We start from the raw sequence: 71,545 nt of genomic DNA on the forward strand, positions 1-71,545 counted from the left end.
GCTTTCCAGGAGGACCAGCTCCAAAGAGCTTGGGGACCTTTTTACCAGCAGAATTACCCCAGTAGCATCATGGAGAAATAAAGAAGAACCAAAAGAAGCTGCTCTCGGTGCAAATTTTGATCAGGGCCCTGAGCCCTCTGGAGCCCGCAGGAACAAGGGCAGGACGTGTTTCTTCCACTCTCTTTGGCCTGTACCTCTTGTGTGTGGTCACCTGGACTTGCAGCAGTGTTTTTATGGAGGATTTCTCTGCAAATCTCTTGCGAGGCCTTCCTGGGGGACACAGTGACCCCAGGAGCACTCGATGTGCTTCTGCCTTGCCCCATCCCATGAGAGTCCCCTTGGTAATGTCCATTCTCTCCCCAAACCCAAGAGAAATGGGGTCCTGCATATTTGAGTACAAACTCGTGTCTTTTGCTCAGTAACAGGGAGGAAAAGAAAACATTATTGTCCTCAGTTAATTGCTTCTTTGTGACAGGCACACTTCAAAGGCACTTTAGTCTCAAGTGCATCTTAGCAGAGAAAAACCCATATTACCGATTTTAACCCCCACTATTTCCAGCCACAAAGATGAATGAATTCCACCTAATAGAATCCCCACATGGTGGAATGTGAAATTAATGTGGGGTTTGGTTGGGGTTGGGTTTTTTGGTTTGTTTTGTTTTTTAAAGTCCTGTTTTAATGAGGTGTTTAGTTTAGCACATTTGGCTCCTCCAAATTACCTCAAGGGGATTCATATGTTAACGAACTCCACAGCTGTTGTTTGTGAAACCAGCCTAGCACAAGCAGAGCATGTTGTGCAAAGATTTAAATGCTCTGTTGGAGAGGTCACTGCACTCCTTTGTCTGCTGTGAGTTATTAATAATGAGCCTACTACTTAATTTTAAACACTGAGTTAATTTTTTTTTTCAGCATCGAATACATTCCAGGTGGGTTTCGTTTGGGATTCAACGCCTGGGTTCCCTGGCAGAGGGAAGCTGCAATCAAAGGATGACCTGATTTTATGCAATTGATGAAACATTTTGGGGTGAGGACAACTGGTGATGAAGTTTCAGGCTTTGGAGGTGGCCTGATGAGCCTGCATCGAGCAGAGAGAACGTTTGCAATGGTAATTGTTTTATAAACATGCCTTGATATGCTTCAAAAGCTTTAATTCTGGATTTCTTAAATTAGGCTGGCTTTGCTCCTGGCAAGCAATAAACTGTTTTCATTTCAGATGTCACTTTACATTTAAGGAAATTAATAACTAGGAAAGAAAAAACAATCCTGTTTGCTAAGTAAGGGCAGACAATCGGTTTATTTCAAGTATCCAGTTAAAATCCACAGCTCTCCTCGTTGAACAAACCTTGGGTTTTAAGGGCCAGAGTGACAGAATTTATATGCTAGAAGAGTAATCCCAGTTCTTACCATCTCATCAGAAGCAGGATGTGCTCTGCTGTTCCTGGAGCCCACCTGGCCACATCCCAGAGTTGGAAAATCCCTTGGGCAGCAGATTGTCCAAAAGAATTGGGCTAGGGACTGCTGCTTCCCAACCTACTCCCACATAGCACATTCCATGGCATTCTGGCTCGTAGATCATTTCATCTTTTCAATATTTGTGTTTGATTTCCTCCATGTGCTTTATTACTGAAAATAATGAATGATTTAATAATGAATCATTAACATCAGAGCAGCCTCTGCTGGCTGGTGGAGACAGAGCTCTGATGCACAGCTCCACGGGGGATTTCATTTGGATGGACCAGGCTTTATTCCCTCCCTCAAAGGTATCAGCATTTAAGTGCAAGGAATGATATTTTGCCTGGAATTTAGGCAGAATATAAAATAGATGTCCAACGGGAGCATTGCCAGATTCGTGCACTCCATATTGGATGAGATCAGGGCTTCTGTCAAACAAATGCAAATGTGGTGTGACTTTCTTGCACACAAAGCAAGAATTTCATCTGAGCCTCCATGACACAGCTCTGAAAACATAATTAAGCTCAGACTCGGAATAAAACCTTTGCCTTCCTCAAGACAGAGATGTTACTAATTATTGTAAAGTGGGTTTGTTTTTTTTTTTTTTTTTTTTTTGGTAAATCGTGTTTTTGGAAAGATTTGGCATTGCTAGAAGAGCTCATCTAAAAAGAGAATAATCCGTGTCTAGCAAAAATACAACAATGCTTTCCCCAAATCCTTGTGTTGCTATTTTGCAGAGGCAAAACTGAGGCACAGTGTCCCTGAGAGCTCATTCTCCCAAGGTATTTAGCTTGAGAACAACCTGCAAGCTCCCATGGGTTCAGAGTTCATTTTTAAGATTATGGGATACTTTCCATCCAATACCACCTGAGAGGGACGGTTGGGATGTCATTTAATGTCACCTGCAGTGGCTGCTCAGCAAATGGTCTTCTGTCCTCGAGGCCGGGGGGTGAAATCAGCCCTTCATTTAACACAGGCCATTGGAAACCAGCCATGCACAGGCTCCTCACTTAAGCAGATGAGCTGGATGCAAATGGATGAACAGGATTGCTGATGTTGTGTTCACCCCCTCCCATTTGCAAGCCCCATTTCCAAATGTCCTTTGAATGGGGATAGGTGGAAAGGGGAGAGATTTTTGCATTATTTTCATTGCTAACTCTGAATAATGGAAATGCAGCAAATGCAGCAAATGCAGCATGTGGGCTATTTTTTGGACCATTCTTTGGACCATTCTTTGGACCTTTCTTCTGTGAACATTCAGTTCAAAAATATTTGTTGCACAGTGAATAAGAGGCTGTTCTTTTGCTCAGCATGGAATTAGAATGACTGCCAGTTGGGAATGAAGTCACCTTCCATTTCAGGATCTTTGAGCGAAAAAGGACAAGTTTCCCTGTGGATCTGGATTTGTCATGTGTGTTCCTGAGGAAATGTTAAGAAACCAAATATTTCAGGAAGGTGGCAGGCTTGGAAATGCATTTATACCAAACATTTTGGGAAGGTGGAAGGTTCAGAAATACTTTTCTACCCTCTTCTCCTTTGTTCAGTGCATCCCAGCCCAAAGAGCCCAAAGGCTCCAGAGCACAGCTCCTGTCCCCACTGTGACTTCGCTGTCTCCCAGGACATGCCAGGATTTCCAAAGGGAGCTAGAACTGGGAACAGGTCAGCAGAAACCACAGCACCCCAATATTTCACCTTGTTCATTTATGGATTCCCCAAAATATATATTAAAAGAGCTCAGAAATTCAGGAAGGTGTGGATGGATGGATGGATGGATGGATGGATGGATGGATGGATGGACGGACAGCAGGTACTTGAGGTTCACCAGTACTCCTAAAAGTAAAATCCCCTGACCAATATTTAAGCAACAAAATTAGCGTTCCTTTAAGGAGTAATTCCAATTTTCTAGATATTTCTCAGGTATTTCTAATAACAAAAAACCCCCAAAAATCTAATGACATCTGAAGATGTAGCAGGTCCTGTGGAAAGTAACTTGGTCAAGTCTTTTGGAAAGGGAGACCAACAGTGATAAAGATGCAGACTCACCTCACTCGGGGCCATTTCACAGAACAGCAACACACACTATTTATATAAACCCCATTTATAAAACCCTTGTTAGACCCCTTTAAATGCTCCCTGACACATCCCCACTGGTGCAGTGCCATTTCTGATAAAAGCCCAACTCTTTTCCTGTATCAAAATGCGCTCATTGTGCAGCAATTCAAAGACACGGCTCTTCCTCTTTATGAGCTCTGAAAATATCTCATTAAGAGTTTCACAAATTACCACCATCACTTCTGCTGATGCGCTCGTTCGTCCTCGGAGCCAAAAACCTGCGGCTGACAACTTTAATGGAACAAAGCAGGGCTTTCCCAGGCTGTGATTCAGCACTCAAACACCTCGGTGTCATCTTGAGCTTGGAAGTTTGTTGGAGCCAAGGTGTGAGGTGCCACTTGAGACAAGTGAGGGAAGTGTGGGGATATTTTTCCTCCCCTCTCTCGGATCTACGGTTTCAGCACTCTTCACCATCTGGTGGAACACTTCAGAGAAGAAAACAGTTCTGCAATATCTAATTTTGCCATGTTTTTGGAACATCATTATAATGATCTTTGTGTCATTTAAGTGTGATTACTCGTCCTCCAAGGCTTTTCCTGTTTACGCTTAAATAGTACTGGAGCATGGCCAGATACGCTTGAAATGAAATGGTACAAAATACTACATTTTTATCATAAAGGCTTAAAAGCAACATTTACAATTAGGAGACTCAGCCTGTGCTTTGCATTCCGGTAGGTTTTTTGTTTTGATCTCATTGTAGTAGTAGATAAATAAAATTAATTAAGCAAGCGTAATTGCCGGTTAAATTTTACAAAATCCCGAAGAAATGGAAGGCCTAATTCAAAGTGGCGGTAATGGTGTAAATAATTAAGTCAAATTGTTTTCATTTTCATGCCGCATATTGTTTCCTTCAGCATGTAATGGTACAAGGCAAAGTGTACGCAGTGCTTGAACTAGACAAATAATAGATAAATTTATTCATAAATACTTTGTGGATTGTAATTAGAAGTTCTCTGCTGCAGTGTCTATAGCACCAGTCTATTTTTTCCTTCAGTTTCTGTAAATATTTGTCTGGGTAAATTTGTGCTTTGAGGAATGTAGAGAGAAGGAGAATACATCACAAAAAGTGTTGCAAAATCATCTTTGCTGCTTGTTTTGATGGCATCCGGGGTCCCAGCAGCATGCAAGCTCTGTGTCCTTAGCATGGCCCAGGTGGTCTCTGCCTGCAGCAGGAGGCTGGGAGCTGGGTGTGAGATGAGTTTCTCTTCTCTCACTGCTTGGTGCCCCAAATAGAGCTTTTCCAGACAGGAGATACAAATTACCTGGCAGATCCTGCCAAAAAACCCACGGGATGTCAGGGCTCCGGTAGAGATTGCCTGGACACGGGGCTGGGTGCACCCAGTGGGAGGAACACTGTGGGAGGAGAATGGGATTGTTTCTCTCCAGGCCTGGGGAACTTCTCCATGAACTCGTTCCAGGCAGAGCTGTGATAATCCAGGCTGGGTGGAAGCTCAGGAGATCCTTCAGGGGTCACCTGAAGTATCCTTCAGCCACTCACCGTGGCTTTGAACACTGCTCAGCAACCCTGAAAGGAGAATTTGGGGACAGCCCCCCATCAGCAGCTCCTGGGTGAAAGCCATTTGTGTAACCAGCTCGCTCTCAGCATAGCACAAATTTATTAAAACAGCAGTTTGGAAAATTCAGGGACAGAGAAGGTGAAACCTATTGGATAAATCTGCACACTCTCAATGTATTCCCAATGAGAGCAGTCAAGGATTGCTTTAGGAATTGGGAATGAGTGAAGTCAAGGATTGCTTTAGGATTACCTGTACTCCCTAAGGTTTGAGGCACCTTATTCTGCCCCAGTGCACCCACCTGAGTACTGTGAGTGTTGTTAAGCCATGGAATGAGCAGCAGAAGAGATTCTGGCACTGCTTGGAGCTGGCATGTGCCATTCCTCGACCACCTGGGCACAGAGTGCAGCACCAGGCACTGCAAACAAATCCCTGCAAAGCTCTGCATGGGGGTCAAAAAGACTCCTCGGGTCTGTTGGTTTTTCCATGTTCTTCCAGCTGGAGGGAGAGCTGAAAAATACTGTGGAGCTTTTGTTCACCTCTCGCTGCACTGGAGCAGAGCTTCTGCATAGCACTACTGGCCTCTGCTGCCAGCATGGGAGAGGAGGAGAGCAGAGAGGCTTCCCACACCTCTGCCTCTCCAGAGGGCCTCCTGATCCCTGAGTGCAAGCTGCAGGGAAACCAATCTTTCATCTTTACCTTATTTTCATGCTTACAAATAAAGGTCAAGGCTCCTGTGCTGTAGCCGACGCCGAACGAGCTTTGAACAACCACCCTGAAATGTGATTGTAATTAGTTTCCTTTCAATCTTGATGTGAACAGTGATCTTAAAATGCCAGGACTGTAGCAGTGCATATGATTAACAAGCACACAGAAAGGCAGTCTGCGGAAAAATATGGATAGAAATGAACAAAATGCAAATGTTGCACTGCTTTAAATTTTATTATCCTCCCAGCTCTTCATAAAATACTGTAGACATAGTTTGATTATATTTTTAGTCTAGGGAATTAATTTTTAACTAGGGAACTCGTTTCTGTCTTATGATTACTCTTCTCTTCAATGGCCTGTAGGTCTGAACTAAAAAAAAAAAAAAAAAAATCAAAGTTTTTATTGTGCTAATGATGCCCAGAACTCAAATTAATCTCACTTAGGTGTGTGCCATGCCATGCAATATATGCCAGAGCTGCAGGCAACTCGTGCATCTTTTCATACCAGTGATTTCTCCAGGAGCCAGGTGCAAAGCCTGGCCAGGGCTAAGGCAGTGTCCTCACGGTGTCACCACCTGGGAGACTCCTTGGAGGAGCCCGAGTCTGTGCAAGCAGTGGGGGCGAAGGAAGAACAGAGGCAGTGGTATTTCCTGGTCACTCCTCTGATTTCACTTCATTGTCTCAAGTGGCAGCAGAGCCTATGGGAGGGTGGAGTTTTGAGCACGGTGCTCTGGTCACATCCACTCACAGCCCCCGGTCCAGCTCCCTTCTGCACCAAGGGATGGGTGGGAGCTGCTCCCAGGGAGGCAGAAATTCCCTCACCCAGCCAAAAAGGACTTCAGGGCTGCTCCACTGCTTGGAGCAGGAGGAATGGGAAGGAGAAAGAAACAGAAGAAATTACATGGGTAATATTTTGCTTGAGAAACTGCCGAGCTGTATTTTCTACCTGGGAAAAAAAGTGTTGTTTTTTTTTTTCTAACTGCCAAGTAAATTCACTTTGTCAAAAAACAGATCTTAAAAAAAAAATCAGAAGAATAAAGCTAGAAGGCTATGGTGGAGGCACAGAGGAGATAAAACAGAGAAGAGTCTTCAGAGGAGGAATGTGGCTTAACACCCTGCAGGTAACTGTGGCTCTCCTGCCCTTCAGGCTGACTTGTCCTGTAGCATCCTGACCCAGACATGCAGCAGTGTCTCAACCTTGACATTGTTCTGGGAGCCAAAACTGCACTCCAACACCTACCCAAACCTTATTTATTCTCTTCTCCAGACATTTTCAACTCAGATACCCCTGCTTTAGAGCAGCACAATACCCTGATCCAGAGTTTGTGGTAGCCAACACCTCAAGAGCACAGCTCTGCTCAGTTACCTCATCCCACTGCCTTGGGCTCTCACTCTCCACACTGAAATCCACTTCAAATGGAGTGCTGAAAATCCAATTGTTTGCTGTCAAAAAGTTTCCATTTTGTGATGAAAGATGTGACCTTTCCTTTTGGAGTGATTAGTAAACATGAGGTAAAATGCGGGAGCACGCCAGTGTTAACTTGATACTGCCACAGGCTCTGTGCATCAAATATTTCTGCTTTATTCTGAACGTCCTGTTAATGAGAAAAATATTCAAATCAAAGAAATGTGTTTCCTTCAATTCTCTTCACAGTGTAATTTGGAGCTTCAGAATAGCATGCTCAGTTATGTCTGTCTTATTCCTAAATTAGGGGGGGAAGCATCAGAAAATTATTAAATAAACCTCTTAAAACCATTAAGCAACATCCATATTAATTGTTTAATTGCTTTTTTATTATTTTCCATCAGGTAAGAAGTGAATAGCACGCTTGCTCAAAGGATTTCTTCTACAAAACACTTTGGAACACCAAATTCCAAAGTCAGGCAGACTCCAAAGGCAAAATGCCTTGGGAGATGGGCAGGAACCTTTCCTTAAAAACTGCTGGAGAGGCTCCTGTGACCAGATGCAAGGAGCAGCATTTTTTCACATGTTCTGGCACTTCATGGGATGTCTGGCAAAGGCTCACTTCCAGACTGAGCAGCAGGGATGTGCCCGTGCTGCAGAGCCAGCAGCAGGTGGGGGCTCCTCGATGCTCAGCAGCTCCCCAGGGTGGATGCAAGCCCTCTGGGCATTGGGTTTGTTTTACCCAGAGCTGGTGCTTCCCCTCGGGATGAGGATTTATTCATCCCAGCTCCCCTGGGCTGCTGGGCAAGCCATCCCACGCTGCCATCCCACTCTGCATTCCAGGGAATCTCGCCAAGCCAGGGCTTCCCCTCCCGGGGCTCTGCTGCATCCCTGCGGGGCCACCAGCCCACGGTGGGCTCATGGACACGACAGCAGGAGCTGGGATTGCTGAGGAACCATCCCAGCCATGCCCACATCCCAGGAGACTTCCCTGAGGAGGCTCCTGAGCTTCCTGGGAAGAGTGAACAGCGTCAGCACAAACCCAGCGACACCAGGGGTGTTTTGGGGGCATGCAAAGCAGGCCTGCTTCCCAAATTTCCCAAGAGCCACGAGGAATTAATTCCTCAGATATAAAACATGCTTCTAGTATCAGCTAAGATGGCACATACCAAAGGAAACAGATGGGCAGTGTTGTTCCTTTCTCCTTCTTTGCACAGGCTGAATTTTCCATATTGAGTCTGCGTAGGTTGCATTATCCATAGGTGGGATTTTAGGGAATCCAGAGGGTGCTGGGGCCTGCCCAGGCTCCCCAGGAAATGGGCACAGCCCTGAGCTGCCAGAGCTCCAGGAGGGTTTGGGCCATTGCCCAGGGTGGGATTGTTGGGGTGTCTGTGCAGGGCCAGGAGCTGCATTGGATGATCCCTGTGAGTCCCTTCCAACTCAGGATATTCCATAATTCTATAGCAGCTTTTTTTTTTCTCAGTATCCCTTGGGCAGAGTGCTGAGACCACCACACTGAGGCTGGGGACATTTCAACTGTGAAATGAGCCCGTGTACTCCCCAGGTGCACCTTCCATCATCAGCATTACTGCTGGCATTTACTGCCACCCCCATAAAATGCATCTGCACAAAGGCTGTGAACTGCTGATGGAGACTGAACCACGAATGCCTGAATGAGAAGAGTCTTGAAAATTGCCTCTGGAAGGCTGAGAGGACAAAGGACCATGGATTCTATGAAATGGGACACAATACAAACTTTTTTTCTGGCATCTATAGATAGATAGGTTTCTTTTCAGAATCCTGCAAATTATTGGTTGTCTTGTTCCTCATAAGGAGGAGAAGATTAAGGTCCACATGTAAATTTGTTCACATTTCAGCAGCCAGATTTTCCTGGACTACCTTCAGCAGCACCCCTGAAACCCTCTTGAACACCTGGGATGAGGATCTCTCCTCCTAATTTCTGCCAGGACAAATTGTGCCCAAACACACAGTCCTGCAGCTGTCCAAATCCTGGCCTATGGGTTGGAAGTTGCCATCCAGGTCAGGACTGATATTTATAAAAAATCCATCTATGGCAAGTTCTGCACCTCAGCTGCCTGGCTTTATATTTGATTTTTTGTCTCCATGAACATGCACTTATTTCCTAAACCTTTTTTTAAGAAGTATTACCATAAAACAGCTCCTTCAAGAGCAATAACAAAGTCCCATAGTTTCAAGTCCATCAAAAAGACTTTGTCACACTGCAAAATAGAAGTGTCTTCAGAGATAAACCTCTTGCTCCCTAAAATAGTCCCCATCTAAACATAAATACAGAGTCCAAACACCTTGTTATGTAGTTCAAAATTCTGCTCAAATAAAAACTGTTTACAGCAATTCCATCAGCTGTCAGTTGACAGCACTTCTGTACCAAGTATGTGATTAATCCCTCATGTGAAAGTCACGAGTTATGTCAAAATAAATGACAACCAACCCGTCTCACTACTCACAGCAGGGAGGAGATGCTGAGAACGAGGAGCTGGGCACAGCAAAGCCCTCAGCAGGACGAGGACCAGGTACAGAACAAGAAACTTTCAGATTCAGGCTGGATGCTGGTCCTCGGTGGATTCACATCCATCTGTCAGCCTCACTTGGGACCTCGCTCCCTGATTCGAGCTGATGGCAAGGATCTGAGTCAAATAAGTGAATATTTTTGCTAAATGTTGTCTGTCACATCCTGTTAGTCCCGCTGGGTTCCCCGCCATACGATGTGGTGGAACGTCGCGTGATGCAGCAGGGATGATTTCATGTGACATGACAGAGCAACACTGCTGCAGATTTTGGAATAAACACCTGCTTTTAGCAGTTATTTCATCTGCTGGGAGTGGTTTCCTAAAACAGATAACCTGGATCCTGCTACATTGAACTTTGCTCTTTGTATATCTCTAATATCTTCCATAATACTTTGATAATTTTCTTTTATTCCATAAGTCATGTTGCCTTATAGGGTTGGGTTTTCATGGTTTTTCTTTTCAACAGAATTTAAAATGAACTTACAAAAACTGGGAGAAAAGGAACTACTCTAAACCAAGAGGAGACACATGGAAAAAGTTCTTATTATGGAAGGAAGACACCGACTATATTAACAGCAAAGAACATATTTGCCCACAGGTAAAATAATAACAGAAACAAAGTTTAGAAGACTTATTCTTCCTTCAGAAACTTCAGCAGAATGTTATAAGTGAAATCTGGGTAAAAATCTTCTCTCCTTGGAGAAATACAGACACAGAAAAGGCAAACATTTAACTGTTGATTTTGTACTTGCAGATGTAGGTTTTATGAATGGGAACATTTGGAATTTAAAAAAAAAAAACAAGTTTTGGGTGACCCTTTCTAGAATTCTGCTTCATTATCCTTGACCTGACTGACAGAAATATTAGCAGTGGGGAATAAAACTGCTGGTTTAGTTATTTAAAAACTGAAGTAATTTATTCATCTTGAATAGATTCTCTCCTTCCAAAAATCCTTCCATCTGCATGTGAATGCATGAGAGCTAATTAAATTGGCAGCCATGGCTCTGTACTTCTCATTTGGAGGACCTTCATCTCAAGCTAGAAGAGCTTCATCCTCCAGGACCTTGTTAGAGAAGAGGGAAAGGGGATCAAACACAAGTGCAAAGTTCAAAACAGACATGGATTTCAGGAAAAAAAAAAAAAATAATAAACCAAAATAATTAAATTTGGATCACCCCAGTCTTCTCAAAGGGAATAAAACTGGTCCCACAAAGCTCCAGAGATGGTTTCTGCACACAGAAGCTGGCAGAGAGATTGGGAATGTTCTTTGTGTACCTGGCACTTGTGATGGAAAAGCCACAATGTCACTGGGTCCCTGCCAGGATTCCACCTGTCCTTCCTACCCCTTGCCCAGGACAAGATGCCACCTCTCTGTATGGCAGGCAAAAATTCTAAATTTAATTAGAATTACTTTTCAGAGAGGCATCACAAATCTTGGCATTTGATAAGACAAATGGAAATGGCCCCAAATTGCACCAGAAGAAAGGGACTGGATATGGGGAAAAATTTCTTCAGGAAAAGCCTTGTCCAGCCCCAGCACTGGTGGAATCACCATCCCTGGAAGGATCTAAAAGATGTGTAGAAGTGGCATTTCAGGATATGGTTCAGTGGTGGCCTTGGCAGTGCTGGAGGGACTGGTTGGACTTCTTGATGATTCTTCGCTAATATAAAAATTTCCCCGATTCCGTAATTCCACGATTCCATGAAACACGGGCTGGGCTTCTGGTCAGCAAGGAGGAGAGGGCCTTGAGCCCTGCAAGGGGGGAGAAAAAGGCTGATTATTGTGGCAAATGTGTCTTCCCACGGGGACTGTGCTGCTGTGTCACCCCGTGGTGGCCCTGGGGACCCGGGGGTCCCTCCCTGAGCGCGGGCAGCGCCGGCAGGCAGCACGAGCTCGCTGCTCCTCATCAGAACCAGGAGCTACACTGGGATTCATTTTCTCCAACTGCAGAGCACCTTGTGACCTTCAGTAAAAATTAAACACTCGGAGGGATTGGGCAAAGCAGATTTTAATTTCTAATAAATCCAGGCCGCCGGTGCCTCCCTTTGTAGAAAGGCCCCGAAGAGCTCCCGCGCTGTGCGAGCCCTGCGAGCTGGCAATGTATTTTAATGTATTTATTTGATGATGCATTCATTCTTTCATTCATTCATCTATTCAGTCATTCATTCAGACACTTGTTCATTCATCCCTGTCCTTTTGCAGGAAGAGAACATAAGCCAGCAGTGGCATACTTCTTCACTGTCCTGATTTACAGCCACGGCTCTGAGTTGGTATCAATAAATCTCTTTGGCCCTCCTCAATCCAGCATTATCCCTCATTAGTGACTGGGATTTAAAAAAAGGGATTAAAAATAATATCAGATTATAAATAGATGGGTAGATATGTGTATTGTTTGCAGTGCTTTGATTAAAGTGCTGGGCTGCTGATGGGGTTTTTTTTCTCTTTTATTTAAAATCTCTCATATTCACAGTTCTCTGGACCTTGCAATTATTTTCACAAACACTCCCTGATATTTTATTAGCTGGCCCAATATTTTTTTTTTTTTATCAGGGATGGATAACTGCCCTCCCAGAGGTTGTTGATGTCAAGGGAAGCTCTGCTGAGCTTGGCTCTCACCTCTACCTTTGCCTGTGGGAGATTTTTGGTGTTTTCTGGCCCAGGGAAATATTTATTTAAAACTATTTTAAAATAACCTTTGTGGGGCCATCCCAGCTCTGGCTGTCAGACTGTGTGGGTTGTGTCTAGAATTGCTTCCCCATCACTGCTCTTCTCAGCCCAAACATGCACATTTTATCTGCTTCTGAGTATGCTTTAAACATGGGAATATTTTCTCTGAGGAGGACTGAACTAAAGGGGAACTACTCTCTGAGTTGGGATTACTCACCCTCTAATAGCTGCTGGAACAATTTTTCTCCCATATCTCTGAAATACCCTTAATTAATCTTGCAGACAACTTGCAACATAATTGTGTCCCTAAACTGTTAACCTTGAAAAATATTTGACAGTGTATTACCATCTCAGAAACTTGTTATCACAGGGAATAGAGTAAATCCACAAATATCCTGGTTTCTCTTGAAAGTCACAGAATAATTCTTTGTTGACAGTCTTTATGTTTTTTTTTTTTTTTTTTTTTTTTTTTTTTTTTTTTTTTTGTTCCTGTCCCCTTAGTTTTATTTTTGACCTGGTGGCAGGAGATGCAGGAGAGAAAGGGGGCACGTTAGAAAAAACAAACGAACAGCAGTCTGGAAGAAAAGGTGGTTATATATTATGCATAACCTAGTGGTTTTTATACAAAGGAGCTGTCCCTTGCATTTCTTCCTCATTTGCATATCTTCAGGGCACCAGAGGACAGAGACACTGGATGGCACCAGCTGCCATCTGCAGTCGGGTCACAACTGGTCCCTGCTAAACCAAACAGACAAAAACACAACCCTGCAGCCCAGGGAGGGCAGAGCCCGAGCTGGCCCGTCCACACAGCTGCTGCTCCCCAGATATACAGCTCCTGCTGAAGCCTTCACTTTGGTTTTCATGTTTTCCAGACTCTGCACTGCCTCAGTGTGTGACTCTGAACTCCACACGAAGTGCCAGCAGCTCTGCTCACAGCTCAGAAACGTCACCACAGGACACGTGAAAGCACGACGTGAGCCGCTGCTATTGCAAAGGTGAAAAAGAGGAAGTTTATTTTCTGACTCCAGCGTTTATACTTTTCCAAAGGTGACAGTGGATTGGAGGGTGAATGCGCCACCTCTCCAATGGCATTGGACAAATAACCAGCACATCAAATTTCTCCGCCTCCATGGAGAATTGGTAAATAGGTTGTTTACAGAAAGTTGTGTGAGAAAGTTCTCTGCAAGAATGTAAACTCAGAAGGCTTGAGGAAATCTTAAGAATCAGGGCAACACAGGCACACAGAACAATCATTCTCCAGCCCCAGAACTGTGACAGCTTCAGGCCCAGAAAGTGCAAACAGGGAATGGAGGAGAGCAACCTGGGAGGATGGGACTGCACAACCTGGAGCTGGAATTGGACAATTAAACCCCATATGGAAATGGACCAAAACTTATAAAAGTGTGAAAACTCATGGCCAGGAGTCTATCTTGGGTGTAGCCTTGGTTGGGCTCTTGTGCTGCCCAAGGTGTATCCTGTAAAGGCTTTTCCATAAATCCCTGTTTTATTCTTTAACTCTGTTCCAGGAGGGAATGGCGATGTCCCCCAGGCTGGCGCCTGCTCAGTGGGGCTGGGACACCCAGAGGTGTGAGGCACCTGCCCTGTCCTGCCACCAGTGACCCTGGAAACCTGATTAACTTCAATTAAAGTCATTAACATCTCTTGGTCACAAGCTCTGCTCTGTTTAACAGCTTGGCATCCACTGTTGCTAACAGTGATGGGCTTCTCCCAGGCCTGTCTGCTGTTCTCACTACGCTGCCATTTGAAATCACCAGGCAAAAAAAAAAAAATAATCAGGAGCTTAAAAAAGCTAAAGCAGACAGGCTGTTTCAGATTATTTCAGTATGTGTGCTCGCTGCACCAGCCAAATGTTCCTGTTAAAGCCATAGTCTGATTTTTCCCCCTGAAAATCAGGTTATAAACAAAAGGATTAAACAGAGACCAACCCAGGCAGAGAATTTAGATCTGGGTTCAAATATGAGGTGGAAATGATGGAAATGCTTTGGTTTGAGGCCTTCTCTATTTTAATAATAGTCCTTTTCAAATATATGTATCCTTTATGTATTTTTATATCAGGGATTATCTGTGTATCTTGGGAGAAAACAGAAAAGGAGGTCATTATTTTACAATTCAGTTTGGAGGAATTGGAAGGTGGGGATCATAGGGACAGCAAGCACAGCTGCATTTCTTATAATTTTCCCATTAGAATATACTAATTTCCACACTGCTGCTCCCTCATTTTTGGTATGTTTGTAGGTATTATTCTCATTTTTGGATCTAGCAACCCAGACATTTGAAAAGAAGGTGAGTGGTTTTCACTAAAGGAACACTTTCTCACTTAATTCAAACACTCATTCAGTTTGTATTTGCTAATCTTCATATAAAATTAAAAATAATTTAAAAATGCAGCTAAATGATATTATATGAGGTTGATATTATGTGAGGTTTCAATGTGTATTCTGAAAAATTAAACTCAATATATATCATATATTTATACAACTGTACCTAAAATGGTTCCAAGAGAGGTTTTGGGCAAGGGAGGGAGGGATAGGACAAGGGGCAAGGGTTTCTTATTGATAGGGGGCAGGGCTAAGGGATATTGGGAAGGAATTCCTCCTTGGGAGGGTGTGGAGGCCCTGGAATAGAATTCCCAGAGCAGCTGTGGCTGCCCCTGGATCCCTGGAAGTGTCCAAGGCCAGGCTGGAGCCACCTGAGGTAGTGGAAGTTTTCCCTTTGCAGTGTTTGATTTCCTCCTCGTGGGGAAGATTTGTTTGGCTCACTCCTTTTTGCATATAAGAACACTTAAAAAGAGGTTTTTAATTCTCACTAAACAAAGGGACTAAAATGAAAAAAAAAAAAAACCCAAAACCTAGAAAGGCTTTCCAGATATTTTTACTCATTTCAATCAGCTTGTTCTAACGAGAGCAATTCCATCAGCAGCACCAATCCTATCAATTCATTTATTTACCCTAGGAACAGCTTTATCCCAGGGATCCATCACTCTGCAATTCCAGCTCCTTTGGGACTGTTTCAGGTTTTTTTTTGCAGAGTTCTGTTTGTCCTACACGTGCCACAGCTGCCTATTGAAGCACCAGCAAAAGCCAAAGCTTTGGGGAATTCCCAACAATGAAGTTGAAATCTCTTTCCTGGTTAGTATTCAGCCACACTGTAATGTTTAGCAGACATTTTCCCTTCTCCCAGTTTTCAATAGGCTGCATTTATCAGCATGGAGTAGCAATCAACATGTATTTGCTCATGTATTTATAAAAGTCAGCTGTGTGCTTTCACATTATTTCAATTTTTCCTTTAAAACCCCTTTGCTTTGTTTGCCTTCAGCAGGGTGGATTTGATGTGTGTATGGTTGGTGTGCAATAAATCCAGGAGTATTAGCACAGGTATTTCATTAATAGCTAAAGTGAATTATTTATGGAGCCCCTTGTTCCATCCCCAGATTTATTTAATATTGGCATTATAGTATTAGATAAGTTATCTTCAAAAGAAAAAAAAAAACTGGATTGTTATTTGTATCTCTGCACTTAAAATGACAATTTCCTACTGGGAGATAAATTCTAATACCACTGGATTCTTGAGAAAATCATATATTCTGCAAAGCTCTGAGGGTGATCTGAGATAATTAAGCTGTGAATGGACAGCATTTCTAAAACTCTGAGGAATGACTGCTCTGGATCAAAATGAGAAGAACAACCATGATTTACCCTGAGTGACCAAATCACTGATGTGATTGTTTTGTCCTTCCAGCAATATTTTTCCAAAGTAAAAAATGCAAAAATGTCCTATCCTTGAGGAAAGCCTTGAGGAATTTAATTCTGAGAAGTCAAAAATTTAATTTAATTCTGAGAAGTAAAAAAAAAAAATTGATTTTTTTAGTGCTGCTTTTCTCAACAAGTTGATTACAGCTACAAAGGGTCGTGAAAGACAATTAGAAGACACAAGGCATTTAAAATCTTATTATCTCCCAAAATGAAATAAAAAATCCAACTCCTACTCCCCCATTCCACTTATGCCACAATCCCCCAAAGTCCCACCAGCAATGTTCCCAAACACAACCAACTGCACCACAGAATTGGGAATTATGGACACAGATTGGAAGGGAATTTATTATTCCTGGAAGGGGAAGGGGGTCTTAAACATATTACACAGAAAATAAAGGTCCACTTGACATATTGGAGTAGTCATTCAACAAATGTGTACATTATGCATTCATTTATCTCCCCTCCTTATGTCATTGGCTTGTCTCATCAAATAGTTAAAATACTGTGCTTTCAGATATTTAGACCAAGCCACAGGTTTTTTTTTTTTTATAATATCCAGTTCAGAAGAGCACTTTGACACTTGCCTGGACCCCACTGTCTCCAACTTAATGGGCATTAACTGTCCTAGCTGAGTTTCTGGAATAAAAGCCATTGATCTGTGTCAGTCAGGATCTTGAAAACTGAAGACCTGAGGTTTCAAATCCCAATCTGCTCATATGCATTAAAATAAACTGGAAGTCTTCACTGGACTTGGGCTCAGGCTCTGACAACCCCAACTCCAGCTAAAATTCATTTGAGTAAACCTCAGAATAAAACTGAATATTTCCCTGGCAAGACAAAAAAGTTGAGATGATGATTGTGATATTATTATTTTCATTTATCGTTATTATTGTTGTTGTTATTATTGTTGCTATCATTGCTACATAATCCTTTCTCTCTGTTCAGTGGAATGTCCATCCTGCAGCAGCAGTTGGGGATTTCTATTTTACAAATCAAACCCCAAGTGCAGTGAAATAGAGCTGGTGAGAGCTCAGGAAAATGATTCAGAGTTGAATGGATTCATTCAGGATGCTTTCCCTGTCTGCTGGCACATATGGAACACGTGGGGATCAGCTGAGCTATAATTATAAGACAACATCAAGAATGGTCAAAAATTTCCTGGGGCAAACACCCCAAGGAGGGGAAGGATCCTTTTGGGGGCTGCAAGTAGGATACATGGGACTAGAGGGGAAATGGGATTGAAGATGAAGAATTTTTTTTTTTTTTTTTTTTCCCAGTAGCACAACCAGCTAAACTAAAATAATCCCCAGGGGAGGAACAGAAATGCAGCTGTTTGGTGTCTGATGTTGGAAACACAGAGTGGACAACAATTTTACATCTGCCCAGAGGTGTGGGGGCATCCTAAACCAACCTCACTGAATCCCTGACCTTTCCAACTGCCTGGGTTATTTGCAAGGAATATGGATCAGATCCCTAATTCCTGCACTGTGATTCCTCCATTTGTACATGGTAGATCACAGCAGGTGTGCAGAATTAATGAGACACCATCATTAAATTTAAATTAATTTCTCTTTTTCAGATATAGAAAATTCCCACACAGCAAGTGGGGTTAAAAAAACAAGATTATATTTGTTAATGTTCCTCAAGAAATGCTTCTCCGTAGAGGCCAGAGTCATAATTAAAACTACTTAATCCAATCCCTCGAGATCTTTCCATACATGTTTCATGTCCCAGAGCAATTAGAAATATAAAGTTATTTAAAGTAAATCTGTCAGGAGGAAAACTGGACTGGTTTTCCTGCTCAGATCCCAGCGGGACAGGATGAGTCTGACTCCAACTGTGTCAGCTCACGGCACGAAGGAGAACAGGGATGAGAGGGAGAGGTTTGTCCACAGAGGTGGGCGAGCTGGAGGAGGAATCTCCCACTCTGCTGAGCTGTCCAGAGCCTAAGGAACTGCAGAATTAAGCCTGGCCTTTATTAAATCCCCAGTCCTGGCTTTTAATAGGATCAGCTGTATCCTCAATTCCTGAAATCCGAGTTCAGCTCACTTCAGGTTGCTTTGTGTTGTGCTCAGCCACAAACCTTGCACTCCTTCCCCTGCCCCTGCTGACAACTGAGATCATATTTCTTAGTGGCTCTAGCATGCAACCCTCTCCAATTCCCTCGTTTGGGGCTGACTTCGTTAGTGACCTCCCAGAGCAGCGTTTTTCCGAGTCAATAATTGCATTTCCATTTTAACAGCAGGATTGTGAGCCCTGACATTGGGCTGTGTGGAAATGATGCTTCAAGAATCCTGGGGTATCTCACCACCTCCACCTGCATGTCCAGGGAGGAGCAAAATGCAGCTGCTCTTCATGAACCAGGCACCACCTCTGTAGAAGCCCAGGGAGATGAAATTTAACTTGGTCATGACCCACAAGATGGTTTTTATTAATACATTCTTCTCTCCTCTCTTCCCTCTCATCCTTCTGCCTCTCCAGACAGAGCAAAGTGTCCCCAGGACTGGATCAACCCAGAGGTGCAGGGAATGATTTGGCTTGGCCACACTTCTCCTGAGCTAAAGCAGAGCAGGAGCAGGCTCAAATTCAGATGAGATTAAGAAAAAACAGAGGCAGCAGAGACAAAAACTATGGAGCAACAAACAATATGAGTTTTGCCTCTCAGCAGAGGCACAGCCAAGAGCAGCCTCGGAGTTTTCCTGCCCGAATCAAAACTCCCACAATCTTCAAGCGAGGCCAAGGATAAAACGTCAGTCCCAGCAAATGACATTACTTCTGTTGTTATTAAATCTTAGGAAGTTTGAGGTGTCTGAAGGCCCAGTCCACATAGGTGTTTGTTTATAGGTATGAATAATACATGCTAGATAATGTAAATTATGTATAGACCACCAAGCCTTCCCAGACAAAGTGAATTACTGAGCTTGGTACCAGCTCATACCAGACCTGCTGATGTCAACATCGACAACGCCTTGTCCTCGCCCTGGAGGGTGTTCCATGAGAATGGAGCTCCTCAGCTGCTCCAGAAGGACTGAAGGACAACTTAAGGGGTAAAAAGAAACTTGAAAACACCTTGAAAAAGGCTGGAGATTTGCTGCAGTGCTGTATCCAAAGGAAAGTAAACACACATGGCTTCGTTACACAGCTCACTGCACCCAGCCAGGGAGATGCAATCCCTTTTCCCTGGCCACATTCTCCATCTCATCAGCGCTTTCTGTCCAGGAAAGCCAATAAAATAAGAACGTGTGTTGCCAAGGTGAAGCTTCAAGAGTTACAATTTTAAATTTCCTATTAGGGATAAGGTAAGATTTACGGGTGATATACTGATTTATAAATATGTTTAGACAGTGAGTATTTCTGGCTTTAGGCTGGAATCAGAAAGCTCAGTTTAAAGAAAGATTTTTAAAGGTTTTGTGGTACATAAAATAAATCCAACTTATACTTTCAAAGATCAGTCTGACTGTATAAAAGATGATGACGGCGACAGTGGGAAAAAATGTTTCTTATATCCACAATGTTCCATTATTTTCTCATTAACCGGAGTTTTAAAGGGAATCATATTAGTGCCTCCAGAGGACGAGCTATATAAACAAGAGCTACAAATTTATCTGTGCATTAAAACAAATGCTATGGTAACAGGTTTGATTGCTTTGGCTGCAGTTTAGAAACCTACAGGGTGTATTATCCCGAGATAATCTCACCCTTGGGTCCTTTTATAGATTAGATATCCTACCTCCAATCCTGGGAGACACAGCCTGGCTAATAATGCTCCCCCTGCCCTTGGTTTGTCACCACTGCACCCTGCCTCTTCCAGCTTCAGATAACACATTGCTCAGGCCATTTCATTTTGATCATCCAGAATCAATAGTTTACAGCTGGAGAAGGTGCAAAGATTTATATCCTTGGACAGAGCAGGGAGGATTTCCTGCAGCTGGTAGAGCAGGGGCAGTGCCAGCCTTGGAGTCCAGTGATGGATGATCAGGGCATTGGGCACCCCAGGGTGGGCTTGATGGCCTTCACAGAATCACAGAATTCCCAAAAGTCACAGAATTCACAGAATCACTGGGTTGGAAGAGACCTTCAGGATCATCAAGTCCAACCCAGCCCCAACAGTTCAACTCAACCCTGGCACCCAGAGCCACATCCAGGCTTTGTTAAACACACCCAGGGATGGTGACTCCCACCTCCACCACTTCTGGAATGGGCAGCCATTCCAGAACTTCATCATCCTTTCTGTAAAAACTTTTTCCTAATATCCAACCTCTATTTCCCTTGACAAGGGAGCTCTCAAGAGTTCATAGGCTCAGGATTCCCTGGATTGTCAGGGGCACACAAGGATCACCAAATCCAGCTCCTGGCTCTGCACAGCACCACCCCATGAACCCCAACATGTGACTGAGAGTGTTGTCCAAACACCTCCTGAAGGTTGGGCTGCAAACCACCCAAAACAAAATTCCTTTGGCCACATCTTGGCATTCCAAGCCTTGCTGGGGTCCCTCCCAGCCCACCAGGGCACGGGCACAACTCAGAGCTGCTTAGGCTGTGCTGCCTTCCCAACCATCTGTGAGAAACTCACGTGGGGCTGGACTTCTGTCAAGAACTTGTATTTTTAAATCCTTTGTTTGAAGTCCTATGGGTGTAGGTTTACTGATTCAGGATGATTTCAGCCTACATCCATAATTTTCAGGTCATCACAGAAATTCCTTTGAGAATTCCATCAAAATCTGAGCTGCAGGTGGTGAGGGATCCTCAGGCTTTGGCTGGCACATCTGTGGTGGACCAGAGTTTGGAGAAGTGCACAGGGATGAGGACACAGGGTCCTGCTCTTTGCACTGTGGGTGAGGTGGTGCCTGAAAGGCTCAGATCCCCATGACACAAAAATCTGGGAAGCTGAAGGCATTATCCACTCTCCAGGCCTGAGCTTTTGTCCTGGCTTGTAGGGAGGGGGTTTACCTTTTCCATTTCACAGGAGGCTTTTGCCTTCCTTTCAAACCAAGACAGATTTTCAGCAGCCCAACCTCTCTCAGAAGAACCTCACACTCACAAGAGCTGAAGGAAATCAAGCTCTCAGCACATCCCCTCCATGCTGAATCAGCCTACAGCTGCTTTTCCTGCTTTTTCCCACTCATCCACAGCTGCCCTCCCCCTGCTCACTGCAGCACCACGATTCCCTGTGAGTGATTTTCCTGGATGAGCTGCAGCATGCTGGCACTGGGGAGTGATTTACAGGTGATACCTTATTAAAAAAAAAACCAAAATACTGCTGCTTTTCAACCTCTACAGCAAATCCTGAGGGTTAGCAAAGACCCCCGCCAAGGTCTCAGGCTGCTCGGGTTGCTTTTATATTCTCTTCCCAGGATAAATTGCTTCTGAGCATGCCTTCCCCTGTCACTTCTGCTGAGACACTTCTGAGTGTCAGAAATTCCTACACCTCCAAGCCAGCTGTTGAGAGGATCCCTGTTATTACCACGACGTTGTCAGCGACAATAACAACAGTTAATAAGTGATGCTAGGGACAAAAATGTCTGGTTCCTGTGTACAGCTTGTCATCTGCAGTCAAACCTAGCTCTGCTAAAGGAGCCTTTGGAGGGAGTGCTGAAAAAAGGGATCTCTTCTGGGAGAGGGCTCTGTTAAAAAGGCATCCATGTTTAATTCCACTTAATCTTCTCCAACTTAAAGGCGCTCATGTAAAAATCAGTCTGAGCCTGTACATACGTGCATTAAGAATTTCTGAATTTAAAGGGGCTGTTCCAGCCTTCAGCAGGGTGACAATTGAGGCTTGGACACACTGCCTTGGGCAGTGCTACCAAAATCTCACTTGGGGACAGAATCAAGAGTTTGGACTCTCAATTCAGAGACAAAAACCACAAAAAAGCAGGTAATTTGTGTATTTGTGTACTTGTTGCCCTTGCTCTGAACAAGAAATCACATTTTTGCAGGACTTTGTCACAAATTCTTTGTGGCTAATTCGTTTTCTGTTTTGTATGGGCTAAACTCAGGGACTCACTGATATTTGCCTCAGCAAATTGTTTATGGAGTGGTTTTTTGCACCTCTCATGCAGAAAAAAAAATTAAAAGTGGGCCTGAAAAGGAGCTGCTTGTGACACCTGAGGGAGACACATCCTTGCACTCTGCCTTGCCCTTCTCCTGGGCTTTCCAGCTCTGCAAATGCCTCCTGCAGGAAATCTCCCTCCCTTACACACACTGTGTGCATTTTACCTCTCCCAGCGTATTAAACAGCCCATGTAAGAAAAGTGGATGAATTATTGAGCCTGTACAGGGGAGAACAGGGGGAGCAGAGAGGATATTCCATGGTGTGATGCAGCCAGCACACATTTCAGTGGGAATCCAGGTGGAGGGAGCCTGTGGTTCACAGCTCAGGGCACTCCTGGTGGATCTCAGGCACTTTTTCACTGTGGTTACCTCACTCAGGTTCTGAGCCTAAGCTGATAAAAAAGCTTCTACAAATTATTTAAGTGAGAAGCTCAGCTCTGTCTTCAAATGGAAATTGAAATTCCTTCCTTGTAAATCCAAGCCATGGGGAGATCCAGGCTTGCTGCTTCATTTTGATCTTTTGCAGCATTCATTGGCTGTTTAATTTTTTACATTAAATTATTCCTTTTGGCTGGGAGGGGAGTCCTTTGTCTTCCACATCAGTCTGGATTTTCCCACCTCAGATAATTTCATCAGGTGATTTCCTTCCTGCATGACTTGAGGGCTTTGTAGCTGAACATTGCCTCCAACTGACCACAGGTAGATGATCAAGCAAGGCAAAAAGTCAACGAAAGCCATAATTCTGTCCACCTGGGAAAAACCAGCAACTGCAAGATATGGATCTTCCTCATTTTGTATCTTTTTCTACCTTTTCAGAGTTCCTTTTTTTTTTGTATGTGGACGAAGGTCAAAGCCCATTTTGTCCAACAGCGCAGACTTTTGTGCTTTGTTTTGTGTCAACTTCATTTTATCAGTTCTTTTCCTTTGATTGAAGTGGAACATCAAACTGAAAATCACTCCTTCATCTCTTACACTGTGAGTCAGGGAGAGAAATCTTTACACTTTTTAGGAAATAATTGGGCAGTGCTGCAACAGGACCTCCTGAGAAAATCGTGGTAACAGCCTGTCATGGGCTTTGGGAATAGAAAGGAGAAAAATTGTTTCATGAAAGCCTTTAAACAGTTGTATCTGCAGCCTTCAGGTGAGCGGATTTCATGTGGGCAGTGAGGAATAAATCAAGCTCTTACATAATTTTTTTCAGTCTGCATTGTTCCTGTCCCGAGCTCCACAATTTTGCAGATCATTTTGAGCATTTCAAAACCTGAAGGTTATTTTTAGCCCCTAAGAAGTAGCTTCCACATAAATAGTTGTTGCTAATGTATTATAAACTCGGATTAGCTTAATTAGGGACTTCACAGGAAAGTAATGACTGTTTAAGCCCTGAAAACAAGCTAATTATTTTGTATCAATCGTTGCTAACACTGTCTTCAGTTCTTCTTAAGGTGACTGTTCAAAAAGATGTATAGCAGACATGCTAATTAATGGATTTCTCGCCATTATGTTATCAGTTTTTGTAATATATTACAATTCTACCTTTATTGTAATATATTAAATTCCTCCTTTATGTAACACTTCAAATATATATATATATATATATATATTTGAAGTGTTACATAAAGGAGGAATTTTATATATTACATATATATATATATATATATACATTGTGTACATATATATACATATATATATATATATATACATTTATACATTGTTGCTCAGGTTATTTGACAGCCCGATTCAGTGCTTTTTTAAGGTTACATCACCATCAAAGTTGCTGCCAGAACTGCACAAGATCCAACAGGGATTTCTCCCCCTCTGCTCTGCTGGAAAAACAAATATTTTCAGCATTTTTGCCACGAATTTTCATCAGTGCCTTCTATTTGTATTACTTCATCACAAGCCATTTGAAAGTGTTAAATAAATCCAAATTAATAAGCAGAATTTGAGAAGCTGAGCTCCCAAGGGGCAAGACCCCTTTAACAGCATCTGAAGCCCCTCTGGATCATTTCCTTCCCAGTTGTCCTTTTCCTGCCATTCCACCTGTTGGGACTCATGTTAAATACCAAGAGTTAGGGATATAAAGCCCATAAAATACCCACATTTTACAGAATACAATGAAATTCAATTTATGGCACCTTTCTGTAACTAGTGTTTGGACTAATATGGAATATCCAGCATTTAATTCTTATTGCTATTTCCCCTTTTTTTTGCAGATGACAGTTGTCTTTTCTTTAAAATCCTCTTTTTATTTTCAATTCTTCTGTTCTCACCTTTCATATTCAGTATTTTTTCACTGTGGCAGCCTCTGCACAACCCATTGCTTCAACTTCCCATGTGTTCCCACACATCATATCCATATGCCCAGATCCCAGTGGTGGGTTTGCAATTAATGCCTCAATTTATCCTGCCACACCACCTCTCACAAAGTGGCAACAAAAGGTTCCTGGTTAGAGCCCTGATTTCCATAAAAGAGCCCTGGAACTGAAGCAGATGAATTCTCAGCTCTGCTTTTCACTGGCACTGACTCTGGCTCATCCTAAATTTCCCATGGTGTTCGTCAAAGGAAATCCTGCCTTGGAAAAGGAGGAAAATGGACAAATGCAGAGATAAATATACAGGTGCATGGTTTCAGTAAATACAAATATCTGTTTCAGCCTGAGGAATGCAATCCCACAGATCCTGCTGCAGAGCAAGGGGCTGACAGGAAATGATCACACTGTGATCAAGCAACCAGCCAGAGAATGCTGCTAGGTATTAAAATCCAAATTATTGACCTTCATCAGGCAGTGGCTGCTGTTAGGGCTTGTCAAATCCAAATTTCTGAGCTGGTGCCTTTCACAGGATCCCTGGGGATGAAGGCCCTTCACTGAGGACTGAAAATTCCAGCTCTGCAGCATCCCTGCTCCGGCTTTTTTTCCCTCTGAAACTTCCCATGGTGTCATCTGATCTAACCATGGCTGGATAATGTTGGATCCAGAAGAAATCTGCCAGAGAAAATGAGAGTTCCTACATTTCCTGCTGGAAATGCCCATGAATTATGGCCCCAGCCAGCACTGAGCGGCTCCAGCTCTGTGGAAAGGCTCTGAAGGAAGAGGAATTCCATTTTTATTTTCATTTCATTTCAGGGCATCCTCAGGATTGTCCCAAGCACTTGAAGGAATAGTGGGCAGTCACAAAGAAATCTTTATTTTTGCCTTCTCAGAGCCACAGCCAGGAAGCAGTGACACCTCCTGTGGCACAGAGAGCACAGGGACAGCCCTTCTTTTGTACACTGAGGGCAATTCTTGAGGCAAATTCACCCCTGAGCTCAATTCTTGGGTTAAATTTACCCCGAGCAGCCCTTGGTGAAGCTCTCACATGCAGGACACACCAATTTTCCACTGACACTCCCATCAAGTGAGTGTGACTGCCATTTATTGTTGTCATAACTGGATGATTATTCATTTTATGCTCAGTATTTTGATCCTAAAGCAGATCCCAGCCTTCGTGTCTTATAAATACCATCCCCAGCTCCCTCCTAAAGCCAGCTCTGCACCCCGGGGAGCCCTGGCAGAGCACCTTGGCCATAGACCCTCCTCAGGTGTTTCCACTTGATGAAACAATTAATTTTTTTGAGATCTTTAATTGACATTGTGATCCCAAGAGCACAGTGGGAGTTAAATATTTCCTTTTTATAATTGCACATTTCACATGCCAGAAGCAATTTCTGGATTATATCCCCGGGACCATATTCTACACCAGAATTGAAACTTTGTGATGGAAATTAATTACATTTTCGGTATGTCTGAATTACTGATGAGCCAAAAAAAAAATCTATCTAAATGTAGTTTTTGGAGGAAAAAAAAACAAGAAGTGGTGCTGTGATCTCTTTTGTAAAATAGCTTCTCATGTCACCATTAAAGTTTGTTCTCTGCCTGAAAGTCCTGCATGGAAAAATCATGGCTACAGAATGTGGTCTTTGAAAGAAATGTTGCATGAGATTAAAAATATCACATCAGCTTTCAGAAGAGAAATCTGAGAAAAACTTGGAAAAATAAAAGCATTTCCAAGTCAAATATTTGAGATGAAGTGTTACCCATGGGAGCTTTCTTCATAAATACATAAAAGCAGCTTTTGGGGAATGCCCATAATTGCTGCATTACATATTCCTGCACTTGGCAAACTGATGCTTGAGTTTGAAAATAAATCAATTTGGGCTTTTGCAAGCGAGAGGGAGAGACAAAAAATATGTTTGTGTTGGGCTGCAGTGCTGGAATCTGAGGTATTGATGATTCTGAGATTGTAAAAGTCTCTGTCTGTCAGCCCCCTGCCAAAGCAGAAGCCATAATTGGTCTGTGCTGGTTTCCAGGTTGTTTATTCTGTTTATCTCTCACATGTTCTGCTGCCCTGCCCAGCTCTGTCCTGCAGGGCAGCGTGTGGGGCTCTGCCCTCAGTGGGATGTGACAAACATTCAATACCAGAAACTCCCTGGGCTGGATTTACAAGAACGTGCCAATATCTGTCACCTACGTTGGACAGTGTGTCCCCAGCCTGAACCAACAGAAAAATGCCAACACCACAGTGAGACATGGAGGGCATGAAGAAGGAGAAAAAGGACAAGGCACACCCAATTTCCTCCAGCTTGTCCCCTTTGGACCCCTCATCTAGAATCCTAAAATTTTACTTTTGCACCCATGCCACACTTAATTATTACTTCTATCAAATACTCAGAACTTGTAATTCATCCTGCAAGATTGAAAACTCTTTTCCATGGACAGAGATCACAGCCAGTGTCTCTGGGGGCTCTGTCCAGGGGGGTTCCTGACCCCTGCCAGGGTTCCAGACCTGCCAGGGCAGCCAGAGGGAAGCCCTGGATTCCCACACTGCAGTAATTTTTGGAGTACATCAGCAACTTTGGGGGCTTTAATAGGTTCACCGAGAAGGGCTTTTGTCCCCAAGCACAGCACACCCCAAAAGCAGGACAGTGGGGACAGAGGAAGGCAATTCCACGGGGTGTGGATGTGCTGCTGAGCTCTGCCTTGCCCAGGGGTATTTATAGATCTGTGGGGATGCTCAAGCTGAGCCAGGGTGGAACTGGGGCTGGGCACAGCCCACAGAGCTGATGGGAGGGGAAGGCGAGGAGAACAAAGGAACCACAGGGACGAGGTCGGGTCCTGTGGCCCTGAGGAGGAGCAGGTGTGGGTTGGACAGAGCTGAAAGAGCAGCTGGATAAAGGACAGGGAGCACAGCACGCCCAGAGCAGGAGTTACTTCAAAAGGAAAGCTTCTCTCATCCTACAAAAGATTCTGCGTGTGCAGCCTGAAAGGGAAGAGCTGGGAGCTGATGGATGGGTCAGGAGCTGGGCAGGAGCTCCTGACCTGCCCCTGTCCTGCCCCACACCTCCCTCCTGCTCCTGGGGCACCCCCAGTGCTGCTCCTCACCCAGCCCAGCCCACCCCAATTCCATGCCCTAATTCCATATTCGGCTGCTCTGAAGGATTGGGGTCGTGTCAGTCCGGGCACAGCTTCCCTTCAGGAGTCATGGACAGGTTTTGGGGGGCTGTGAGCTAATCCTGGTGTCCTGGAAATATCCTTTGGGTTTGCAAATGGATTCTGACCTGTCCTGTGAAGGGTTCTTGGAGTGCTCAGCGTTTTCCCCTGTTAATCCTGCACATCTGAGGCATTTAAACAGGTTTGCAGACACAATTAATTAATTGTTCTTGCCGTTCCTTCATTGAGTCACTCAGGCAAATTCCAAGCAGAAAGGAAAAACAATAGTTCCCTGGTTTTATTGCAAGAGTTTCAAATCCAGTGCAATAGGGTTTTTTTCCTAAATGATGTCCTGCCAGACTTTGCAATAATTCTGCCCTCCTCCTTCTAAATCTCCCCAGTTTTGTTAATTCCCTTCCAGGCTGGTGTGGCTCATCCTGGATGCCAGGGCTGACCATGTGCAATGTTAAGGTTTTTTATTAAGTCTTCCAAAAATTACATGCAGGGTCTTAGCTTAGTGAGAATTCTGGGAATCTTAAATAGAAATTTTAAAAGCTACTGATAACAATAGCTATTGATAACCAGCACAATTCATTGTATATTTGCTTACAGTTTTATACATATATGTGAACTTTCCAACTCATTTATTGCCTTTACTGACATGAATAACTGAAGGCATGATTTATAATGATTTGTCATTTGGTATTAGATTATAAAAAGTTTAATTAATTTTTCATTAGCCACAGTTAATGATGGGCTTGTTAAGCATCTCGAGGTGAAGCCAAAAGCTATTAGCTGTATTAAAGACAAGTTTCAAGAGAATTACTCCTTTTATAGTCCCCAAAATGAGTTATAATGTTATTTTCCCCTTTCAGAAAACTGGTTTAAGCTATATAGGTATATTAAATTCTATACAGAAGACAAACTTGAAGGCAAACTGTTCACATAATAACAATTATTGACCAATTTTTTCTCCAATTGAAATAAGATCAAATTTATTGAGGATTCTTTAAAATCAACACATTGGTTTACCACGTAGCAAAGAACTGAACTAGAATGAGTGACTATTTGCAGGAATTGGCTGCCACAAGACTTCTGCTTATTGTCTCGACTGTTTACCTAATGGAAAGATAAGTTATGGTTTGAAAATTTATTTGGAAATGTAATTTGATTGAAAAATCCTTTTGTTCTGCTCTAGGGCCTGTGCTGGGTGTGCATGGCAGTGGTGGTTAGGGAAGGATCCATGACTCAGAGAACTTGCAGAAGAATAAGAGATACCTGTGAGTAATCAACATGGAAAAATGTGGGGGCAAAAAATGGAAATTTAAATTATTTTCCTAGCAAGATTTCTTTTGATTTCCATAAAAAGAAAATACATTAAAACTGAAATGAAAATCTTAAAAATAAGTGTCTAAACATAGAGCGCTGCAAGGCGAATAGTCTTAAGGCTTATTTTAAACAGGTGGGAGGACCAGGCCTATGGAAATCACAGGGAAACGTGCACAGAAACTCTGCCTGGAGCTCAGAAAGCTCCATTTCAGCAACCCTTGGCCATAACCTACATTTCTAGAAATGTATTTAACTGATCTAAGCAGATGTATAAGGGTATTGGTGTATGGTTGTGGCTGGAAATGTCCAAGGCCAGGGGGATGGGGCTTGGAGAACCCTGGGATGATTGGATGGTGCCTTCCAATCCAAACCATTCTCTGATGCTATTCCATGATTCTGTGACATTTCCTGGGATCGGGAATCCCCTCTGCCAGTACCTGTTGGAGTTCTGGGTGCTGAGAGTTTTAGACTTTCTGTGCTGACAGACTCTGACCCCCCAGGAGAGGGGGTCACCTCCACCTGAGGCCGTGGAGAAGGCTTCCAAAATTGATTGATAGCACTGGGATTGAGTGGAAGTGTGTGGTGTCATAGGGTGAAAAACTTAAGAGTTTTGGAGTTTAGAATATAGCAATAGATATAGAGCAAGATGGAGGTTTTAGGGCAGAGGCTTCCTTCTTCTTCTTCTTCTTCTTCATGGGTTCAGGTGGTATTTTGTTATTGGACAGAAAAGTCCACATTGTGGACTTCGAGTGATCAGTTATTGGGTTAAAAGTGAAAAGAATTTAGGTGTCATTTCTCCATTAGGTAGTTTAGCTTTAAAAGAAGATAGTTAGTTAGTGTCAAGTTAGTCCCAAGAAACTCACTTCCTCATCAACCTATGACACTTAGTTAGTTAGTTTAGCCTTGTAAAGAAAGCTAGTTAGCCATTTTGTAGCTTGTTAGCAGAATGCTGTAAAACTCATGACTTGTGATATAGAACACAAAATCCCATCACCAGTGCTTCAATCCCAATCTCTACAGAGGCAGGAAAAAGAAGCTATATAGATATATTAAAATCCATATAGCAGACAAACTTTAGGGCAAACTGTTCATATAATAACAATTATTGAACAATTTTTTCTCCAATTAAAATGAGATTAAATTTCTTGAGGATTCTTAAAAATCAATGCATTGGTTTACCATGTAGCAAAGAACTGGACTAGAATGAGTGACTGTTTGCAGGAATTGGCTGCCACAAGACTTCTGTTTATTTTCTCAACTGTTTACCTAATGAAAAGAAAAATTAGCGTTTGAAAACTTATTTGGAAATGTAATTTGATTTAAAAATCCTTTTGTTCTGTGCTGGGTGTGCCTGGCATGGCCGAGGAGCTGCAAGTACCCAGCAATGGAATCATTTATTGCCCGTGCCCGGGAACTGGAATTAGATGGGCTTTCCAAACCAAGCCATTCTGTGTGACACCAAGCAGACCAGCAGCAATATCTGGATGCTCCCTGACCTTCCTGATGCCCGAATTTCCCCCGGGAGAGGAGCCCGAGCAGCGCTTCCAGCTGCGGGCAGATGTGCTCAGCGCACGGCACGTCCCTGCCCGGGGAGGCAGCGCTTCCCCGGCAGAGAGAACCGGCGCTTTGAAAGCACAAAAAGACCTGTAGGACCCTCTAAAGAAATGTCTTGCCCGAGGCAATCTGTTTCCTTTCGCAGGATTGCTCAGGAACCAGGGCTGCTCTCAGCACTTCGCAGTAGCGCTGCTGATGAGGGCACGGTTCTCACCCCAGATCCCTGCAGAGATCCCAGAAACTCTGGTGGCTGCTGCAGACTCATCCCAGCCGTGTGTCCTGCATGTTCCAGCCCCTCTGCCCTTCCCGTGGGATCATGCAGACACAGAATTACCAGAATTCACAGAATTCACGGAATGACCAGGTTGGAAGAGACTTTCAGGATCATCGAGTCCAACCCAGCCCCAACAGCTCAACTCAACCCTGGCACCCAGAGCCACATCCAGGCTTTGTTAAACACACCCAGGGATGGGGACTGCACCACCTCCCTGGGCAGAACTTCATCATCCTTTCTGTAAAAAACTTTTTCCTAATATCCAACCTGTATTTCTCTCGGTGCAGCTTGAGGCTGTGTCCTCTGGTTCTGTTGGTTCCTGGAGACAGAGCCCAGCCCCAGCTGAGCACAGCCACCTTTCAGGAGGTGCAGAGAGCGCTGAGGTCACCCCTGAGTCTCCTTTTCTCCAGGCTGAGCACCCCCAGCTCCCTCAGGGGTTCCTCACAGGGTTTGTGTTCCCAGCCCCTCTCCAGCCTCGTTGTCCCCTCTGGATGTGCTCAAGCATCTCAATGTCCTTCCCAAACTGAGGGGCCAACCTCTATTTCCCTTGGCACAGCTTAGGGCTGTGTCCTCTGGTTCTGTCAGTGCTGCCTGGAGAAAGAGCCCAACCCCAGCTGACCACAACCACCTGAGACCTGCCAACCTCACCCTGAGCCCTTCCCAGTGCTCAGTGCAGATCCTCCACCTCTCCAGCACCTCTGTGACCAAATCCCACCCCAAAACTAAGGGCAGGAGCCACACCTGAGTCCCTGCAGGGGTAGAACTCGAGCTTGCAGGACCTTGGAACACCAGGCACGGGGTCCCCTCTGTGGCAGAGCATCCCTGTGCCTTGATGTTTCCAGAAGTCTCCCTGCCAGGAGACTTGCTCCCTGCTTAGATTTGCTTCTGAAATAACCACATTCAAAATATTCTGAAATGGTTAAACATATTTCTCTATCTTCCATTTGATTTTTTTTTTATTTAATAAAAGCAATATCTATGTTTGGCCAATACAAACATGTAATCAGTGTAAATTATAAGGCAAAAAGCATGAGTGGAAAATACAGAGTTTGCACCTCACAGCTTTCCAGCACACGTGAGTGGAAGGAGCAGAAGCTGAGGTGCACAAATTACCCTGACCCTGGCGTGTCTCACCATCTCTGTGCTCAGTGACACAGCCTCAACAACCCTCCGTTACCTCAGGACTTTGCAGGAGTGGAGGTGTTGCCAAAACTCTGCTGGATTAGAGGAAAGTCTTGGTGACCTGTCTCATGAAAATTATAGGGTTTCACTGCTCCTGTTAGCAACAGTGGGTGTCTATCATTTGTTAATCAGTCTTCACTGAACACTACAGTGGAAAGGAAGAAATTGCAGATTTCACAGCTAAAAATAGAGGGAAATGTAGATGGAACCTCCTGGGTCCCTACTGAGCTCTCACGGACCTGGAAAGGGGATGTAGATCACACCACTTTTGCCAAAGCAGCAGATCTTCCCCCTCCATGTATCCTCTCCAAATTTCCCTGTACCTGTGCACCCCACAACTTCCATGGGGAAGTTTTTCTGGTGCAGACGAGCAAATTCCAACAGCTCTGGGGCTGCTGCAAAGAGAGATTGCTGAAGCTCTGGTGGAAACAAATCCCAGCTGGTTCTAATGAAGTGGTGCTCTGTCCAACAGCGCTGGGCAGGAGCTGCACCCCTGTGCCCATGCAGGGAACAGAAGGATGCTACACGACAGCTCAGGACTTACTGCATTGCACAGATGTCAGACACAAACCAGTACAACGTCCTCAGGGAGGGGGAAATCATTTTACGACCTATAAACCACAAAAGAGAGCAAAATCAGAGGCCATTGCGGATGAAGATGGAGGAAATGTTCGTGCTAAACTCCCAGCCTAATGTGCTGTCTGCATATTCGGAACTGGAGGACTAAATTTAGCAGCCCTGCCAAAACCACAGCGAGGAGATTGGAAGCGTGTCCCCAGTGCTGGGGATGTGTTTGGCACTGCCCCTCTCACCCAACCCATCAGCTGCTGTGCCCAGGGCCCCTGCTGGGGACAGGGCCATGCTGTGCCACCTCCCAGAGCGTGCCAGGGCAGGGAGGGATGGGAGGAAAAACTGCTGTGGGAATTTGTCACGGTGACACCGGCGGTACGCGGAGTCCTGCATGGTAATGATTGGTTTACAATAAAAATTACTTCAAATGCTGGATCAGAAAAAGGATGGTTCAGTCCATCAAATCGCTGTCAGCTGCAAATTAGGCTGCCATCCCTAGGCAATGGAGAACATAATTGGCTTTGTCCATGGCTGGGTTTATTTTTATCTGTTCTGTTAAAGTCAGGCTCTTGCTTCACTCGTACTGGAACAAACAGAGAAAAAAGGTCTTGGTGCAGAAAGGTTTTTTGCTCCTTCCACCTGCAATAAATGGGGCAAGTTACCCTTGGATTGCTAAAATTAGCCAAGGATCCTTTGAGGGACTATTTTGTGTCAGCCAGGTTACCTGCATGGGAGAAAGTAAGAATAAATGGTATTTTGGTGAGAACAAATGGACTTCCAGGAGCCTTAGACTGGAACCACTCTTCAAGCCAAGCAGCCAGGGCTCTAATCCAGACCTCAGGGTTACACAAGGGAGGCTGGAGGAAGTGGGAACCTTCCCCAGTTCTGTGAGAATCCCAGGAACTCCCCAACCTGCTGTGATTTCCTGCAGACAGGATGGAGATGCACACACCTCCCGCCTCCCATGCCGGGACTGATCATCCCCACCCCGCCAGGCTTTCCTCCCAAAATGTGAGATGAGGCTGGGACTGAAATAACCACCAGCACACTTCCCTGGGGCTGGATGAGGAGCTCAAACCCCTCACTACTCCTGAAGTTCCAGGGATTTTGGCTTTTGCTGCTGGGAGTGCCTGTGCCACAGGCTGGGCGTGGAAGGAGTCTCCATCCCACTGCCAGACACTCAAGACTTTCCAAATCTCCCTCAAATTCCTGCCTCTGTCTGTAAACTCCAAACATCCCTCTCTGCTTCCCTCCCTGTGCACAAATTGAAGACCATGCCCTTCCCTGGGTGGCTGAGCTTTGTTAACACATTTCCCTGACACTGCAGGGTACAGTGAGACTCCAAAAGGGAGAAAATCCACTGAAAAATTAAATATAGCTGACTAAGTAGGAGAGGGAACAATGTCTGTCATCTTAACCTGTCTGCCAGCCTAACCCAGAGAATTCTCTGCTCCACTAACTTGGCTCTGCCTTTATCCCCCTCCAACTTTAGGGCATTTGAGCAGCACCTGGGAAATCCTCTGCTGTGTAAGGTTTGTGAGAAATAAGGAAATGCAGGCAGAGGGAAGGTTTAGTTCAATTTCAAGTTCCACCATGTACAAAAGATCTGTCTGTGAGCGACTCCTAAGATTGTGCTCATCAGCAAAGGCCAATAATTAAGAGTGACAACAAACTGGAGACCTCTCTAAGGTACAAATGGCAGGAAAGGATTAGTAATTATTTACTGTCCACCTACTCCTCTAGGTTTGTGTCCCAGTTTGACCACTCTTGCCTTGCTGTATGTGCATGGATGGCAGAAATTATGGCACTTCCAGGAGCTGCTGCTACTTGAAACATGAAGCAAAGAATTAAAAAAAAAAAATATACACTTAAGAAGATGCATAAAATAATGATCAAGGCTTATAAGGAGCTAGTGAAAGGTAACATTGTTGTTATTGTAATTATTGTTGTTGTAGTTGTTGTTCTTGGTGGCGGTGATGATGATGAGTGTTGTTGTTATCATCATTATTATTAAGTAGGGGAAAATCACACAGAGCAAGAGATTTGCATCTCATCCTTGGCAGGCAGCTCTGCCACTAACCTGGAGCCTCAATTCCTTCTCAAAATCATAGAAATAATTCTGGCACACCAAAAACCCAGCTCTGACCTCAGTAAATCAGCATCCCGAGGAATCCCAGACTGGGAGCTCTGTGCTCAGGGCTGCTGCAGATGGGCTTGGGGTGAGTTTGCCCTGATGAGGCTTTTACATTGTGGGAATCCAGAGCTTCCCTCTGGCTGCCCTGGGACCCTGGCAGGGGTCAGGAACCCCCCTGGACAGAGCCCCAGAGACACTGGCTGTGATCTCTGACCATGGAAAAGAGTTTTCAATCTTACAGGATGAATTACCAGCTCTGAGTGTTTGATATAAAGAATAATTAAGTGCGGCACGGGTGCAAAAGTAAAATTGTAGGATTCTAGATGAGGGGTCCAAAGGGACAAGCTGGAGGAAATTGGGTGTGCCTTGTCCTTTTTCTCCTTCTTCATGCCCTCCATGTCTCACTGTGGTGTTGGCATTTTTCTGTTGGTTCAGGCTGGGGACACACTGTCCAACGTAGGTGACAGATCTTGGCACGTTCTTGTAAATCCAGCCCAGGGAGTTTCTGATATTTAATGTTTGTCACATCCCACTGAGGGCAGAGCCCCACACGCTGCCCTGCAGGACAGAGCTGGGCAGGGCAGCAGAACATGTGAGAGAGAAACAGAATAAACAACCTGGAAACCAGCACAGACCAATTATGGCTTCTGCTTTGGCAGGGGGCTGACAGACAGAGACTTTCTACAATCTCAGAATCATCAATACCTCAGATTCCGCGATTATGTGATGCTGCCTTTGGGTTGTCAGCGAAAGTCCTGCAGATTAGTGTCCCCTGAAATCTCCCTAAGCAGCTCTAATGCTCTCAAATGTTCTTGCTGTGGCTCTCGGGGAAGGCTGCACGAGACATAATACTAATTATTAGTGCAAAAGTAGAATTTCTTTTCATGATTCCAATCACCGTGCGCTTCTCCGCTTGGGATACGCCGCTGAGAACTTCACTCCTTTTCCTAAAGTCTGGAAAGGAATTCAGAATGTGACTCTGCTCAAAACTGCAAAATGAATATCAGAAGCAAAATATTTTTTACCTTTCTCTGTAATTGAATCCAGCTGGCCTCCTCCTACTTCTACCCTGCCTTGCAGTCATTTACAGATATGCAAATGGAAGGAAAGAAATGGTGCTGTTTGCATCTGCATTGCACACCAAAAAAATCAGAAAACGCCTGTGTTCTCACAGGTTTGCAGCAGTTTTGCCATTCTGCTGCCTTTTTTTTTTTTTTTTTTTTTTTTTTTGATCCAGTCCAATATGTTTTAGTCATATATTTAAAATTAAGGAATCAGTCTCTGCCTGGGCCATCCTGGTGTCCCTCTGGCAACCTGAAAACTTTCACTTCTACAGGGTTTTCAGGATGCAGAAGAGCAAGGAGAGGTGGAACTGGAGCCCTGGCAGGGAGTTCCAGAGCTCCACATCTCCCTTGTGTATTTAAGCTGGAAAATTGTTCAGGTTTGAGGGATTCTTCAATGGCCTTCAGGTAAGGCTGGTCCCAAATGGCTCCATCTAGAATGGATTCTCCTCCCCAAAAAAAACTACTGCTTAAATGGCAAAATAAAAGATTGTATTTTAAACAGCACAATTTCACAACTAAACAGTAATATTTTTAAAGATTAAATAAGCAAAAAAGAAGATTTTGCACTAAATCCCACCTAAAGTCCTGAAGAGGTTGCTGCAGTAAGGAGCTGGTTTAGCAGCTGGGGTATAACCCTAAAATCAGATAGGGGATTATTTGGGGCAAATATCAAGCATCAAATATTGGATCTGCCTCTATGGCTTCTTCAGAAGAATAATGAAAACAGCCTGTTAAAATTAGTAACCTTTGGGAGAGCTATACTAAGAATTGTGCTGCATTTATTAGGCCCTGATTTAGAGTTGTAGGTATGAAGAGGAAAAATCCCAGGTAGATTCACACTGGTCATTGGCTGGAAGATTTTGTGTGTAAAGTTTTTGTTTCTCCAGTACCCTGCGTAGAGGGAATCCTTGGCACTCCCACAGTGTAAATTATTTTTTATTTTTATTGTTATTATTGTTATTATTATTGTTGTTATTATTCCTTATGTTAGACTATTTTCACCTTCAGAGTAACCTCAGTGGGAAAGTGCAGAAGCTTGCTGGGGGGTAAAAACAGCTGCTGTAAACCTATTTTCATTGATTTTTTTTTTCCTAAAAGGGTTAACACAATAAAACACAATTAGCCTTGAATTATCCTGGATTTGTTGGATATTTAGCTTGAAACATTCACATCACCTGGCCTGCAGTGTCACCATTTCACTTCAGCCTCCAACTTCACCCCTTGGTATTGCTCAGCAAGGAGGGAAGGGCAAATCAGACAGCACCAGCTCAAAAATATGCTCAGATTTTGGCAGCCAGATTGCTGCTGACCACCCAGAGGACAGGTGTGACACGTATTTATGGGCTTGATTGTAAACCAATATCCGTCCATTTCGTTTATGAGCCCATTACATGTTTTTTATTTTGACAGTTCCACCGCCGTGTTCCCGCAGTCTTCTGGCCATAAACTGCTCACAGTAGGATGTGGAGCTTATTATTTGGTGTGTGGGCACTGAGCACCCCACAAGCTGATCAGCTATGGACAATTTATTCATTGGATTTTAAGCCCAGTTAAATCAACAGCTAAAAGGGAGCCCCGCTCACACTCCCTGGAACTGCAAACATTCGATGCTGTGAAAGCAGGGAGGAAATTGTTACGGATTTTACATTCCAACATTACCCTCATGCCTAAGATTTTATCTCTATTCAGGAATCCCAGTGCTCAGAGCTTGTTGTAAATCTGCTTATTTGAGATTTTTTCCCCAAAGTTCTGAAAGGTGACTTCCCAAGGAGCTGGTATTTCCCAGCTATCCAGCCAGCCAGACGGAGATGGATGGTGCAGAAAGAGAGAAAATGAATGGAAAATAAAAACCCTAAACACAGGACCCTTGAAAACTTGCAGATGTGCACAAACAATCCGAGAATGCAGGTGAGCAGGCATGTGGGTGTTTGTGTATCCATATACCCATGTATATACTTCCAAGAAGATGATTTTAGCCAATTCCATGAATTCAGGGCCAGGATATGAAATGCCCTGAACACTACTTAGCCACGTTGATCTAGAAAGCTTCAATCCTTTCATGTTACATTTTTTATGTCATTGTTTCTATTGGAACCTGGTTCCAAATCTGCTTTTTACTGGATTTTCTCCCTGTGTTTATCGACAATATATTTATTTTAAGGAGCGTAATATATGGTCACAAGCAATTTGTCCCTCAGCATGAACAGCCACAGGATTGTGGGGTTGTGACCTCCTTAGCCACTCTCTCCATCAAATATATTTGGTATCAATCTAAATTCCAAATTAAGAGCAATTTATTGTTCTCTCTCTGATGTTATTTGTCAAAAGCAGAGTGTTCCCTTTATTTTTCAACATAATCTTTTATAATTCAAAAGTATTGTCATTTTCCTTCCACTCTTCCATTCAGAACTATCCTAATTTACTCTTTCCTGGGTGAATCTGGCTTCCTAGACCTCTGGTTCTCTTTGCATATCCACATGTAATGACTCCTTGGATGAAGTGACCAAAAATCGCAGTTCCCAAAGTTCCTGGTGAAAGAAATTTGGTCTTTTGTAAAAGTGCCAAAACCTTGGAATTTGAAAAAGAAAACCAGAAATTTCCCTCTTCAACAAAATTATATCAGAGAAGGAATCAGGGAACTCCTGCATGTAAAGTAGCCACGATATTTGATTTCTGATGGCAATTTCCAGAAGGACTCCTGGCTGGTGGGAAAGAGGGAGAGCAGTTCTCTTCCAGAGGTCACTTAGAGCTGCAGGCCGAGGAGGACACTCAGCTCATTTTGGCTCTCACCGTTTCATAATTTTAACGTAAGAAAAATTGCATCCTAAGTGCCTGCTGATGAGTTAATGCACCACGCACCGGAAACCCAAGAACTGCAGTGTTGGTGTTAGGAGACAGCCACAAGTTCAGGCCCCAAACCTCTTTGGCCATTTTTAGAGGTGCATTAATCCACAACTTCCATTAGGGATAAGTGGAATGGGAGTGAGTCAGCTCATCTTGAACTTCCCAGTGAGCCCGTTTTGGATGAAAGGTCACCTTCTGTCCTTGGGAGCAAAACAAAACTGGGGCAAGAGTTGCAAGAGCAGAGCAGACATCATTGCCATCATCCTCTCCATGGCTAGTGAACTCCTTTTTCCATGAGATTAAAATGACTTCATCTCACTAACTCTTTTCAATCAGTTCTGTCTCCATGTCCTAACTGTCCTCGAAGAGGAAAAATCCTGGAATCACAGAATGGTTTGAGTTGGAAGGGACCTTAAAACCCATCCAGTGCCACCCCTGCCATGGGCAGGGACACCTTTAGTGTCCCAGGCTGCTCCAAGCCCCAGTGTCCAACCTGGCCTTGGGCACTTCCAGGGATTCAGGGGCAGCCACAGTTGCTCTGGGAAACAGTGCTAGAGCCTCACGACCATCACAGCCAGGAATTCCTTCCCAAATCCCATCTAACTCTACTCTCTTGAAGCCATTCCCTGTGTCCTGTCCATCCATCCCTTCTCCAAAGTCTCTCTCCATCCTTCCTCCAACTCCTCCAGGCCACAGTGAGCTCACCCCAAAGCTTCTCCTCTCCAGGCTGGACAACCCCAGCTCTCCCAGCCTTTCCTCCCTGCAGAGCTGCTCCATCCCTGGGATCATCCTGGAGCCTCCTCTGAGCCATGCCAGGGATCTTAGGAAAAGGAGGAGAGGAGGAAATGGAGAAGGAACAGCAGTAAACAGAAAATTCTGAACACAAGTGGCATCACCGACATCACTAAAAGTAGGCTCGAGTCTGATCTGAAAAGCAATTTCGAATATGAGCTTTTCTTTCCAAATGAGCAGTAAGTGCCTTCCTTCACCCAGAATTTGGTGCTTTCTATTACATTTTAAATTGATTGGCTTTATGGCCCAGTGCTGGGGAATTGCCCTAGCATGATCTCGTCAGGCTCGTGTTTCTAATTCTGGCAACTCTAAATCCAGATGCCCTGAAAATCCAGGCTGTTGCTTACAGCACATACTGGAGGTTAATCTCCATTTCTGTGTACCCAGGCAAAATCCAGGAATTGGGATGTATGGAAGATTAGCCCACAAGGTGAAAAGGAAAGGAAGCCAAAGAAGAAATTGCAATAGAAAATGTCCACATGCAGAGTGTGGAGGTGTCAAAATAAACCACAACCATTATTCCACAACAAGAATTCAAGCAGGTTTTCTGCATTATCTAGGATTTTTCTAATGGGAGTAGTGAAATTGCCATCTGAAGGTGTGTCCTGCCACCAGGATCTGTGAGCAATGGATGGAGAGATTCAGAAAACACAGTTCCAAGTCCATGTTCTTCCTCTCTGTGGTCCATGTTCAGCCTCCTTTAGGACATTAAAACCTCCACTTGGGCTGCCAGGTGACAAGAAGCCTCTCTACTGAATAAAAAGGGTTGAAAAGGCTGCAGCACATTGTCCTGATGGAGGAAAGGAGGTTGTGGACAGGTGGAGGTCAGACTCTTCTCTCACATACCAGGTGATAAACAAGAAAAAAACAGCTTTTCATTGTGCCAGGAGAGGTTTAGGTCGGGTATTACGGAAAAATTCTTCATCAAAAGGGTTGTCCAGCACCGGAAGAGGCTGCTCAGAGAAGTGGTGGGATCACCATTCCTGGAGCTGATTTAAAAACACCTGGATATCCATTAGGAACGTGGTTCAGTGCTGGGCTAATGGTTGGACTCGATGATCTCAGAGATCTTTTCCAAGCTGAGTGGCTCCACGATTCTGGGATGTGGCTGCAGGAGGGTGGGAAGGGCTGGAGGAGCCCTCTCAGGGCTGGAGGGTGGATCAGAGGTCTCAGCTTGGGTGGGAACAATGCCCTGGGGGCATTATTTTGCCTTGGATCCGTGCATGAAATTCCAGCTGCTGCCAGAGGAAGCTGAGTGTGCCCACCCAGGGCTCTGATCATCCCAGGAAAGGCTGAGGAGAAGCTCATATATAAGTGGAGTGTGGAGCTGTTTGGTTTTTTGTTTTGGTTTGGGTTTTTTTTGACACTAGCTATAATAAATATTAACACATTTACAAAAAAACATTTTTGGGTTTCAAGGGGAAAAAAAAGCTACAGCTGAGTGTGGTTCACCAGAAGGAAATACCCAAAGCTGTTGAAACATTAGATAAAAAAACTGATCTTGAAATGTCAGGAATCAGTGAGGATAACAACTGTCAATTTTGTCCAATAAAACCTCCCTTTTATTTTGCCTACTTTGCTCTTTTATTTTTAATAGCTATCCATTAAAATTATGGCACCCACAATTTGCTGGTATTTGCTGTTCTGTTTTAATGCTGTCTATTAGTTCTTCCCTCCTTTCCTTTTAATATTTACACATATCATCAAATGCTGGGCAAAATTTCTCTGCTGGGAAAAAAAAAAATCCCATGAGTATAAACCAATCACAAATAACTTGTTACTGAGGCCATGGCTGGGCTTTCTGTACTGCTCCAGTGTCCTATTGAGTTTCAAGTAGCACTTTTATATTAGAAAGAATTCATGTTAATATCATGTGGTGCATTGTTATTTCTTAGCTTCATCAGAAAATAGAACAACTGTCCTGCAAAAAAAAAAAAAAAAAATCAACAGTTATGCCTTAATAAATAACTGATAATGAGTGGGCTAAGAAAAAAATTGTGGCCAAGAGCATCAGTTCGACTTAAGCTACTCCAGCCTGAAGGATTCCAGCTGGAAAAGCCTAGTTTAAAATTCTTACACTTCCTCCATTTCATGTGCACTCAGCAATGCTTATGCAGCTCAAATAATCCCTGCCTGTACTGAATATATGGCGTGGCAAATGCCAGCAGTGTATGGAAAACAGGATCCAGCCTCCAGCAGAGCAGCCAGAACGGGATGAAGGGACCTGAGCAGCAGCTGAGCCTTGGGCTGAGCTCTCCCAGGGCTAACAGGACCCTCCAGCAGCCAGGGAAAGCTCTGCAGGGGCTGGGGGGGACAGGACAAACCCCTGCGTCCAATTTGGGAGCCCTCGTAGGGAGGCTGAGCTGTTGATACAACAGCAAGAGAGGTTGTGGTCCCTAAAACACCCCTGGGACAATGTGACAGAGATTTAACAGAAATTGTGTCCTCCAGAGAAGGGCTAGAGGTAAATTCCAGCTGATGATTCTGTTTCTCCGTCTGTGTTTGTTAAATTAATTAAGGAACAGAGAGGGAATAAGAAAAGTGAAGCCTCATCAACTGCTTCACTGACTGCTGCACAAAGACTCTCAATTCTGACTGTCCTCTATCAACATTTTCAAAAACACTAACATGTCTTCTTCTTCTTAAATAACTTCTAATATAGAATCCCAAGGATATTTGAAAGGCTCTCTACAAATAAAAGGGAGAGGGGAACCTCAGTATTGAATATGAAAACACCATGCAATACAGGAATCTCGTGGGGACAAGGAGAGGGGTTATCAGGGCAGGGAAGGAGGTTAAGCTGAGCTTTGAGCCCAGTCTAATGGCATGAGCCTCTTGCAGCCTGTGCAGCTGGGAGTGTTTCTGCCCAGGGCCAGGAGAGCTCAGCTCTGTGCTCTGCAGAGCTCTGGCCTTCCCTAAATTCCAGGATTTCCACTGAGGAACGTGGCAGGGAGAGCCACGGGATGTTCCTTCTGAGCTCCTGGAGCATCTCTCCCTGGAGCACCGGGCTGGCAGCTCTGCCAGGCAGGAGATCCCAGCAGGGATCAGTGATCCCATCAGGGAGCAGCACACCCCGCTGGGATCTCCCTGCTCCCCTGCCAGCCTGGGCTCCCACAGCCTCTCCTGCCCCAGAGCTGGCAGCTGGAGCCCATCCCTGACTGCCCTGCAGGGTGGCCAGGGCTTTGGGGCAGAAATGCAGCTGGAGCTGTGTTCCAACCCTCCCAACACTCGGACCCAGCACCCCCAAACTCCTCCCGACCTTAACAAACCCAGCGGGCTGGGAAGCAGCTCCCATTTTGCAAGAATTACAGCAGAGCTTCCCTCCCCCTTGCACTACTTATTGCTTTTGCCCTTGCCATGGATTGCTGGAGACAGAGAGACTAGGAAAGCTCAGAATATTTCTTTCTGGACAGTCAGGGCGAGCTCTGGGAGAAAACTCCCTCTTTTCTCTCCACCACCGCCACTTGTGCTGGGAAGGGCAGGGAAGGGAAGGGGATGGTTCCCACTGCAGGCTGCCTGGAGCGCTCCGTGCCTGCTGAGCAGTGACTGCAGCAGGGGAACGCTCTCCTCTGGTGGCAACAGAGCCCTGTAAGGATATTTCTGCAAGGTACAATAATTGCCCAAGCATCCACCTCTAAGTTGGGTCTCCCTCCCTTGTTGTCACAATAAGGGGGGAAAGGTGCATTTCAATATTTCAGTGCTGACAACTGAGGCTGGCAAGAGGCAGCCAAAGGGCACCTGCCAGCTCCCACCCTGCTGACAGCATCCCCACAGCTCCAGGATGGGCTTTGGCAAGGAGATAGCTCGCTTGCCAATAACCATAATTGTCATTAATAACCGAGTGACGTCCTAATCTGGGTTACATCAGCCGTCCCCTTCCCCGGAGCTGCTGCCAGTCACACTCACACCGAGCAGAGACACGAGGGCCGGGAGCTGCTGTGGCTGGAGGAAGATGAAGGCGATGGCCCGAGGTGACTTCTGCCTCCTGGCTCAGGGGACAAGGGGACATGGCCCGGACAAACCCTGGGAGAGGCGCCTCTCTGTGTGGATTTGAGTCTCCTCAGCCCTCTGGGAAACTGCGGGGGCACAAAGGATGGAAAGGGAGGTGCGGGGCCATCCCCTCCCTCCTCCTCCCCCGGGGCATCCCGCGGGGCTGTCCCGTGTCCCAGGCGGGCAGGGGGCACAGGGGTGTCCGTGTGTCCCTGCCTGCGGGGCAACGCGGCGGGATGTGCGTGCATCCCCGCAGCGCTCCCTGCTCCGCATCCCAGGGCCATCCCTGCCCTCTGCCAGCCCCTCTGCACGACGCGACGGCCGGAGCCCCGGCAGGGAAAACGAGCGATATTCGGGGGCCTTTGGGAAAGTTGCAGGTCAAGGCTCCCTGCCCCCGCGCACCGCGACCCTGCTCCAGGGGCGGCATCCATGGGGAAGGGGGGCTGCCCCCCAAACCCAGCGGGGTTTGCTCCCTCAGGTCGCTTTCCTGAGTTGCTGCCAAGCCCCTCCGTGCGAGCTTGTTGCAAGAACAAACTGTTGTGATTCCCCCTTTGGCCCTTTATTCCCCGCCTCCCCCCATTCCGAACGGGGGGTGTCAGCGCACGGAGCCCGCCGTACCCCATGCCGCTCCCGCGTCAGAAAATGAATGATGCAGCAATTTAATTAGGAGGGAGCGGTGCGTCCATATTGCACCGCTGGAGGAGAGCTCGGCAGCCGGGGGAAGATGGTGCGCGTCCGCGGGCGCGGAGGCTGCGCCCCTGCCCGCGCAGAGCGGCGCCGGGGCGGCGGGACCCCGCGGAGCGCCCGGCACCTCCCGCCCGCGCCCGCGGCTCTGCCCCTGAACTTTTCGCTCCCGAGCCGCGGTTCCAGTTAAGTCTCTCCCGGCCGAGCCACCGCGGGGTGCGGGAGGGGGGTCCGCGTTCCGCGCAGAGCGGGGGGCTGCGGGATGCCCCGGGCAGTTCCGCGGAGACCCGCGCAGATGCGTGCGCGGGGCCGGGCGGGCGCGCAGGGATGCGCAGGGGTGTGCGCGGGTGCGGAGAGCGGGGCTCACCTCCTGCCCTGCCCGCAGCCCTTCCCTCCCGGCTGGCCGAGCCCCGGGGCGGGCAGAGCCCCCCGAGCCCCCTGCGCATCTCACCCACCAACTTTCACCCGCTGCGCGCCCCTCCGCGGATCCGCCGCGCCCCGCGCAGCCCCGTTACCTGCGGCGGCTCCCGGGGCGGGCGGGCACCGCGGGCGCGGCCCCTCCGCCTCCGCGCACACGGCGGGAGGATGCGGGAGGCGCCGGTGTCTCCCCGAGGTGTTGGGCTCCGCGGGAAGCTGCGGGATCCCGGCGAGGCTCGGGACGGGCGGGCAGCGCGGAGCGGAGCAGGCGCTGGATGCGGAGCGGGACCCCCGGGCTGCTCCCCGCCGCAGCCCTCGGCTGGCTCTCGCAGGCAGAGCAGCTTTGATTTCCTCCAGACTTGGGCTTTTTGTTCCGTTCCCCCCCACCTTATTTTTTTTTTTTTTTTTTTTTTTTTTTGGAAAGGGGAGTGCGGGGTGAGTGCAAATTCTGCCCCATCCCGGCGGCTTTTTTCCCCTCTCTGATTCTTCTCAGGTTTTTTTCCTCCCTCATCTGCCCGTTTCCCACTTCCCTTCCTCTCCACCAACCAGCCCCCTCCTTCCCTCTTTAAAAAAAAAAAAAAAAAAAAAAGAAAAAGAAAAAAAAAAAAAAGAAGGAAAAAAAAAAAAAAAGGTTAGGAAAAAAAAACTGTGTAGTCAGGGCTTCCCAAATGCGCGCCCCCGACCTGGAGCCGAGCGCGCCCCCTCCGTTTGTTCCCCTTCTCGGAGCTGATTTTCATGACGTGGAGGAGCCTGATCCAGGGCAGGAGCGGCAGCGCACACACACACACACACACACACACACACACACACGCACACGCACACGCACTCACACCCGCGCGGCCCCGCAGCGCCCCGCACCGCGCACAGCCGCGCACGCAGCGCACCGCGCTCCGCCGCTGCTGCCCGGGGAAGGCGGCGGCGGCGCTGGAGCCTGCAGCAGCCCCTCTCCTCCCTCCTCCATTGAGTGTGCCAAACAGCAGCTCTGCATCCTAAAAAGGATCATTGAGGGGCTCATTGCATTCCCAGCACGTTTCAGGCTTGCTTCTTTTTTTTTTTTCCTCTCTCCTTTTTTTTTTTTTTTTTCCTTTTTTTTTTTTTTTCCTTTTGCCTCAGCTTCAGCAGGAGTAGAGAGAGAGGGAGAGAGAGCCACAGAGAGGGAGAGGCAGAGACAAACCAGCAATCTTTAAACTCGAGCTTTCTTTTTTTTCCCCTTCCTTTCTTTTGCCTTTTTTTTTATTTTTATTTTTTTTTTAATTTTTTTTTGGTAACGATGTGCTAAAATCTCTCCTGCAAACCGGTAAGTACAACCTTTCTGGATCCTTTTGTTTCCGCCTAGGGTCAAAGACACCCCCCTCTTCCAAAAAGAAGATATAATAATCCTCTTTATTTATTTTTTTATTTTTATTAGAGCCCTTGCAGAAGAGAACTTAAGTGGCTAATATTTTGCAAAGGAGACAGAGAGATTGATACTGCAATATAGCTCTCGTCTCTCTCCCTTCTCCCCAATTAGATGCTGGTTTTAATTGCAGAGGGTATTTCTCTTTTCGTGCTTTCAACCATCTCCTCTTTCCCACAGGGGAGGGTTTCATTTGCAAGTTGATCCTAAGGATTTCTGTTCCTCTGGCATTTCTCTCCCCTAAATGCATCTTTCTGCTCTTAAGTTTACGGATTGGGGGCAATTTTTTCTAGTTCTTGCACGAGGAAGGCAAAAAGGACCTTTTTATTGGGAGATTGAGACTAAAAGCAATGATCGCTCCGAATCATTCTAATGGGCATTTCAGGGATTCAAGGAAGGCTGCATCACCACCGGTATTATTCCCATCCTTAGCGTTTCCCTGTGCCCATACATTTAAAATATCTGGTGAAAGGAAGGGTGAAACCATATGTTGAAGGAGCTGCATCTCATTAGGGCAGTGTTATTTTCATCTGATTGGAGAAGAATGGTGTCTTCATTCGGAATCGTGTATAGTAGGATAGAGAATTTATCGGCTGGTAAGTGTCAAGGTATTTTTTTTCTTCCACTTTCAGCTTTTAAACCGGGTCTCTTGCTTGCTCCTGGGGGCACAAAATGCCCTAATCCAAGGCAGGCTGAGCGTTTCAATCCTAGGTGCCTCTTCAGCTGTCACTTCCCTTTAGATCTGCTGATCGCATGGGCATGTGCTTTAGAAAGATTAATCATCTCTAAATGCTTTAATCAGCTAAAATGACTAATATGTGGTGTGTATTTATCTGATAATATACCAGTTGCATTAATTCACCGTCGCTTTTTGCGAGGGGAAGATTTCCTTCCCGAGCAGGGTCGTTAACCATTTACTCGGGTAAAGATGCTGTGGGGATTTCTGAGGGGAACCGTTCTGCCAGGGACAGCAGCAAAGCTCACACATTCCCTGGAACTCGCGTGTGGAATCTATCGAGCCGGGAGGGAGGGAGATGCGAAGGTGGAGGTTCAATAACTTTGGGAGTTTGCATGGATGAAGGATGTGGTGCGACACCGGAGAAATGTGCCCACACTCGGTGTGTTTCCCCCCCTGGAGTCGAGGTGGGCTGTGATGGCTCCCGGGCTAAAACTGCACCCGGGGAGGAGATCCGGGCAGTTCCGAAGCCTGGGAAACGTGGAGAGACGCAACACGTTCGGTGTGCTCGTGGTGCCGTGTGGGGCTGCATGTGCTGTCCTCTTTATAGGTGGCATTTACCACGGGGAGGGGAGCAAGGCAGGCTGCTATCGCGTGATGGAGCCCTCTAACATCTCTCAAGTATAAATCAGGGCAAGGCTCGCCCAGCCGACACCCCTGGAGTTGGTTGGGAACGTCTGCCCAACAACTGCTGAACTTTCCAGGAGCCCGACATGAGTCCAGCAGGTAGGGGCTTAGGAAAAAGAGAGGGGCAGGGCAGAAATACTGAAATCTGTGTTTCTCTTCCCGTTGCAGTTTTGTAAACGTCAACAAATGATGAAACCTTCCACGGCAGAGACGCTTCATAAAGGAAGGATGTTGTGGATAATTCTCCTAAGCACAATTGCCCTAGCATGGACTACACCTATTCCCTTGATAGAGGACTCGGAGGAACTGGATGAGCCTTGCTTTGATCCATGTTACTGTGAAGTGAAGGAAAGCCTTTTCCATATACATTGTGACAACAAGGGATTTATAAATATTAGTCAGATAACAGAGTCGTGGTCGAGACCTTTTAAACTTTATCTGCAAAGGAATTCCATGAGGAAATTGTACACCAACAGTTTTCTTCACTTGAACAATGCTGTATCTATTAACCTTGGGAACAATGCACTGCAGGACATTCAGACGGGGGCTTTTAACGGGCTCCGAGTTCTGAAGAGGTTGTATTTGCACGAAAACAAATTGGACATTTTCAGGAACGACACTTTCCTGGGTTTGGAAAGTCTGGAATATCTGCAGGCAGATTACAATGTCATTAAACGGATTGAAAGCGGGGCATTTCGAAACCTAAGTAAATTGAGGGTCCTTATCCTAAATGACAATCTTATCCCCATGCTTCCCACCAATTTATTTAAGTCTGTGTCCTTAACCCACTTGGACTTGCGGGGGAACCGCCTCAAAGTCCTTTCGTACCGCGGGATGTTGGACCACATTGGCAGGAGCCTGATGGAGATCCAGCTGGAGGAGAACCCGTGGAACTGTACGTGCGAGATTGTGCAGCTCAAGAGCTGGCTGGAGCGCATCCCCTACACCGCTCTGGTGGGGGACATCACCTGCGAGACCCCCTTCCACTTCCACGGGAAGGACCTGCGGGAAATCAAGAGAAGCAAGCTCTGCCCCATGCTGTCCGACTCCGAGGTGGAAGCCAGCCTGGGCATCCCTCAGCTGTCCTCCAGCAAGGAGAACGCGTGGCCTACGAAGCCTTCCTCCATGCTGTCCTCCTTCCATTTCACCGCTTCCTCTGTTGAGTACAAAACGTCCAACAAGCAGCCCAAGCCCACCAAGCAGCCCAGGGCGCCCCGGCCTCCCCCGACCCCCCGTGGCCTGTACCCCGGGCCCAACCAACCGCCCGTGGCTGCCTACCAGACCCGGCCCCCCATCCCCATCATCTGCCCCACCGGCTGCTCTTGCAGTTTGCACATCAATGACCTGGGCCTGACGGTCAACTGCAAGGAGCGGGGATTCCACAACATCTCCGAGCTCCTGCCCAGGCCCTTGAACGCCAAGAAGCTGTACCTGAGCGGGAATTTGATCCAGAAAATCTACCGCTCCGATTTCTGGAATTTTTCCTCCTTGGATCTCTTACACCTGGGGAACAACCGGATCTCCTACGTGCAGGACGGGGCGTTCATCAACCTGCCGAACCTCAAGAGCCTGTACCTGAACGGGAACGACATCGAGCGGCTCACCCCGGGCATGTTCCGGGGCCTGCAGAGTTTGCATTACCTGTACTTCGAGTACAACCTGATCAGGGAAATCCAGCCGGCGGCCTTCAGCCTCATGCCCAACCTGAAGCTCCTCTTCCTCAACGACAACCTGCTCCGCACGCTGCCCACCGACGCCTTCGCCGGCACCTCCCTGGCGCGCCTCAACCTGCGCAACAACCACTTCTTGGCGCTGCCGGTGGCCGGGGTGCTGGAGCACCTGCACGCCATCGTGCAGATCGACCTGAAGCTCAACCCCTGGGACTGCACCTGCGAGCTGGTGCCGCTGAAGCAGTGGCTGGAGGCGCTCAGCTCCGTCAGCGTGGTGGGCGAGGTGCTGTGCGCCAGCCCCGAGCCGCTGGCCCGCCGCGACCTGCGCTCGCTGGAGCTGGCCGCGCTGTGCCCCGCCGCGCTGCGCCCCGCCGCCGCCGCCGCCGCCGCCTCGCCGCCCGCCGCCGCCCCGCCGCCGCCCGCCGCCACCGGCGCGGCCGCCTACGAGCTGCCCCCGGCCGCCGCGGCCGCGGCCGTGCCGCTCTCCGTGCTCATCCTCAGCCTCCTCGTCCTCTTCTTCTCCGCCGTGCTGGTGGCCGCCGGGCTCTTCGCCTTCGTGCTGCGCCGCCGCCGGAGGAAGCTGCCGTTCCGCGGCCCGCGGGCGGAGGCGGCGGACCTGGGCGCGGTGCCGCTGCGCTGCCCGCGCCTCTTCCCCGAGGGCGGCGGCGGCGGCGGCGGCGGCGGCGGCGGGGGCGGCCCCGGGGAGCGGTCCCCGGAGAAGGCGCCCCCGGCGGGCCACGTCTACGACTACATCCCGCACCCGGTGACCCAGATGTGCAACAACCCCATCTACAAGCCGCGGGAGGAAGAAGAGGCGGCGGGCGGCGGCGGCGGCGAGGCGGCCGAGCTGCTGCGGGGCGGCGGCGAGCGCGGCTTCGCCCACCCCGCCGCCCCCGCCGCCGCGCCGGAGCCGGTCAGCAGCTACCGCACCTTGCTGGAGAAGGAGCAGGAGTGGAGCCTGGCCGTGTCCAGCTCGCAGCTCAACACCATCGTGGCCGTGCACCCCCAGCACCCCGCGGGCGGAGGGCTGGCGGCGGGCGCGCTCGGGGCGGCGGCGGCGGCGGCGGGGGGAGCCCCGCGGGACCGCGACCGCCCGCCGCCCTGCGCCGTGGGCTTCGTGGACTGCCTGTACGGCACCGTGCCCAAGCTGAAGGAGCTGCACGTCCACCCCCCCGGCATGCAATACCCGGACCTGCAGCAGGACGCCAGGCTGAAGGAGACCCTGCTCTTCGCGGCCGGCAAGGGCTTCCCGGACCACCAAACCCCCACAAGCGAATACCTCGAGTTAAGGGCCAAACTCCAAACCAAGCCGGATTACCTCGAAGTCCTGGAGAAGACCACGTACCGGTTCTGACCGCCGCCCCGCCGCCCGCCCGGCCCCGCCGCCCGCGAGCAGAGGATCCAGCTGTGCGCTCTGCCCCGCCAGATGTGCGCGCTGCGGGGCAGGGCCCTTCTCAGATCAGTAATCGACGAAGTGCCTTCGCAGACTTTTGCCAGCAGATGTTAATCAATCATTATTTTTTTATACTGAAACTGAGACTTTGACTGTGCCATGTCTAAAGGTATATTATTATTATTATATTATTATTATTATTATTATCGGGGATCTTTGTATTGATCCTGATTAAGTAAATTCTATGTGTGTCTCTTTCTCTCTTTTTTCTTTTCCCTTTTAGTTTCTTTATTGTTGTTGTTTGTTTTGTTCGTTGGCTCTTTTTTTTTTTCTCCCCTTTTTTATTTATTTTTTTTTTCCGTTGGCAGTAGACTTCCTTGATATTTTCCCTTGGAGGGGAGGGGGAGGGAAGATGGCATTTTCTTGGCCTGCTTTCTTCTTGCCCATCATGGCACAGATTCTGTACATTTATTTAACAGAGAGAGAGAGAAAAAAAAAAATAATAATGCAAAGAAGCAAACGAGCGCAGTTTGCTGCATGCCTGGAAACTGCAAGAGGGAAGGGAGGGGAGGGTCTTGCTCGAATGTCTCACTCTTGTCTCCCTCCCTCCCTCGCACGCACACTCCTCGCCCTCACCCTCCTCGCACCCCTCGCCAGCCCAGCCCCGCCAGGGGGGCTCGGGGGTCGCGGGGGGATCCCGGGGGCAGCCCCGGGGGCTGGGGGAAGCCACCCGGAGCCGAGCAGCCCAAAGGATGTCACCACGTGGCGCACACACCTAGGGGGATGCTCAGTGACACTTCATCATGACGCCATGGTTTTTTGGAGGACATCCGCACTTTCCTAATAAAAGCGACATGCAAATATGCAGAGAAAAAGAGGAGAAAAAAAAAAAAAAAAAACAAACCAAAAGCTAATGGGCACCTCTCACTAACAGCTTTGTAAGGAAGCACTTTTAATGTTTTCTCTCATGCACCCATACACGCACACACGCACACACACACAAAGGTACAACAATGTGCATATATTTATTCTGTAATTTCAAGTGAATATAAATTGTAAAGGTAATGTTAAATCATTGTACAGTGATGCGTCTGGTATAGCTTTCCTAATAAAACGTTTTGAAAAAAATTGCAGATATATATATATATATATATAGACCCCCAAATATATATATATATATAGGAATACAAAGCTTGAACCTGAAACTTCAGCTTCCTCCACAGAGATTTCCTTCCCCCCCATAACCTTGAACGCTATTTTATTAATAACAGTTCAATGCACTGTGATGTTAACAGAGAAAAAACCCTGTACAGCGTGTCTTGCCAAGATACCACCCGAGACTGTCACAAATCCGATTTGCGATCTGTATCCCTGCCGCACTGTCCTGACAGTTAAAAATATCGGGAAAATTGGGAGCGCATCCCTCCGGAGCGCTGGTTCCCGGCCTGCTGGAGGCACCGGGAGGCATCGCAGGGATGCTGCCGGTGCTGGCAGCGGGATGAGCAATTAGAGAGCTCCCACCCCTCCGGAGCGGGGATTTTAACCGCATTTCCAGTTTGGAATGCAAATAAAAAAACAAGCATCCCAGCGGCCGCGCCGCGCTTCTCCCACTCCCTCCGCAACCGGAGGGAGACCAAAGGCCATGGGATTCCATGGGATTCCATGGGATTCCATGGGATTCCATGGGATTTCCCTGCCCGGGCGGGTCCCGGTTGGTATCTTGTCCGCGTTGGTGTCCGGTCCCCGGCGGTGTCCGTCTGTCCCGGCGGTGTCCCCCTGTCCCTCTCTGTCCCTCTGTCCCGCTCTGTCCGTCTGTCCCGGTTCTGTCCATCTGTCCCGTCTCTGTCCCGGCTCTGTCCCGGTTCTGTCTGTCTGTCCCGGCTCTGTCCCGGCTCTGTCCCTGTTCTGTCCCGGTTCTGTCCATCTGTCCCTCTCTGTCCCGGTTCTGTCCCGCTGCCCCTCTCTGTCCCGGTTCTGTCCCGGTTCTGTCCATCTGTCCCTCTCTGTCCCGGTTCTGTCCCGCTGTCCCTCTCTGTCCCGGTTCTGTCCCGGTTCTGTCCCGGTTCTGTCCATCTGTCCCTCTCTGTCCTGGTTCTGTCTGTCTGTCCCGGCTCTGTCCCGTCTCTGTCCCGGTTCTGTCCCGGTTCTGTCTGTCTGTCCCGGCTCTGTCCCGGCTCTGTCCTGGCTCTGTCCCGGCTCTGTCCCGGTTCTGTCTGTCTGTCCCGTCTCTGTCCCGTCTCTGTCCCGGTTCTGTCCCGGTTCTGTCTGTCTGTCCCGGCTCTGTCCCGGTTCTGTCCCGGCTCTGTCCCTCTCTGTCCCTCTCTGTCCCGGCTCTGTCCCGGTTCTGTCCCGGTTCTGTCCCGCTGTCCCGGCTCGGTCCCGCTGTCCCGGGCGCGGAGCGCGGCCCCTCTCGGCCGCCAGGTGGCGCCGCAGCCCCAGCGCTGAGGCGGCGGCGGGGCCGGTGCGCCCGGGCTCGGTGCCGGGATCGATCCCGGGATTGATCCGGGATTCCATCCCGGACCCGATCCCGGATTCCATCCCGGGCCCGCTCCCGGCCTGGAGCCGCTCCCTGTCCCCGTCCGCCGCTCAGAATGCACCTGCCTTGAGAGCCCCAGAGAATGGGGCTTATCCAGAAATCCCAACGCGCCCTTCCCTCAGACCATTTGCTGAGCAGCCGGCAGGGTGAATTGAGGTTATTCCCCCAAAAGTGCTGCTGGGAGCGCTCCTGCCGATGGGAGCGGGGTCTGTCACCTCCTGGTGACATTGGTCACCTCTCGGTCACATCGCCGAGGTGCCCCTGCCCACCACCTGCCCTCTTTCCTTGGGGAACAGCCCCTCACAATGCGTTCTCACAGAAATAAACCCATAAATGATTGTTGTCCCCACAAAGTTGCCATGTACAGCTCCGGGCAGGATGCTCGTGGCGAGCTTTTTTCTCTTGGAGGTTCATTTCCCCAGCCTTGGTAGCAGCCGTGTGTGTCTGGAGAAGGGGGGACAGCTCCGAGCCTCTGTGACTCTGGCATCACCCTCCATGCCGGCAGTAAAAATATTGCACATTGCAATTTGCTCTGTTGAGTCGAGATTGTGTTTCCTCACTGCTGCCTTCAGCTCTGACCCGTTGGGGTTTGCTCATTTGTTTGTTTTGTTGAGTTTTTAATAGATAGTGGAAGAGCATGCACGTGCTAAGAGTATTAAACATGCGAGTGCAAAGGCCAGATCCTTCTTGCCATAATTGTAATAATTACATTGATAAGCCTACATGCAAGTGATGCGTGGAGCTGTATAAATCAGGTTAAAGTACAACCCCCAGTGAGAGTGGTGCTGTATACATTTGGCAATGTCCTCAAAACCCCAAGTGTTCATACTTGTATCCAAATAGAGTAAAGCCGGTTGCAAATAATGTTTATATTTTAATTAAACTGCAGAAAGGCAAGAGAATTTCATCCTTACTATTGGCGGTAATCTCACCCATGGACAGTGAGCAGATCTATTTATTCAGTGGAAATAAATTTGTTCTATGAGAATGGAATTTTGTATTAAAAGAGATAATTTTTGGCTTACGTTGAGTTATTTTTCTTTCCTTGCGTAGGAAACTTCCTTTTCCTTGTGAACTGAGATGATTTGGGGATGATTTGCTCTGGAAGTGTTGACAATGTCTAAGTGTGATGTCTAAAGGGTGTTTTGATGACTTTTATTTTGCTTTTTCATTGTGTTGAGCTGAGGCTGAGTGGGTAGCAGCATTCCTTTCCCACTGGAGGAAAGAAAAGTGGATCCATCATCTCTGACCTGCAGTGGGTGACACTTTGCATGCTCCAACCCAGATTCCTCCTAATTAATAGGGAGTATTAATGATAATTCTGTCTTTATCAGCAGTAGCATTGGTAGCATTAATGCTACTGGGAAGGAATCAAATAAAGTCAAATGATCTGCAGTTGAATTAGAGCTGTTTGATGGGATACAATGTGAAATAAATATTTTATTTTAGCTGATTTCATGGTTGTACAAGTACCTGGTGTCAGCCTGAGCAGCTCAGCCTGTGGTAGTAAAACCTGCAGCAAGTGTTTGGTTTATTCCCTCACTGACCATTGAAATTTTTCCTACAGGTGGAAAAGGTAAGCCAGGTAAGCCAGGTAAGCCCCGGTGCCAGCCAACAACTGCACACAGGGAAATGGAAAGGATGATCCTGGTGCTCAATTGTTGGTGCTTTTTGTGTTTTCTGGACATTGTCATTGATGTCACCATCACATTGTACCCTAGTTTAAAAATTCCTTTGGAAATGGCTTCACGGATCTCTTGAGTGTATCAACAGGGATAGAACGATGTCAAAAGTTATGGGATGAGTAATAATCTGAATTATGGAAAGCCTGTTGCCTACTGCTGTGATTAGAGTGTTACTGGAGAGTGAGAATCTCATTCCTTAGGAGATTCAGCGAGCATGAGTTAAGCTGTGGCAGCTCCAGATTTTGTCAGAGACCTTTCCAGACAAAACCACCTTTGAGTGTGGCAGCACAGCTGATTTGGTTTTAAACCAGAAATATCTGGGTTTGTCCAGCTTGTGTTCTCTGGGAGAACTTTGAGAGCACCAGAAGGGAAAGGTCTCTCCAAAATGTGAGGCTGCTCTTCTGAAGTACTTGGGTGTGCAAAGTGCTTGATGATCTCTGTGCTGCTTCCACTTGCTTCCAGCACCCACTCCACACCAAGAAGATGCCACGCTTGGGGTTGAGGTTTAACAGAAATGTTCACGTGAAGAGCAGCGTGTAGAAATGTAGAATTTGGCCCTAAGTGTGGGAGTTCATTGCTCAGGACATTTCTTTACCACGGGTGTGACTCCTGGCAGCGCTCCCACCACTCCAGGGTGAACTTGTTCCAGGATTGCCATTCATCCAAAGGCACTGGCTTTTACAACGTGGATTTATGGACACGGGGAAATCAGCCTGCTGTGTGCTGCATATTCCTATTTTCTGAGTTTTTCCGAGGCTTGGTTTTCAATCTGCAGCTGAGGTTCTCCGTGAATTTATGTCTGTATGTATTTGCGTGCACACAATTATGTATTTATACTGTACACAGTACCACACAGTTTTTCTCCATGGAAGAAATGCAAATTTACCCAGGATGTAGCTCACAACAGCTCTTTGTGAAAAAAATCCTATTTTTTAATTCTGATATGAATGGAAATATTTTTTTCCAGTTCTTGAAATATTTCTGGTTTGATTGGGCAGTGGAAGAATTGGAATGTGCTTGGAAAGAACCCTCGAGTGGGAATGAGTAGAGGCCCAGTTCTGTTCCCTTGGAATCCAATGTTGAAACCCCATTATGCTCAGTTTTAGTCAACAGACTTGAATGAAGAGCAAAATCTGATCTCAGAAAATTACAACATCTATTAAGTGGATTCAAGTATTTTGAGACAAGTACTCCATGGGACTGTTTCAGAATAAAATTAGTAATGGTACAGAGAAAATGAGTTTGCCATTAATTCAATAATTCTCTGATTGACCTCACTCACAAATTAACCAAACAATCTTTAAGGCTTTTGATTTGAAAGACAAATTTGTTTAGCTCAAATGTCATTGGTGACCAACTAGCCAAGATTAATAATGCAACAATTGCAAATTATTTAGAAATACTTTGTTAGTATTATCTTTTTCTTTGGGAGCAAGGATATGAAGGTCCCTTCCAACCCAGGGAATCTGTATTTCTGTGACTGACAGGCACTGAAAACTGTGTTTCCTAGAACTTCTTTAAAATGTCTTTTCCTTGTTCCTTACAGTTTTCCAGTTGTAAAATTCTGTCATTATCTCATTTTTGTTCAGGTTTTTGGGGCAGTTTGGCAGATTTCTATGAAAGCATTGACTTTTCTCAGAGAGCAAAGCACAGAGTTCCCCAGGAGGCTGCTGGGGTGACACTTGCAGGTTATTTTTGATCCCTGTGGAAGTGTTTGGAAACACTTCCCTGTGGTGGCATTTTCTCTGCTAAATTGGTCAGTAATTTGGTTTTTCTCAGGATAGTGTCAGATGGATCATTTTTGTGGGAAAATGAGAGGAAAAGGCTCAAAGAGCAGAGCTGCAGGAATGCTGGGTGGTCTCTGTAGGGTGGGTGGTGCATCAATCCTGATATTTCTGAATGTTAAGGCTGTGGATCTGAAGTGTGGGGTTTATTTTAATTAGAGGTGTGGACATGCAATACTCAGCTTTAGGGTGCCTTAAACAGAAGAACAGAGGGCAGAGCAAATATGAAATATTCATGACCAAGTCCTATGTACTGTGTCCTGAATCTTTAATGTCCATTTACTTTTCCTAACATCTTTATTTTTCCACTAGAACTTTCTAAATCTCTCAAGAATATCCTATACATTCTGTGAATCCTGAAGAGGTATTTCAGGTTAGCCAAGGAATGACTCTCTCTGTACTTGGGAATTCCAACAAATGCCACTACCTGTGGAGGAATATCCTGCCCATGGCATGGGGCACAGCAATTTGGCTGGTCCTTGGAGCACGGTGCCAGGGAGGGAGGTTCTCTGCAGTGCTCAGATTTTGCAGTAGGGCTCGAATGATTCCAAGCAGGAATTCCTGAATTGTGACAAATCACTTTTTTGGAATGGGAAAGAACTTCATTTGTGCTGCTGCTTCTGGTGGCACAGCCATCCCTGCTGGTGGTGGTGGCACCCAGCACCATTCCTGAGGAGGGGCTCCTGCGACAGGTACTCTAAAAACCAACCAAACAACCAAAAAAATAAAGCTGAAGAAGAATTTGGGCCTTTTTGTCCTACAGGAACCTTAGCTGAAGTTAGAGACATTCCCCAAATGTTATAGTGGCATTAATATACTGTTTATGAGGGTTTTATGCATTTTTTTTTTCTTGCTTTCCTTTGCTGTTCCAGAGACAGTAGATGGGTTACACCTTACAGAATTGCAGGAATGTACTTGTTGATCATTTTTTCAGGCTGTACTTGTTTAAAACTAAGTCAGTCCCAACTGTAACTGTCCTAAACTGAGTTTTATAGAAAGATACATAAACCTTTGGTTCTCTGCTTGTTCTCTAAATTATTTTATGTGTTTCAATATATATATAAAATGTCCATTATCTAAATAACCCTTGAACCAAAGTCTGTCTTTGAACTTTGGAGGCTTTGGCTTTGCAAATCAGAGCTAATTAATGGGTTGGATTGTCGGTTTGTTGGTTTGTTTATTTTTTGTTTGTTTGTTTGTTTGTTTGTTTTGTTCTGTGATTGTTCAGTTTGATTTTATCACTGGTATGACCAGAGAGAGAGAAACATAGCAGTGTGAAAATTCTCATAACAGGACTTCAATTATTGTGCTTCTTTTCTTTGGAGAGTGAAGGAGCTCTGCTCCAAAGGGTGTAGGAACTGCTGCTCAGAGCTGAAATATCTTCACTCTGCTGTGCCCTGGCAGTGCCCAGCACGGTCTGGCTCAAAGGCAAATGCTAGAAATGCCAATTAGTGAGATTTCAGTGTTGAATGGGCCAGCCAAACTGCTCCACCTGACAAATCCAGTCCTTGTGGTCCTGCACCACTGGAGACACCAGGTCTGTGTGTGCTGGGAGCACTGAGAAAATTCACATTGTGCTGCTTTGGTGAAAAATGAGCTTTACAAAAATCAGGCATTGGTAATGGACGCTGGCCAGTTAAGTTTGCCTGTCTTTTTTAGGGAGCACATCCAGGTTTCTCTGGTGCTGTTAAACTGCCATGCAAGGGCAGGACTGACCAGCTGTCCCCAAAGCACTGCTGGAATAAATCTGTAGCTAAATGCATTCTTCTTAATCAGAGAGACATTTCCTGTGGCATCACTTCTGTTATGTTTTCTTGCAGTGATCCAAAAGCCTGGCTGCTTTGGAAAGTGGATAGTATTGGCAAGCAAAGAAATATGGCAAGTAAAAAGTCTTTTTTAGATCCAGTTGATGTCAGTGTTTTCTTCAAAAAAAAAGGGCAAGTCACAGCCCTGAGGGGTCCTGAGGAGGAGTCAAGGCACTGATTAAGGCAGAGAGTAATTGTTCAGTCCATGCTTAATTCTCCCCTTCAGTTTTAAACCAATGAAAATCAAATGCCTCTCGCTGGCTTCGACACAGCCAATAACTACATTATATTCCTGTTGCAAACCCTGATTTTAGAGCAGGTAACAAACAGCTCCCACACCCTATTTTTCCTGCTTTTAGCCCAAACTCTCACCAGCCTGCAGGTTACTGGCATCCCCAAAATTTCTTTCACCTGTCTGCATGCACAGATCCTCCTTGGGTTTAGCAAACACCCTGACCCCTCTGTTTGTGCCTGGAGTGGAGACCAGCTGAAAACACAATTCTCTCTGTTGGGTTTTTCTGTAGAGTGGTGTATTGCACCTCGAGACCTCCCTGTGCCCCGCCTGGAGTGCCCTCAGCTCGCTGGCAGCCTGGCCAGCTTGGCCATGGTGATGTCCCAGGTTTGGCCAACCAGAGTCTGTCCAAGCCTTCAGAGCACAAAGCCCTGGTGAGAAGGATCTCTAACAGGTACGCATCAGGGAGAAGGAGGAGACCTTCCCAAAATTACTTGCTGTCAGCTCCAAGCAGGAGCGAGTGCCTCGTGTGTCACGGAAACGCTGAGTATGTGCTGTGCCTACTGTGTGTATATCTGAGTATGTACCTATAATTACACTATTGAAGTGTAAAATTCGAGCTTTGCAAACTTCTGGGAGGTTCAGGAATGTGGCTTGCTTTGGGCTGTAATTAAAATACGGGCATTTTGGTTTAAAAATAGCTCCTTTCCGACCTACATTCCCGATGTAGGTCAGTGGAGGCACTTCTCAGACATATTAGCATTTTGGACACTTAATCTTAGCAGCATATTGCATCTCCTAGAATAGGTTAGGAGAGGCAAGGCAGGAGGAACTGCTGCATCTCCAGTCACCCAGAGAGGTTGCCAAGTTTCTCAGGCACCAGAGAGGCAGAATAATGAGGATTATATTTAATTCTGGGCTGGAGAGACAACCGTGGGGTGTTGAGCAGAGGCAGCTCGGATCATCTTGGCTCTGTGGGGGAGGGAGAATTTATAACTCTAGCTGGCTCCAAAGCAAGCTGTGTGTGCATTTGCGTGTGTATATATATTTATATATATGTATATACAAATCTGGATGTGTATATAACACCCTGTGTACATATGTATGTATGTATGTATATGCCTACAGTGTACAAAATGTGTATCTATAGAAATGTATACATTTATATGAATTTCTATTTCTCTATATAAATAGTCATGCAACTAGGGGAAATCACATTTCCACGGCGTGACCTTTTCTGTAACACTCCCCCAAAAAGAAGCTGCTTCCATTAATGTCATATTGGCACAAATGACTTAAATTTTCTTTTCTGTTTTGAAAGGAGTGGTGCTTAGTGCCTGAGCACAAGCCTGGAAGGTTTTTACACTTCCAGAGGACTTCCAGTAAATCATGACTTGCTCCAGAGCTGTTCCACATTCGTGAAATAAAGTGGTGGCCAAAATGACTCAGGGCTGGTTTTATAGGCAAAGGAAAGGGGTTGTTGAGTGTGCATTGGAAACCTCTGCCATGTTCTCAGAGTTCTGATGGTGAAATACCTGCACTGCTAATTACTCTGGTTGCTGTTAATTTCCCAGCAACTGGCTTGAACAGGGGAAAAAAAAAATCCTGCTCTAAAGTTAAGTTATCTGAAGTTTGATTATGTTGCCTCAGTGATGTATGGATTTCCAATTAGGGTCAGGATGCTGGGCTGTAAATCAAGAATTTGAGCTCAGTAAACATCTAGTTTGGGATGTGTCTTTTCTGTTCTAATTGATTTTAAATCATTTCAATTCATCATCAGAACAAGCTATACCTTAATTCATGATAAGCTCAAAGAATTTCTCATTCATATCAGGGTGAATTTTGCACTTGACTTCGGTGGGGCTGAACGAGGTCAGAGCGTTTCATTCAGCACTGGCATAAAAAACAATCTTGTAGTTGTGCAATTATTAATTCAAATTGTAATTTTGTAATAAAAGCAGCCTAAAAATGAATTGCTAGTTATGTATTCTATGGTTATAGCACCTTTCTGTGGATGTGTTGGAGCTGGTGTTGGTTTTCATTTTGAGTTGCTGATCCTAACTCTGAGTTTGGCCCCGAGCAGAGCCAGAAGTGGCTCAGCCTTGGGAATACCAGACCATAAAACGCTGCATTTGAAAGGAAAACCTGGAGAGAACTGATCCCTCAGCATTCCTTGAGCTGTGTGCCCAGGAGTGCTGCCTGATTGCTGAATTGCCACATGCACTGTGCAAATATTCCAAGAGATGTAGGTCATGGGAGCGTGGATTTGTCACGGGGGTTTTGGCTCCCTGTGGCAGAACCCTTGTCTGATCCTGCAGAAAAGCCTCCCTGTGCCTCCACCCTGACTGAATATTCCCATTCCTGGTCCTTGGGGCAGGGTGGAAATGTCCTGCTGCCCTTCTGCCATCGTTTGCAAGCCGGGATGTGATTAAGAAAGAAAAAAGGGAGAATGGATTATTCCTTCCTAAGCCCTGCACTTCCTTCAGGAGGAAGACAGATAAACATGAAATCACCGTGGAAATCAAAACAAACACCCAGAACATATGACATTGAGTGAAATGTTTCTCCTGAGCTTCTGGATTGTGCTTTGCCTTATTATTTCATCTGGAGGAAATCAGCAGTTTATGGAAAAGTGCTTCCCAATCTCTTTTGCATAAACGTTACAGTGAAGCTTCTGTGATGTATAGCTGCCTGTTCAAGAAAATGGGTCATTTCCATACAAATGTCATATTTCTATGCAGAAAATATGCTGAATTCATACCCTATCTCCTAGTCAAAGCAATCCCTTTGCTGGTTTTGTGATTTCAGCATATTTTTCTGACTGGAAACAACCAGAAAAGGAGAAGAAAAAATTATTATTTTTTAATTAACTCATGCAGGCCTAATGTCAGACTGAGCACTTGAGTGCAGCATCCCTGGGGCACATACAGGAATATCATCCTCCAATGGTTAATTTCCTTTTTTGAGCAGGGTGAAACACAGAGCTCAGAGAGAGTCTGGAGACTTGGGGAAAGAAGTTTTTCTGATGTCACTGTTAAAGAAGATGCCTGGATGTCCCTGTCCTCAGGGGAGCAGCCTTTCACACAGGAACCCACAGGCTGAGGGCAGCAGGGGAGCGATGAGCTTTGCAAATCTCCTCACACTCTGCAGCAATCTCCTCCTCTCAGGATGAATTTCATGGAAAATGAACCTGAGCTCCTGGCACTGCTGCTCAAAAGAAGCCACAAACCCACCCTGCCTCGGGAAAGTTGAATTTTCCATGCCACTTTATATCTGGAAAAGGAACAGTGGGCTTTAGGATGGGAGTTACAAGCTGAGTGGATGCTAGAGATGGACAGCCAAAGAAATGCTGTGGCCCAAAGCCTGCAGTGCTTGGTGTAAATCCTCAGAGCCCACTGCTCCTGGTGTAAATCCTCAGAGCCCACTGCTCCTGGTGTAAATCCTCAGAGCCTCACTGCTCCTGGTAGAAATCCACTGCTCCTGGTGGAAATCCTCAAAGCCCCACTCCTCCTGGTGGAAATCCTCAAAGCCCCACTCCTCCTGGTGTAAATCCTCAGACCCCACTCCTCCTGGTGTAAATCCTCAGAGCCCCACTGCTCCTGCTGTAAATCCACTACTCCTGGTGTAAATCCACTACTCCTGGTGTAAATCCTCCAAGCCCAGCCCAGCAGTGCTGCTGCCCTGTGCTGCTCAGGTGACACGAGGTGTTTGCTCCCTGCTGCTGGAGCTTTCCAAGCAGCCATTATTATTCCTTGAAATAATTAAGATGAGTCTGCCCAACTTCTCAGCTCGTGTGAGCTCCAGCCAGCAAAGTCCTCGGGCTGCTTCCCTCTGCCAGAGGCGTTTTTCTGCCTCTCACCCATGGGAATGTGAAGAAGTCCCTGCTGTGGGATGGCCTTTGGTGGCACAAGTGTCCCCAGGCCCCTGGACAGGCTGGGAATTCACAAGGGGTTTTCAGGCTCCTGTTCAACCTCTACACCCACCTAAAAGCTGCTCCTGTCCTTGTGTGCTGGGGAAAAAAAAAATCTCTAAGGAAATCTCCTTTTACTAAATCCTTCTTAAACCAAGTAAAGATATTTCACAGTAATAAGAAGGATAAAGCTCTATAGAACACATTATATTAATAAATCAGCAGGTATTGACCACCTTGTCTGGAGTGTAAGACACAACTGCCAATTTTTCCTCTGACAAAATGCTTTCCTCCTCCTCCCCCTGGGAATCTTTTTGGTGCAGATTCATCCAACTTTGGTGAGAAACACTTTGTCCCCAAAGTAGCAAATGGGAAAGGAAAGGGATCCTAAGAGATTTGTGTCTGGAGGAGAGCAAAACATTCCCAGGAAGAGGCCCCACTTACCCTACCTGCAGCTTTGGGGGATTGTGTTGTACCTAAACACCAAGATATTTAAAATTAGAGTTTAACTGGAATTAAACTTCTGTTCCCAATTTCCTATCTCCATGGGGAAGACAGTGAAAATTTCTTTTCTCATAAAAACATTATGAGTATAATACGTGTTACTTGATGTCCAGATCCTCTATTTAATGAAACTTTGCAGATATACAAAAAAGGGGAAATTTTGTTACTGGCATTTCTTTCTATAAGAAAGGTTTTAAGAATTAAGTAAAAATTAAACAAACACGAAAATACATTATTAATGTAAAAATAATTATTAGCATGCCAAAATAATACACTATGGCATTAAATCACTGACAGATCTGGGTAGAGATGTGTTAGGATGAAGTTCTGAACACTTAAGGCTGTGATTAAGTTCCTGAAGATTTTTCATCTTCAAAAATTCTCCATTGAAAAATGTCTACTTTTAATTGGAAAACAAAATCCTCAGGCTGACTTTTTTTATGAAGATTTGGTAGCTGAAAAAAATGCGACTCCTTGAATGTAACTTCAAACAAAAACCTTTTCAATGCTGTTTTCATCTTAAGAAAAACCCCACATTTTTCATCTGAAGGAAACTCTGTTTTGAAGCCTAGGGAAGCTTTCTGAAAATAATCCTAATTTAGAAGAAAGTATGCTTTTAAAAAAACTTTTTACTCATAGAAAGAGCAATTTTTTTTTTTTTCCTTCTCTTTTATTACCAATTTTTCTGTGCTTTGGTTTGTGTCAGTTTTGTCTGTAGGGGAAAAATGGCACTGTGGGAAAAAACCCAAGCACACAAAGGTTTTGTTTTTGGACTCAAAAATGTTTTCTAAAAGATATTGCACATCTTAAACTTCGGTAATTGATTGGTTTAAGGGATAAATAATTGTTGTGTCCCTGGAAATGTCCAAGGCCAGGTTGGACAGGGCTTGGAGCAGCCTGGGACAGTGGAAGGTGTCCCTGCCATGGCAGGGGTGGCCCTGGATGAGCTTTACCTTCCAACCCCAACCATCCTGGAATTCTCTGATATTAAGGATAAACAAAGGAATGAAGTATTGAAGGGAAGAGTAATTAAAGTATTGGTGTCAAAGGGCTTAAAATTTAAAAAAAACTGGGTTTCCATTGCCAGAAATGTGGATGTAATCAACAGGGGCTTGGGAATGCCTAATCCTTTGGAATTAATATCCAATAATTTTCTCACTTCTGGTATTACATTAATCCAAATGCAAACTATGACTGAGTTCATGATCTTTGTGGCTGCCACCTTGTCATTACTAAAAGTAATATTTGTAGCAGATGAATAACTGAGAATAGGAGAACCCAGAGAAAAATTGCAATTACTTTTTATTTTCAGGGACAGGCAACACCGTGCCCAAAAGCTGTTCTATGTATAATCAAATTAATGAAGTAACAAACTAATAACAAATTAATGAAGTAAAAGTGAGTTATTAATTATGGAGAGAATGGGAAAGAGGCCAAATGTGTGTCGTTAGTTGGCCTTGTAGCATTCAGCTGTGTATGGGCAGGCCCTTGACTGGTTAACACCAGAAATAAGATGTTTTTCTGAAGTTTGACCCTTTTACACATCCTATTTTATTTCCACAGAGAAAAAATGTCACTGCAGTATGAACAGGACAGTCTCAATGGCCTAATTTATATTTATTTTCGCTTTTGTGCCACAACTCTTGTCCTGAATAACCCGATGTCCTTGAAGGAGGGCAAACAAACAGGTTTTCATCTGTTTATTTGGGCGTGAAACAAAAAATGTGCAGAGAGGCTGAAGCTCTGTGTGTGCCTAGGACAGGGCTGGCAGCACGATGTTCATGGATAAAGGAATTCTCACTGGCAATGTCAGAACACTCAAATTAGCCCCCGGGAAAACAAAGGCTGTGCTGTACACACCTGCAGCTGTGGGCAAACGAGAGAACAATGGCCATTGTTCAGTTGTTAATGCACTGAATTTCTGTCTCACCTTCATTATTGGTTGACTTTCAGTCCCTGTAATTAATGTGCCTGGAGTGGGTGGATCTCTTTACATTCGCCTGTTTCTTTTCACAGCTTAATCAGAGCAGGAGAAAAACTTAAAATTAAGATTCTCTGTGTTTTCCAAGCTTCCCGGTGCTGTGGTGAGCTGGTTGGAGAGAGCCCAAACAGGGAGATGAACTTCTGGAGATGAATTGATATTTGATCCCGAAACTTTCCAGTTGCTTGTGTTTAGGGCTGGTTTCCAATTCTTCTTTGTAAGGAAGAAAGGAAACTCCAATATTCAGGAAGTCCCAAACTGTGGAGCCGTGCAGCTGATAGCCAATATATTTCCTAGGAAACTCTGCCAGGGCCTCACCACCCTCTGAATAAAGGATTTCTTCCTAATATGACAAACTGCAAGATCAGCCCTTGAGTTTCTGTAGGGTCAGGTGAGTGTAATTTAAAGCAGAATTTACCTACAATGGTTTCCTGGCATTAAAAAGCAGCATTTTAGTTCTGCTTTAAGAGTGAAAATTGATCACAGTCAGCAATACAAGAAGGGAAATAACTGAGCTGTTTCTACAGTGGTTTCTCCAGTTCAGAAACCTACAGTGGCTGGCACCCCACAGAATTCCATCTATAAGAGTACACTAAGAGAAAAAAATCAGGCTTTTTTTAGTGCTCCTGTTTGGCTTTAGGCAGACAGGGAGGATGCTGAGGCCAGTCTCAGAATCTGGTGAAAATACTTAGCAGTGCATGAGAAACATCCACATCCCATGGGACCAATTTCCTTGGATCACCTGGAGCTGCCTTACTGGACAGAAGACCAGATAGTCTTTTATCCAGACAAATCTCTTAGAATTTGTTGTAACAGAAGTATTAAAACACATTTCTTGTAGTGTTTTACCTCGGCAACAAGAAGGGAGGAGTCTGCAAAGAACCTGTGGGCCCTGTCCTTGATGCAGCTCCTTCCCTTCCTTGCAAGCAATCTCAGCATCCTCAGCAGAAGCAACCTTAGCCACTGTCATGTTTGTTATGGCTCTACATATTTCACATTAAGTGTTATTTACTGTAACTCTGCCCATAAAGGACTAACAGCATTATTGGGAGCTGTCCTTTGCATGCCTGATGTCAGCTGCAGCTGCAGATCACATTTACAACTCCAAACACATGCAATGGAGAGTCATAAATTATACAGGAAACAACACAGAGTAATGAGAGACGTGTCAGCTCGAGTTTCTCACTGCGGAGGCAGCACTGTGGCAGGCAAGATTTATTTACTATTCCAGCCACTGGCTTTTTTGCAGTCAATAACTCGTCACTTTTAGTCTGCAAATAGGAATAAAGATGTTTTGCAAGAAGGAAAACAAAAGGCAGCAGAGTTGTTTGACCTCTGGGGTGAGTTACAGGAATTTTGGAGCTCCAGGTCTCCCCCTGCACCAGCCAGTTGGGAAAAGTGTAGTTTTTGCATGTCTCCCACTCCTTATCTATTAGCACAAAAAAAAAAATCACCAAAAAAAGGTATGGAAAGCATGATGTGAAAGCTGGGAATTAGTCCCATTTTTGCTAAAGGGGACACACTGGTCCCCAAGATCCAGGAATTCCGTGGTCCTGAGTGCTGCCAAAGAGCAGGAACAGCAGTGGGGAGCAGAGAGGGACAATCCTGAGCAGGGACTGGGGAAACCAGGGCTGTGGTGGCACTGAAGAAATGCAGGGAAATGTCCCCCAGTGAAGGTGGTGAGAAAGAGGATGGAGATTTCTATTCAAACCAAAATAAACAGGGAACAATGTTCTGGATATATTTTTTTTACTATCTTTAGGGGTTTGCATTGTGTTGGGGTGCAATGGTCAGACATGAAAAATCCCTGTTTTCCTGCCTAAAATTAAATCAAGGTGAAAATATTCCCTCCCACCTAAGGTGCAGGTTTTATTAGGGCCAATATTTCTGCATCAGCTTTCCCACCTTTTCCCACCTTATGGGATTTCTCTGTGCAGCAGCTGGGTGGTTTTTAGTGGTTAAAGAGGAGGGCTGGGCCAGACAGACACCTGCAGAGACAAGGCACGGGGACAAGGGAGGACACAGGGATGTGCCCCAGGATTTGGGGACAAGGATGGACACAGGGATGTGTCCCAGGATTTGGGGACAAGGATGGACACAGGGATGTGTCCCAGGATTTGGGACAAGGCTGGACACAGGGATGTGCCCCAGGATTTGGGACAAGGCTGGACACAGAGATGTGCCCCATGGCCTGGGGGTGCTGCCACGGAGGATCTGCTTTGCCCCAACACGGTGGAAGGCTCTGCTCATCCGGGAGTGAGCAGATTCCATCCCTGTGAGTCAGGGCAGATCCATGTCTGCAGGGAACACTGCTCAAGCCGAGTGCAACATGCATGTTTGGAGGCTAAACTTAGTCCTCAGTTACTGGGAATGTCAGCTTGCATCATCAGTAAACTCGGAATGGAATTAGGCCAGAAGGGATTATGGATAATGTGGTTTATTTTGAATATTTTATCCAGGCAAATCTGAACTGAAAAATCACAAGCATTGCCTTTAACGAGAGAAACAAAACCATAATGCATTGCCTCTTTTTGTGTTTATTTAGGAAAAAATAACCACCTAAGGTTGGGAAAGAATTCTTCTGATTGCTTTTCCAGGGTATGGTTCCTCCCATGACTTTGTGTGGGCACATCCCTGTGGACACAGAGCCCAGCAAAGCGAGCTGGCTGCTGCTTAGAAATTCATGGAAACAGAAAGATCCTTTCAGTGAAAGAAGTTTCTTTCCAGCCACTAAAGGCATTTGCAACACTCAGAAAAAGCACTGAAATGATTTCCTGGTGGACTCCCTCACCATTTTATCATGTTGTGTCAGATTGTGCATGTTGCTGATGAAAAGCAAAAAAAAGCTCCCAAAAGTTATGTAGGCAAAACATCCTCCAAATTCCTCATTGTCCTTTAAAGGCTGAAAGTCCAAAAGTCAGGTTTCAGTTGGGTTTGTCTCTTTTGTAAGAGTACTTAGTATTAGTCAATAGACTTTCCCATCTGCTGGGCTGGGAAATCTCAGTAGAGGAGGTGGATTTGGGTGTGATCAGAAATTCCAGTGAGGTAACTACAGTCAGAGGAAGGGCTGGTGCTGCATCCATCATGAAGGTTTTATTTTAGCAGATAGACTAGAAAACATGCTGTGATTCAAGGCATGTATTCAACAGAAAAATGTATAAACATATACAAAGTAGTGAAGAAAAATGAAAGTTTAGTTCATGCCAAATCCCCACATTTGTTAATATTTTTATCTGAATTTAAACAATAAATTGAGACAACTTGATTGACTTAACCTTGATTTGAAAATCCAAACTATTAAAGCTTCCAAGAAAATAATATCAAATGTAAAATCTATGGAGTCCTTTGGAGCATTTGGATGCTCTAACTGTGTACAGGCTGTTGGATGTCACGAGTTTGTGCATTATTAATAAAAGTTGGAGCTTTGCATCTTCCCAGTCATAATTACTTCTCTAAATATCTCCAGGAAACAGAAGCATAAACTAGAGAGCATTTAAAAACCCTGGGTAAGCATCTTTTGGAGAAAGTGCCTATAAAATGACTCATGCTTCTGTTTACAGTTTGAAATTGGTTTTCAAATCATAAAATAAGTGCAAGGTTCCAAAACTGCCCAAATTAAGGCTGTGACTGGGAGGTGACAAGTCTGAGCTGCGAGGCTCTTGCTGACCTAGGGATGAGAATCTCCACCAGGACTGATGGATAACTCTTGGTTATTGATGAAGCTCAACAAAAAAAATATGCAAGAATCACCTATTTCAGGAAAAGAAACCACATAAACTCCATATCAGCAGCAGTTTTTAAACAAATAAAAAGTCACCTCTTCAAAGGCACTCATTTTTACATGTGAGCCATGTATAAAAGCCCCAGTGATTTCATTTCTGAACACATGACTATTATTAGATGGAAAACACACACATTGCAATCATTTGTGAGATGTCCTCAGGACTTCCAGAGATCTTGAACTCTTCTCCAGAATGATCAAAATCTGTTAAAAATATTGTCTGGCTCATCGTAACCACAGAGACACAAATTCTGCTCGTTGGCCTCTGATGAGATTTGTCATTGTTACATGAATTCCCTGACTGAGGATTTTGTCTCCCTAAATAAAACCCTGTCTAGGGCTGATCGTGTCCTGTTTTATTGCCTTCAGAACCATGCTGTGCACTCTGTATTTTCCTTAAAGGAAAATATTTACAGTGGTTTGACTCCTTCTTAAATATCACAATTGGAAAGTCAAACAAACATAATTACTTTTTAAAATAGATTTATTTTTAATTCCTTCAACACTTTTCTCCATTTGGTTGCATCCTGTACAACAGAATGGTGATAGAGTCAATATAAAGTTGATAACAGTAATTCCTTTTTAATTTATAGAGATGTTGCAGAATTTGCTGAAACACCACCCTAAGGAGCTGAGTTACTTTGATGTTCATTTTCAGGAGATGTGACTTTGAAGCAGAGCTCTGAACTGTCAGGAGAAAATTCCCAGTGTACAAGAATTTGTTCCATCAGATGCTCACTCCATTTACAACCTTGTATTGTTGTTTAACATTTTTCCTGGGAAATAAACAGATGTTCAGCTGTGGTTGGCCAGAAATAGAAAATTATTACTGCTTGAAAATTATACTGAGGAAACACCCCCAAAACTTCACCGTTTATGCAAGATAAGCATGCCCAGAACAAACCAGAAAAAAAAATCCCATATTTTTAATTAAAAACTGGTTTTAACACAGACTTAAAACGTGGCAGGGATTTAGCCTTGAATTTGGGCACATGGATTTCAGTGCACTTGGTGGAGATATCTTGGGTTTAATGATATATTTAAAAAGCATATTCTGCATTTAAGTACCAACAGTCATTTGCTTGAGAACTCTCCGAATTTTGTGTAAGTGCCACACAAGCACAAAAGTGAATGTAAATGAGGTTTTAAAGCACGAGGATCAGATATTTCATTCAATAAAACACTCCAGGGGTGCAGAATTGTGCAAGTGCAGATGGATTGAGACAGGGGTCTGAGTGCAGCTTTTCCTGCTGCAGTGATGACTTTTGGGGGACCCCAAAAACACACAAAGGCTAAGCCTAAAAGATTTCTTTCAGTTTGAAACTGAAGATATGGACTGGACAGGGAAGTGTAAAATGTCAGGGCAGACAGTGAAACTCTCCCAAAGTTGAATCTCTAGGGTCTCAGTCAGGGTTGGCTGTGCAGGGAGGACACAGGGAGTGCTCCTGACAGGGAACAATAACTTATGAAGCTTCCATGTTGCAAACATTCCTTCTTCTTCCTTTTTAATCAGAAGGTGAAATACATAAAATTTTTGAAGAGACATCAAGAACCTAGTCCTTTTGGAGCTGACAATATTTTATTTTACTAATATAAGACCCAACTATTTGCATTTTTCTCAATTATTTTATTCATTCTGGCAGAGACAAACATCCCTAATAGACACCCAGGAGTTATGGCAGTTGACAGAGTAGATCTCCAGCAAAAGTGCAGATGATTTTCTGAACACCAACAGCACACACCTGAAAAACAGAACTGGCTCCTCATTTAGAGCTGACCAAGCAGCCACTAATGAAACCAACAGAAATATCTCTCCCACCCCGGGCTACAGACTGCGCTGCTCTGTTTGCATCTGCTGTTTCCCCTTGTTTCCAAACGCCTCAAACGCCAGCTGAGGAGCAGACTTGATCCTGCTCCAAACCTCCAAGCAGGGCTCGGTTCCTCCTCGCTCCCGGCAGCGATTCCCGCGGGGGAAGCGTGGAATCCTTTGAACCCCCCAGGGAAATCCTTGCCCTGGAAGAATTAATCATTGAGTTTCCACCTAGGCTGAAAGAAAAGACTAACCCATGGAGCCTCTCAACACTGATCCAGCCCAGTTTGTGTTCCCCATGTCAGCGTCCAGGAGCACACAGAATCACAGGATGTGATTATCTGCAGGTGCTTTATTGAGAGTTCTGAGAATCAGGGGTACAGACCCAGATCTGACTCTGACTTGGCTTTTGAGCTGAACGTATTTCATATTCTATCATTATATAACTTACATAGTAATTATTAAACTTATATTGTTCTATTGTATACATTGACATGAGTTTCTTGTGGTCTTTCTTAGGCCCCTGACCACAGTTTCTCATGATTATTTTTATGATTAAATAGTAATTATATTTAATTACTAAACAATCATCACATCTAACAATTATATCATTTATCATGTACTAGCCACACAGGTGCAGTTCTAGCAAGGTACAAAGTCTTCTTGTACCTAGGGTATTCAATTATCTCTTCAGGTCCTACTAAGCTTAATTTTCCTTTTAACCCTAAATCCCCATGATTCTAAACCCTTTTACTATCACCCATATGTCCCAAATTCTCATGGTTTCTCCTTTCCCTGTTTCCCCAGGGCTGTGGGATCCCTGGTGGCCAGCCCCACTCCCTGTAGGTCAATGCCCTTTGCCCTGCCCTTTGTGCCACCCCTGTGCCCTCACACCTTTGGCCACTGACCCCATAGTAAACCTTGTGCAGACACATGTTCACATCTTTTGCCCTGACGCCCTTCGGCGTGTTGGAGTAAAGCTTGGCTGGAATTTATCCCACAAAAGGCCCCTCTTGGCTGAGCTGGCCGTGGTGAGTGTGCTGTGTGTTCTTGACTGCCTTGCCTGAATGCCTCCCCAAGCAGCTTTTCCACAGGCTTTTCCATGTTTATTGGGAAATAGGGAGCAGCTTCCACCACCTAAACCCCACGCTGCTGCAGGGAA

General features: G+C 45.7%; 1 protein-coding gene and 1 long non-coding RNA gene across 5 annotated transcripts; one reads left to right on the forward strand and one right to left on the reverse strand.

The window, feature by feature from the left end:
- Window positions 1-36,856: 36,856 nt before the first annotated feature.
- Window positions 36,857-44,824, reverse strand: LOC110480379 (uncharacterized). Its single transcript, XR_002467101.3, has 2 exons — window positions 44,632-44,824; window positions 36,857-41,363 (listed from the first exon to the last, which is right to left on the reverse strand). It is a non-coding gene; the product is annotated as an uncharacterized LOC110480379 (long non-coding RNA).
- SLITRK3 (SLIT and NTRK like family member 3) lies at window positions 44,247-60,370 on the forward strand. Of its 4 annotated transcripts, none has more exons than XM_077785742.1 (5): window positions 45,439-45,830; window positions 46,110-46,525; window positions 47,461-50,524; window positions 58,181-58,238; window positions 58,690-60,370. In XM_077785742.1, exon 3 carries the CDS (start codon window positions 47,479-47,481, stop codon window positions 50,314-50,316), a length of 2,838 nt encoding a protein of 945 aa, XP_077641868.1. In that variant the 5' UTR covers window positions 45,439-45,830; window positions 46,110-46,525; window positions 47,461-47,478; the 3' UTR covers window positions 50,317-50,524; window positions 58,181-58,238; window positions 58,690-60,370. The 4 variants fall into 4 exon arrangements, with proteins under 4 accessions (XP_077641869.1, XP_077641868.1, XP_021403934.1 ...); XM_021548259.2 differs by having other exon boundaries at window positions 46,443-46,525; XM_077785743.1 differs by lacking the exons at window positions 45,439-45,830; window positions 46,110-46,525 and adding an exon at window positions 44,247-44,301.
- Window positions 60,371-71,545: the final 11,175 nt, after the last annotated feature.

Source organism: Lonchura striata, chromosome 10, assembly GCF_046129695.1.
Source record: "Lonchura striata isolate bLonStr1 chromosome 10, bLonStr1.mat, whole genome shotgun sequence".
NCBI classification, from domain to species: domain Eukaryota; kingdom Metazoa; phylum Chordata; class Aves; order Passeriformes; family Estrildidae; genus Lonchura; species Lonchura striata.

Excerpts from the sequence above, each read along its gene's own strand:
- SLITRK3 (XM_077785743.1), top strand. The coding sequence starts at position 47,479 with ATGATGAAACCTTCCACGGCAGAGACGCTTCATAAAGGAAGGATGTTG.